At 44.9% G+C, this 71227-nt stretch overlaps 5 protein-coding genes across 5 annotated transcripts in view; 2 read left to right on the forward strand and 3 right to left on the reverse strand.

The window, feature by feature from the left end:
• Positions 1-3814, reverse strand: part of prr36b (proline rich 36b) — a 29814-nt gene extending 26000 nt beyond the window's left edge. Inside the window, exon 1 of the mRNA XM_079177201.1 lies at positions 3600-3814. The gene's annotated coding sequence lies outside the window, so the exon portion shown is untranslated. The remainder of the gene's footprint in view (positions 1-3599) is intronic.
• A 6997-nt stretch (positions 3815-10811) lies between these two features.
• On the reverse strand, positions 10812-17075 carry mcoln1b (mucolipin TRP cation channel 1b; the record flags this gene model as incomplete). Its single annotated transcript, XM_079177204.1, has 13 exons — positions 10812-10946; positions 11076-11282; positions 12211-12333; positions 12429-12530; positions 12618-12767; positions 13548-13654; positions 13750-13849; positions 14036-14132; positions 14262-14343; positions 14899-15055; positions 15688-15849; positions 15964-16184; positions 17033-17075. The coding sequence occupies 13 exons, from the start codon at positions 17073-17075 to the stop codon at positions 10812-10814; spliced, it is 1686 nt and encodes a 561-aa protein (XP_079033330.1).
• A 365-nt stretch (positions 17076-17440) lies between these two features.
• trappc5 (trafficking protein particle complex subunit 5) lies at positions 17441-20129 on the reverse strand. Its single transcript, XM_079177206.1, has 3 exons — positions 20081-20129; positions 18876-19190; positions 17441-18793 (listed from the first exon to the last, which is right to left on the reverse strand). Exons 2-3 carry the CDS (start codon positions 19143-19145, stop codon positions 18497-18499), a joined length of 567 nt encoding a protein of 188 aa, XP_079033332.1. The 5' UTR covers positions 19146-19190; positions 20081-20129; the 3' UTR covers positions 17441-18496.
• A 1562-nt stretch (positions 20130-21691) lies between these two features.
• Positions 21692-24200, forward strand: pglyrp6 (peptidoglycan recognition protein 6). The gene is made up of 5 exons (XM_079177205.1): positions 21692-21848; positions 22019-22825; positions 22919-23129; positions 23216-23510; positions 24111-24200. Exons 1-5 carry the CDS (start codon positions 21782-21784, stop codon positions 24129-24131), a joined length of 1401 nt encoding a protein of 466 aa, XP_079033331.1. The 5' UTR covers positions 21692-21781; the 3' UTR covers positions 24132-24200.
• A 1224-nt stretch (positions 24201-25424) lies between these two features.
• Positions 25425-44511, forward strand: wizb (WIZ zinc finger b). The gene is made up of 17 exons (XM_079177200.1): positions 25425-25555; positions 26077-26256; positions 26346-26532; positions 26768-26843; positions 28003-28145; positions 28228-29823; positions 30817-31263; positions 31994-32407; positions 34445-34597; positions 34997-35539; positions 35615-36061; positions 36166-36678; positions 36861-37406; positions 37501-37712; positions 39949-40246; positions 41084-41240; positions 41682-44511. The coding sequence occupies exons 2-17, from the start codon at positions 26158-26160 to the stop codon at positions 42076-42078; spliced, it is 6228 nt and encodes a 2075-aa protein (XP_079033326.1). The 5' UTR covers positions 25425-25555; positions 26077-26157; the 3' UTR covers positions 42079-44511.
• Positions 44512-71227: the final 26716 nt, after the last annotated feature.

The following is a 71227-nucleotide window of genomic DNA, read 5'->3' on the forward strand; positions in this document are numbered from 1 at the left end:
GTCCTCCTGTTTGAAGTGGAACTGTTTCTGGGTGGAATCTGATCCCTGGGCAGGGCGGTGGACAGGTCGGACGGTTTGACCAGATAAAGCTCCTCTAGCTTTCTGAACTTACACCACGCAACTGGCCCCAGATCTGCCAACTCACTGCCAAGAAGCTCCTTTCACCACATCCACAACAACAACAACAACAACCATGAGCATACATTTAGCACTTCACAAGAGAGTCGCCAACTAATACACTGTGACAGGGCACAACCGGATTTAAATGTCACCGGGAGAAATTGATATGACAGAAATAAAATGGCCCCTACAGCTGCCTACGGCGAAGAGAGTATCATTCTGTCAGCACCACTTTCTGGCACAAATGCCGATCGTTCCATATGGTGAGGACAGGTTCTGACATAATCTTGTCCACATTGGGCGCCGGAGCAGCATGTGTACGGCAAAACCGATACAAAGAGGGACCCGTTGACCAAATATCTGTGAACCACAGGTGGCAGAGCGAAATAACCTGGTCACTGACTCCAACGTATAGGAACCACGTATATTATCCGTCCTCCCACCAGAGGAATTCAAAGTGCCCAAACGCAGCAAATTACTGCAGCTGCCGGCCGGCTGATACAGCCTCAAAACCACAACCGGCAGTTGCCGACTGCATGCCCTGACAACTGTGACAACCAAGGCCGCTATCACGACCGGGAGCGTGGACGGTGACGTTTCCTCAGGCCTCAATCACCCAGAAGACAGAGAGGGGAAATACATCCGGACATAGTCTCTGTTGATGACATCCAAACAAGAAGCTGTTGTGCTGTTGTGTCAGTGGATTAAAGAGAAAAAAAAAAAAAAAGGGCTGGAGGTGATGGTGGTCATTTTTAAAGACGCCAAGAAGTGCAAGGGTCATGCGCTCAGTGTGATGACCAGAGGCACAGGCTTGCCCTTTGCACAATTGAGAAGTTCAGAGCTCGGGGGGATGGAGGGGGGAGGGGGGGCTTTCAATCTGAGTCACACACCCGCCAAACGCCAGCCCTCAGGCTACACAGGTCTATTAATGCGACAGTCATCTCCCCTCTCAGGGCGGGGGCATGGGTCAAGAGGCCAGCTGTGGGTGTGTGGGGGTGTGGGGGCACACAAGAACATTAGAATTTAAATTGACCTAAAATAAAAGCGCATGAAATGACAATCTGCGTGGAAAAAAACTGTGACTACTTAAAAAGCGTGTTTTGTGCATTCTCATTTAGAATAGAATTGCAATTTAAGATTGTCATTTCAATGAATTGAGTTTAGGGGCCAATTAACATGTGTTGTCATCATCTAATCGACAGTTTTGTCATTTACTTTGACTAAATATGTAAAAATATGTAAATGATAAATGCCCATGATAACTCCCCAGAATCCAAGGTGGCATATGCAAATTGCTTGTTTCTGACCAGCAGTCTAAAATCCAGATAGATATTCGGTTTCCCATAAAACATTCTAGAAAATACTTGCATTTAATAAGCTGGAACCGGTGGGGGGGAAAGACTGAAACAGTTCTTTGATTATTAAAACAGTCGCTGATTATGTATTTGTTGATTGGCGAGTCGCCCAATCGTGTCAGCTGAATAATAAATCACAGACGATAAAAAAAAACTGATGTCTCAACAAAACCGAGGGACCAATTGTAAAAAATATAAATCAAAGACAAACACGCATCTCTTTGCATTCGTGAACCTGGAAGCAGAGTTATTAGGATATCAGTACTTTGATTTACCATCCGCTAATTAACTGATTGTTAATCATTATCAAAATTGCAGCTACTTAATAGTTTGTCAAGCCACTCGTCGAATAATTTAGTCTCCATTTCAGCATTAGCAGCTTCCTTTGTAACCCCCCCCCATCCCCGTTTCAGACACAATACACTCTCGTACTTAAGGATTCTGGCTCGACCAACAGAGTGTGACAGTGACAGGAGACAAAGTGACGCGTCCCGTTAAAAACAACAAACAACAAGGGCGAATAAAAGATGTCACTATGGTCCAACCCGCGACGGAGAGGAGATTGTTGTTGCCCAATCCTTTTCAAAATTACAATAATCTGCTTCATTTATTCAAGTATAGTTTCTGACAAATCCGGCCCACACACGAAACGCCTCGGGCAGTAAATCCGCATCCTCCGATAATCTTTTTAAAGAACCATCTTAAATAACTTTAAAGGGTTTTTAAAGGCAAGCTGAATTGAATTTCAAGTGATCGCATTAGGCCTCTGCCTGTCTGTCCTCCATTTCCCTGCCTCATCCACCAACACGGTGAGTCAGCCATTCTCTCATCCGTGCACCACGGAGGGTGACTAGCTGATGGCTCAGCCCACCTCTGACTTAACGAGTCCTGGAGTGTCTCCAAAGACCCCCGTGTGCTCATATTAGTGGCCCAGGGATGCTATCTCCTAAAAATGACGACATCGGTGCCATCGTGGTCGATATTTGACCGATCCGTGAACCGCCGCGGACCGCAGAAGCTTTGAGACGATCTGGAATGGTGCTCTGTGGGCTGAGGTTAAAGATTTTCAATGCTTGCATCTTTTTTTTGCAGTTGATTAAATGCTCTTGGCCAGACTTTTTAGGAGCTGGCAGTGTTTTTCCTCCTCCCCATTGTTCTACAGATGGGAGTGTAATCTTGGCTTGTTGCACTCAGAGAGAGAGAGAGAGAGAGAGAGGAGCAGCTACAGGGCCTCCAGCCTCAACTCTCACATCACAATAGCTGATCACTTCTGGAGGGGGGGGGGGGGACATTAATCACCTCTGATTACATGCCAGCTCGAGTCTGCGCACATCCATCTCGGAGATATTTCAGCTCCATGCACTTCCCTCCGAGGAAATTGTTGCTTTTACACAATAAGTTAATGCTAATTTATTCGGTTTTGGTTGACATGCAAAACTGAGAGTGGGTATGAATTTAGTAGACCCCCTAAATGGGGCCCCCCCCCTTCGCCCCCCCGAGGCGACTGAAACATTTCTCAGCACTCGGCCCATCGCAGAACAATGGGGCATCCGCGGTGGAAGATGGAGAAGAAGAAGGAGGGGAGATGAGATGGAGAAAGAATTAAAAAAAAAAAAAGTTCAGCGAGGGAGGAAAAATGCACACAAAATGGTCGCTTTAAACACTGAAAACATTTAGTTTGTGGAATAAAAGGAGCGTACGTTAACAGGACGTATCTGATACGTTAGGTTAGTAATCTGTTGAGCACTCACAGACCACGCAGCCTGCCACCGCCCATCAACCCTTTTCAACGGGAATCACACAGAGTCTGAAACATAGAGGCTCGTCCACTAAAAGACGAGGTGACACCAAAACCAAACCGTTTAGACGTTTTCAACGGCGTATTTAACGGGAATGTTAATTCACACAAAGAGAAACCATGATTCCGATGCACTGTTTAGTGTTAGAATAGTACACACACGGGTAGTAACACGGTAGGTAGCGTTAAAACCGAGGCTCTGACGTCTGTAACGGACATAACGTTCCTTTAGAAGCTTCGTGTTTTGGTTAAATATTAATTAGCCCGGCAGTAGTTACTAACTGACGTTAGCATGCTAGCTAATGCTAAGAGAATCTCGCCCTTACCAGTCGGTGCAGCGGTGAGCTAGCAAAATCCTCTCCAGCTACGCCCAGTGTTAGCAGTACAGCCTGGTGGATCCTCGAGTCAGGGGGGAAAAAAAGAAAGTGAGGATGAGGATGAAAATGAAGCCGGGAGGAACGGAAGGAAATCGCGGGAGAGCGAATCGAGCCGAGCCGAGCGACAAGAAACTTGTGGGTCTCGAGCGCCGTTTCTCACAAGTGATGCGCGTTCACTGAAAGGAAGAAAGGAGGAGAATGACGCTTCAGTCTACTCTCTCTCACTCACTCACGCACGCACTCACGCACGCACACACACGAGAGTAGACCGGTGAACGGAGGGATGGAGGAGAGGGCTGCCTTCAGGTACTTCAGGAAATGTCGGAATAATAAGAGGTTTACATATGAAAGGCTCGGGATAATTTTTGAGCTGTTGTAAAAAATAAACCGCAGCATTATGTACAAAAGCAGGATCCGACTGACTTCCTAGCCAAGACTATTTCTTGGCTAGGAACAGTAGCCAGGCTAAGAAATAACACTAGTCATTAGCATTGTTCTTTAACATTGTATTGACCTAACAATGAATCAGTTAGTTTAGGAAACAACTAGCATATTAATTGGTAATGGAAATAATCATTAGTTGCAGCCAAAAAATACAAAATATGGTCGAAATCAAAGTAGCAGAGGCCACGATATATAATAACTGATGTGGTTCATTTTAAAGCTCCCCTCAGAGCCACAGAAGACATTGTACGTGTTCTTTAGCTCTAACCATTACAAGTACATGACCTTAATGTGCAAAATTGGCAGAGGGCCCCTTTAATTGCTTTAATTTGTTCCAGAATAATGTTATGTTGAAGCACAATGTCAAGTGAAATATTGTGCTTCCTTGACAGTCACTGGGTGTGAAGATTCAAAAAATTAATCAAAAAACATATTTTAACAGACGAATAACAAAATTAATTGTGTTAGTCCGGTCAAATGGGCAAACACTGCTACAATCTGCATTATGTTAATAAAGGCTGGGGCCTTGTCACTGCCTGTAAAAACTACAGGCTCCCTCCAGATGTACACACCAACTGGCACAGAACAACTCCACTTTTTATCACAATAAATGACAAAACAGCTATTAAAGCACATTTGTTTTATTTCGGAATCATTAAGACCATTTGTTTCTCTGTACAACTTCCAACCTCAGAAACAGGAGTCCGCCACTAGTCCCTTGAAAGCAGCATCCGCCACGACGGGCCACGCCACGCTGAAATTGAAAGGGCTGAATGGCGAATGGTAGGGGGAACCTCTGCTTTCTCCAAGCGCAGCCAATCCCCTCCCAGGCTTTGGGGATTATTCAAATTAAGGATGATGTCACCTCTTGCAAGTCACCCTGCTCCCCATACCCGAGTTCCTCCCGGTTTGTCTGTTGCCCTCACTCTGTGGCCCCTGCAACCCCCTCTTTTTTCCCCTCTCCTCTTTAAAGCCTTTTCTCCCCTTCTCCATGCCCCACTGCACACACACACACACACACACACATGTAACGGTGCATTACTGCTGCCCCACATGCATCAAGTTGCAGGCATTGTCCGCCTCAATGTGACTGTTGCATCCAGGATTTAAAATCTCTGAACACATTTCAGACCTGTTGATTGCAGCTATATTTCCCAATGTCAATATTTAAGGTTTCGTACATTTTTCTTTGTCTTAAAAGTCAAATTTCCTGCAATTTAAAAATCCCCATGCAGTTAATAAACACGCGCACCTGCCCGCCAGCTTAGTTTGTCCCAGCCGGAGAGAAGCCAGCAACAAATGAAGACAGCAAGGAGCAGCAGATACAGCGCGCCTCGTGTGTGTTGTGTGTGTTTTGTCTCTCGGTCACAGAAGGGCATTGTTTCACGGTTTTAGAAGAACGGGGCTTTTCACCAGAGACAGTCTGGGTGGGCATACCGCCTGCCCGTCTGTCTGTCTGTCTGTCTGTCCCTCTCTCTGTCTGCTGCTGGGCTGCTGCCGCCCGCATGCCCCCTGTCTACATGCCCCCTGTCTACATGAGCCGGGCTTTTGTGCGCCGCTCTGTTGCGGACGGGCTCCTTTTCATGTCGAGCCCGCGGTGCACTCGGCTCTTTCCAAGTAGTACTGGAGAGCAGGGGAGAGATTTGTTTGAGCTCAGGGTGGAAAATGTGTGGCACAAAAACAAACAACAAAAAAAAAGACATGTTATCTCTTGGTCTCCCTTTATCATCCGCTGTCGGGTTTCCGGAGGAAGTTTTGTCGGTGCTCCTCTGAAATGGAGCAGCTAATTCTTGCCACTGGTCTTGCTGTTGAATCATAACTGAAGGTCAAGTTATTCAAACAGTTGATCAGACTTTGAGTTTAGTTTTAAAATGACGTGACCGCGCGGTGTGCATGCAGGTGCGTGCACAAGTGTGTGAAAGGCATGGAAGGAGACCAGGAGGAAGGTGGGGACTCCCGGGGGGGGGGCAGGGGGGGGGGGGGTTGATGCCTGCTGGTTTGACGGCTGACAGACGTATTGGCATGCTCGACCAGCCACAACAAAGAGAGGAAGGTGTTTTTTTTCTTCTTCCTTCACACAGGCGGTAGTGGTGTGCGGCAGCGGAGACAGGAAGAGGCAGGGCTGTGTACCCCGCTGCACAGTTCCTGTGTTATTTATCTCATTGTTTTTTCCCCCCTCCCCATCCACAGGCACACAGTCCAGCTGGGGCGGCACAAAAGGGTTTGGCCCACTGTCAAGCCCCCCCAAAAACCCTCGGCCTCCTCCGGTCCAGGGGGAGCCTGCCACCTTTGACAAGCTCTTACACAACACGTTTGTTATTTAAAATCAGACACAGGCATTGCGTTTCATGTATTCCAGCGTGTACAGTCACACTGCACAGTCATCTCCCGCCAGTTCGGCCAAAACCACCACACAAGACAGTAGCCGCCATTGCGAGACACACCCAGTAGCCTACATCGGGCGCCATCTTTTTTTTGTAGAGGTCAATCAAACCCCTTTTAACACAATTGGCTTCAAAAATGCATGAGACACTCAATCGTGTGTGTGTGTGTGTGTGTGTGTATGAATGCCAGGCAGTTACAGGTTAGCACACGCGGGTGCAGCTGTCCATGGACTCCCTAAAGAGAGCAATGTGCCAGCACAGCATGTCATTAACATGCAGCAATGCTAGCGAGCTCACCGACGGGGCAACACGTGAAGAAGAAGAAGAAGAAGAAGGATGCACAGGTAACATGGAAAACGCCTTACAGCATATCATGCATGTTGTTCTGCGGCGTGCGGGCCAGGCGCTGCATACATACGTCTATTCTACACAGAATAATGATGAAGATCTTAATGCAAATGCAGATAAAGAACCTCTGGATTCAGATTCCTGCTGTGTATTCCTTTATTCCAGTCATTTACTTATTTCTGGGTTGCCGTGTGAATGCAGTTAACTAGGATTGGGGAAGCGGCCGCCATGGCTCTGCCATGCTGCGCGTTTCCTCAATAGGCCTGTTTAACCAGCTTCACCCTGAAGGCTGGCAAGTTCCTGTCAGTCTGATTCTAAGTGCTTCGTCTCAGCCTCTGTTAAGCGTCCTTGAGTAAATAATGCATGCAGGTGCCGAGGGTATCGGACAGCCGAGCCACTCCCCCGCACTAAGAGGAGCGAGTGTGCACATATCTGCCTTGGATCTTTGTCCGTCCTGTATTCTCACTCTCTCACTTTTTGTCCATCCTGCGTTTGCTTTGGCCGGTGCAGCCGAAGACTCCGCGTCCGTTTACCTTTGTGTTGAGATGAAGGTTGTGGTAATGGTGGATTTGACGGTTAAGCACTTTACTAAGAGTAATTCATCTTTAATGAAGGCAACAAACCGCTCCCTTTCTTAATGTACCACCCCATCCTCCCTCTCCTCCTTAAGTAGCTGTTTTAGCTTTCTTCATTGGCTCTGGGTTGTATTGATTGGTTGGTTGGTTGGTGGCTGCAGACAGAGTCTGCTCTCTCCCTCTAGTGGTGCCAGACTACAACAACACACTGCAGGCTCATCGGCTTCATGCAATCCAAGCTTGGTATCATTTTCTAAAGCAGCCTATCCCAGCACAACTGTACTTAAGTACAGGCTCTCATTACTGCTATCGCTCTCAGATAAGGGTTCGGTTCCAAAGGGGTTCTTCCTGAAGGACTAAGGTTCGATCCAGAACCATTGACTTCTGAAGAACCCTTTTTGAAGACAGGTTATTTTTTTTAGAAAGAAAGAGTTAATTAAGGATTGTTGAAAGCACGGCTGTTAGAGTGGAATGCCCACTACCCAGCCCACGCACCCCCAAACCTGTAATTGTGTACCATGATTGTTGTGGGCTCTGGGCACCAAATCAGCCTCGGCCCTTTAGGGTTCTAAATAAAAACCTTGGAATACAAATGGGTTCTCAGTTGAACTCCCTGGGTTCTAAATGAAACACTTGGTTTCAATAAAAAATTAAATAAATATAATTAAAACAAAATACAAATATTTTTTTCTTGTGTATTTTTGTATATTGATATAGTTGTTTTATATTTCTTGAAAATTTAATAAACAAGTTTAAAAAAACAATCCTCGGCACAATAACACTGGCCGGTTTTACTTATCTCAACAACATTGACACAATTTGAGAGTCTTTCCAGTTTATTTGATCTACCTTTACAGAAACTGATAAACTCCCTTTTCAGCCATAACTTAAAAAATAGTTAAGACAGCATGCAAATACAAGGAAACCAATGCAAAGTTACCATTAAACTAAAATGGCACAAAAGAACCCGACCACAAGGAGAACACGTTACATACACAGTGCTTTGCTCCCATGTGACACATTTAAGTCAGTCTTGGTTAAGTGCAAATAAGTACGTGTCAATAAACATTCATTGAAAGTAAATGCATGTTGTGGTTGTAAACAATAATCATTCATTTAAGTTGGCATGTCAGTGAACAATAAATAAAATGTACAGTACCCTTTAGTCCTGAAACATCCCTCCTCCATTGAGCAGTGCCCTTCCTTTGCCTTTGTGCAGCACGTTTCTATAATCAGATATTCTGAATATTCATTTTCCTTTTTTTAAAAGGTGAATGAAGAACCGCTGGTTTGTAGATATGCCCTTTCTCGTTCAGATAAAAAATAAATTTAAAAAAAGAGTGATTCTCCTCTCACACATGGCTTCAGTGTCAGTGCACTGACAGTGTCCGAGTCTGACACATTATATCAAATATTAGCAACTCTCTAAGCTGCCTACGTACAACCCTACAAAGCTAAATCACATACTTGGTCAAAATCTGACTTTTTGATTTCTTACCTTTCCATAAAAATGATCATATCCATGAAATGCGTATCTTTTCAAAATTCACTTTAGCTACAGCTAATGTACCCAGTTGTTCAGATAACCTAGCTTAGCATAGTAGCCATACCTGCCGTCTCCGCGGGGGGATTTACGTGTTTTCGTGTGCTTAAACTACATGTTTATCACTTATTTACAGGTGTTTTAGTTGATTTATTAAACTCGCTCATCAGTTCAAATGGAAAAGACAGCTGAAAAAGAATCAATAGCATATTTTGCTTGTAGATGTGTTTTCCCTGCGCTAGTCGATAATGGCTTATAATGGCTGAAATCAGCATCATAAAAAAGGTTCATACATCTTTTACACAATTTGGCTAAGAGCCTTTATGCTTCAAACATTCTTTTCTCAGCTCCATTGTTTCTGTAGTTACTGCTCTCAGCTATTATAGACAATGCAGAAACATTCAAAATGGCTGCCAGTTTAAAAGATAATTCTGCACGTCAAGAAAGTTGCATTTGGTTGTAAAACTGTTAGAGTATGAGACTGTGAAAATATGTAATTACAAAGACTACACACCCAAAAGTCGCGTAAGTGACGTCTCTCAAAGCTACGATCTCGTTGTTTTGTACCAGCATGTACTCGCACCAACAACGGATCTCGCTCATTCTTTCGCTTCCCGGCAGATAAAAAGAGTCACATTATACACACATTGTATAAAATATCAACAACTCTCTTAGCTAAAACACATCAGGAAAGAAAACCGACATTTGTGCATGAATATAGCTAAGTTACCTAGCTAGCTACAGCGGCTCTCTAGCTAGCTAGCTAGCTAGCCAAGGTAACGACTGTGTTGGTGACGTGCATCGTGCGAGACGAGAGATGTGGTTTCACACAAAACTAAACGATACTACGACAAACTGCAACTTTCTTGATGTGCAAAATTATATTTTGAATTGAAAAACATCAGATGTGTAATTCATGACACAATTCAAACGGGCTCAAAAAAGTATTTGTCTCTTGCCGTTGACTATGGTACATATTTGTTTCCAAAACAAGGTCCCACGGGGGACACCGGAATAAGCGGGACTTCGCCTCTCTATGGGGCGGCATTGTCTAGCACAACGTGCAGCTCATTGACGTTGTTTGCATCCTGGATTTCTGTAGAAATGTTATTGTGCAGCGCAGCACTCTGCAGTCGAACAGTGAGAAGGCTCCGTCTCACAGCGCATTGCTCACAGCAGAAACAGTTCATACATATTGATGACTAACTGGTTGTCTCCAGGGCTCGTCCTCTCTTGTGTAAAAATAATGAAAACGGGGAGTGGAGGAAGAGCCTCGACTGAAAACCTGACAGGAGCGAATGCGTACGCTGCGGTTTATGATCCCCTCTTTTTTTCAGCTTGCCTCTCCCTCTATTGAGTCCATTGTACTTTTACTATGTCAAGTCAGAGGAAATACACGTATTTACATAATCAAGAGGCAAAAAAACAACAACCCTGTAACCTAGATGGCCATGTGGACACTAAAAAGAGAATCGTTCAAGTAGAAAATGCACATCCATCTTACTTAGTTGACCATTAGTTGTCCAGTCTACAGCGATGAATACGTTTACTGGCACTACGCGTCTACTGGTCATCAAAGCCCCAACAAACTGACATGTCAGAAAGAGACAATAAAATATTCATACGGTGCAAAAAGCCCAAGCAGGTAATGGGGCTCGTGACTGAGTACAACTCTAAATGCTAAATTCTAACAGAGGACAACGTGGTCCAAGGTCAGTCTGTTCAAGGCTCGTCCCTGCTGGGTGTTTGGGGAAAAAGGAGCAGACAGCTAAAGTGGAAATATAGTGCTATATAGTACACACACACACATTCATACACTGCTTACTCCCTCTGCGCATCTGCATCCTCCTCCTCCTCCTCCTCCTCCTCACCACTCACAGCAGCAGAGGAAGGAGCACGACGACCCCTCGGGCCCACGGAACTTGCCAGAGCTGGGCGTGTCCGCGCACTCTGCAATGAACGTGTGCAGATCGCTGACTCGCACCTGCTCCTGCGTTTGGGCCTGTGGGAGGACAACGTACAGCTGAACGTTTCCTACGTACTAATCTCAGCACTGATTCACAGCAGTGTTAAGAAACAAAATAAAAAGGGTTAAGAAACGAGAGCGTAACCCAGTGAAACCAAACCGTACCATGATGGTGTCGTAGGCTCCGGTAATGAGCGCGATGAAGAGGGACAGCACCATGTAGATGAAGAGGGAGATGAAGGTGTAAAGGTAGACCTGGCTGAAGATCCACACCAGCGTGCCGCTCCTCTCCATCTCGTGGAACGTCAAGAACATGTCGTCCCCGTTGATCAGAGAAAACAGGCACTCCGACACCGTGGACAGGGAGCGGAACTGTGCACGGACAACACAAACGCAGTGTTTACATTTTTTTTCAAGAAAGACGTTTAGAGGAAACGTTCCGACATTTTTTTGAGAAGATGGGTATCACTTCCATAAAATGGAGTGGTATCGATCTTCTCCTCTCACACTTTGGCAAACAGCAAAAAAGGTGTATTTCCCAAAATGTTAAACTATTTCCTGAAAAGATTTACGTCGTCATTAAGAGGACTGATACTACTCAGACTGTAAAAAGTTGTATATCTATGTATATATATATATATATATATATATATATATATGTAACCCCTGATGATGTCATTGGGGTTATCTTGGGCTTGAAACTTGAAGTTTTAACATGTAGATTGACCCTTAATAGGCGCTAAAAGTCAGGATATCTTGGCCAAGCGGTCTCTCGTGAGTCACCTGACTTCATGGAAGTGCAATACTAAATCACTGGAGCACCCCTTTAATTTCTTAGAAATGCCTTAAACCACCAATTTTGACATCAATCTTCATGAAATTCAACTTTATTTCTGCAGGGCTGTGGATGTTTGGCTGCTTCTTTTCAATTAAAATCTTGTATTTGTTAATTTTGTGCCAGTGTGAAGTTTGATCTATTTGCTGCTTTTTGTGAGTTTTTTTGAAAATGCTCTCTTTCCGCCAGACTACATTACACTGAGCAAAAACAATCTGTCCACCGAATGTTGTCATGATTCATATTTAATGAATGTCAATTTTCTTCTCATTAATTATACACAGCTGCAAAGATGATACACGCTGGAGGGCCTTTTATGATAATTAGGCTGTTGAGACTGACTGTCCAGATGACTCATGCCTGCTCATTCTTGGTTAGAGACTCTGCAGCGCGTGTGTGTGTGTGTGTGTGTGTGTGTGTGTGTGTGTGTGTGTGTGTGTGTGTGTGTGTGTGTGTGTGCGGTACCTTGGTGTGATAGGGCCCCAGCACAACCCAGCCACAGAAGCAGTACCCCATGTAAATGGCAGCTGCACAACAGCAGAAGCGGATCACGTTCGGAAACGCAGCTCTCAGAGTCACGATCAAGATCTGTGAGACGCAGAGAGAGGGAATGAATGAGTGAGTGAGTGAAATACGTTTGACCTCAAGGGAAATGTGTGTGTGTGTGTGTCTCTTTCACCTACATTGTATTTCTGAAAGAAGCTGAGGTAGCGGATGACTCCCACCCACACCAGCAGAGTGGAGGTGCCCAGCAGGATCCCGCACATGTCATATGACGACAAACTCTGCATCACAACAGCGACGTCATTTATTACCGGAAACTCAGCAAAAACAAGAGAAAATCTTTTGTCTGTGACAATATATCACATTACCTTGGACTCGATCCCAATTTTGATGAAGCTGCCGATGATGGTGAACATGTCGCTGACGATGAGCAGAATGTACCAGCCGTTGATGAACTCCATTCTCTCTCCCCAGCTCACGCTGCGGCCGAGGCTGCGTTTGAAAAACTGCACGTACTCCTGGTGAGGGAGACGGAAGGTGACGACAAAGATGAGAGGCTTTAAATCGATAAAAGGGATTAAAAAACGGAAGACATTTTTACTATAAACAATGATTCAAAGGTTACCAAGATATCCTTCCCGCTATTTAACGGCACGTTGTTACCATGAAGTCAGTGTAGACTAGGCGGCGTAAAATGACAAAAAATCATTTGGCGAGACCGGGCTGAATTGACTGCAGCATCGTCAGGGATCAACATCAAGAAACGTAGCAATGCGCTAGTAAAGAGAGGAAAGAAGACTGTGCTACGAAGAAAACGTGGATGTAAACAACGTTAGTTTCCAAATGCTAATTTAATGTCTCTGCAAATCTTTTATGAAGGAGGACATTTTTTTTTTAAAGATGACTCCACGGAGCATCTTTAATTTTTGTGTGCGTAAAGGAACAAAATATATTGTGCACAGTCTAACTAGATTTATAAAAGTGTATGTAAATGGTATTTAGAAGATCTGAATGTTACGGTCATGGTTCGTTTATCAAAAACACAACAAAGCAAAACCTATTTTTATGGTTTTATGGAGTACGGAGGATGAGTTGAGGAGCCTTATAGCCCGAGGAGATTCATCTAAATTCTAACAGGCTGTTGTCGGGGTGGGTATCGCCTTATTCTCTATCCGTCCCTGCGCAGGCACCTCACCTCACCGATACCTCTGATGCTCCGTAGATGGGCACCGATGACCAAAGTAAAAAAAACATTTCTTTACACCATAAACACACAAACGCTTGGTCCGCTTTCTCACGTGTTGCAGGACGATGCCTCTGAGGATGGAGCGCCCGCATAGCAGCAGGGACAGCAGGCAGACGAACGCCACCAGCACGTCGAGGAACTCCCGGGCGTAGCTCTCCGCTAACAGAGGAGGAGGCGAATGAGAGGGATCAAGATGAGGTTACAAAATTACAGATAAAACAGTTGAATATGAAGAGAGACGAGTGTTGGCTCACCGTGTCCAGACACGTTGGGGTCTTTGCACTCCTTCATGGAGGCCTGGTTCTGCAGACTGATCTTAACTTTGCCACTGTGCGCCTTGTTATCCATGACGATCTGACAGCAGACAAGAAACCAGAGTAAATATGCAGCCTGTGGGCACGGCAGTGTTGCCACAGCTCCATCGGTTTATCTCAACTTGCATCTCTAAATGTTTCCTCATTTTAATGCACATTGCTATCCGTGCGGTGCCGTGATGCTGGGCGCCTATTTAAAACAGGAATAATAGAAGAGGCAGCGCACCGTGACGGCAAAGGTGTAGCAGTCAGGGATTTCATTCTGTATGATCGTCTGAATGTTGATGGCCTTCAGCTGGAAGTCAATCGTGACGTTGATCAGCCTGGACACAAATATGTGACAGCGAGGCAAAGAGAATTATATTTGAATACTTAACACCATAAAAGGACAAAAATAAAAATGTAATTCATTTCTAATGTTAAAAGAAACTAAAAACATAGGATCATCTGACTTGTAAAACTTGAGAGTGAAATTCCTGTAGTCACTGTTTCCTGGAGCGAAACTGTCAGTGAGTGGATTCAGTCCAACGCATTCTGGAACAAAAAAACATATAAAATAACATTAGAGGAACTACAACAATACCACATGGGGAACCATCTTTTTTTCCACATCACGTGAAGCACGAACCACACTTCCTCATAACATTTCAAACGCAGCATCGTCCCCCCTTGGAGATTTTTTTACTTGTCTTGCTTTATTTTTCGCCACAAGATTTGAACACGCGTTGCCAAAAGCCATCTCTGCCAAATCAGCAGCTGTACGCAAATAACTCCTTTCCCAAGGCAGGGACACGGCCTGTTGATTCTGAAGTATGTGGAAAAAAAGCTTTGGTGTTGCGGGGAAGGGGGGGGGGGGGGGGGGGGGGGGGCGATAGGAACTATTTTCAAGCCTAAAGTAGGGCACAGTTGGAGGGCAACCTCTTGACATATGTGGAGCAGCAGCACAATGACTCACTGACACAGTCATTTCTTTGAGGGCCAAGAAAATGCTGGAACTGAGTAAATAACAAGGCTGCCGGTTACCCCAGAGACAAACTTAACGAACACCGAGGAGAGACAATCTGAGAGATGAAGAAGGTCATCGCCTACCGGTGTCGACACGGGGATCAATGTCAAAGGTGTCGTTGGCGGGGTCGATGGTGCCCCTCCTGTAGTACCTCTGGCAGAGGGAGAGCGCACTCCCTTTCACGCCGACGCCCAACACGTAGGCATACTGCCCCAGTGAGATCTGCGGTAGAGCCATGTACTGAGGGGGAAAAGAGAAGCAATGAAATAACCATGAACATGAGGCGTATTAACAAAAAAAAAGAGCACATCATAATGCTGCTCTTCTCGGGTATCATATCGGAACCAAATGTTAAAGAGTCCGTCCACCCAAATAAAAAATATTTTTTCTTCCTCATCTGGTATTGGTTTTCATTTGTTATCCTCCAGATTTTGGGATGTTTCGGCATCCACCCCAATACAGTGGTAGTATGTAGGAATTTGTGGCATCTAGTGGAGAGGTTAAAGATTGCAAACAACTGAATACCCCTCCACTCACCCCTCCCTTTAGAGAACTATGGAGACCTTTAGGGAACGTAAAATCATGGAAGGCCCTCTCTAGACCCAGTGTTTGTTTGGTTTGTCCGTTCTGGGCTGCTGTAGCGTACACCATGGCGCTCCAACATGGTGGACTTCCGTGAAGTAAGTCTGCATTCATAAACTGTTCAGCGTGAAGTATGTGGTGTAAATGAAACGTGTTGCTGTTGAAAATGAACTCCAGAAACTATCTGCATGCAGAGAAAATGTGTTTTTTTGTTGTTATTTTTTTGTATTTTGGGTGAATCCGCCCTTTAAAAAGGCAGTACACGGACTACCCATTATAGTTCTTGTTACCTGCTCTACGGCAAAGTGGATGCGGTTGTACAGCTCCTCCTGTGTGTGGACGGCCTGCGGAGCTCCGTCCCGATAACCCTTCAGGAAAAGGTGCTTGAACGTGGCCGTGTTCTCATCTTTGAATGCCACCACCATCTGGTTGCTCAGCCCGAACAGCACCAACTAAGACGCAGAGGCGGGGACGAAACAAGTCACTTTCGGCAGTTGTGACCTAACTGATCACATTAACTCATCATGTTCTGATGTAATCAAATCACAGCACAAAGATGTATCCACCTGCACAGTCACGATGATGATCTTGAGCAGCTGCAGGCCCAGTTTGAAAGGCTTGCGTCCTTTGGCGTGATACTTGTCGCAAGGGCTCATGAAGAAGTACTTGAGCTTCCTCCTCAGGGCCTCCTCCTCTTCCTCCTGCTTGTGAGGGGCCTCGGAGCCCTCCAGGGCAGTGGGACGAGGGCTCCCATAGTTGGCCGTGGAGGAGAGGAGCCTGTCCTTCTCTGGAGGAAACGCAGATCGTGATCGGCGTTAACGAAATATTAAAGGGGCACTCGAGTGATCTGGTGTAGCATTTTCATAAAGTGTTTGTGTGTGTGTGTGTGTGTGTGTGTGTGTGTGTGTGGGGGGGGGGGGGGGTGTCACAAGAGACCAGATTGAAGCAGAAGAGGCTGACAAATCGTGATTTTGGTCCCCGTTATTTTCCTGTAATTAGCAACAGTTATTTGAATAAACCATGAGCTGATCATCAGAAGATCTATCTGCAACTATTTTGATGATCGATTCATTTTCCAAGCAAAAATGTCAAACATTTGGTGTTTTTTTTGTTTTTTTACATTTTAGTAATGTAATTAGGAAGTTGTGTTGCATTTTGCGCTGATGTTAGATTGACTAAAAACAATAAATCGTGCAAGTAGCCTGTCTCCTGCATGCCCACTTCTTTCATATTTTTAGGTTTCAAAATGATGACATCATCGGGGTTATTTTTTTTCCAAACTGCCTCTCCAGTCAGTATACAATGTACCGTCTTAACAGTCTGGCAAGTATTTTTCCTCGCGACAAACCGGTGGACTCACTTGTGTCTGTAAAACCACTCATTGTGTGAATGGCACGACCTTGCGCGTGTCGCTTTACAGGACCTGCTCGGTACAAAGCGGTGCAGCAGGAGGATCTATTTAACGGTTCTATGAAACATGTCCTCTGCAAGACCCGATATCTGTCACATCTTGGCGCAATTGACGCCACGGGAATAAAAGGGACACGTGAGCATGTTTGCAGCACTAAAAGGAAAAAGAAACACGGACAAACTGGCGCCACGACGCCAGAGGAAGAGAAAGGTGTTGAGACAGACCTGTGGCCCCGTCGTGGATGCAGGTGTAGCTCGGAGATGCCATGGTGGTGTCGACGATCACACGGGGGAGATGGAGGAGGACATTATCGGCACGGACATCGATTAGCGAGAGAATTCATATACATAACATTTAAGCTTGTCGGAGTTCATCACGCCTAAAAAAAAAGGATGCTCGCCGTCGCAGTGTTTTGGATGACACATAAGGTAAACAGTCCGCAGCTTCCTGGTGACCACGTGACTCCGCCACGTGACTGACGTCTGCACTGAAGCCTCTTGGAAAAAAATATGACGTGCTCTCTTCATTCGTCCTGTCAAACTTTCCAGGCAGATACCACGTTAACATACGTTATATATATATATGTGTGTGTGCGGTAATGACTACAGACTCGCGCGCCGCTCCGCGTTAATCTGTTATAACAGTTTTATTGACGGTGAACAGACAAATACACAATAAGCAGAAGGAAGCATTACGAGCAGGGCCGTAGACAGGCTTGGAGACGAACTGAGGTCATGAGACCCCCCCCCCACCAACACAACCCCCACCTGAAACTAGTTCGACATTTTTGATATAATTCATTTCTATTAAGATAAAGAGACATAGAGGAAATGGGAGGAGACAGAGCGGCATGTAATGCAGCAACAAAAGCAAAACTCCCCAGCTGCAGTTAAACTTGACACATTCTGGTAACTTGGTAATGTGTTTTAGCCTCTTGGTCAGCAGGGTGCCCCGGTCCTAACATATCCCTTCAATGGTGAAGATATGACCTCAGGTTCGTCAATGCTAGCTACGGCCCCGCTTATGAATCTATTTTACAGAGATGAAACACGCAGCTGTTAAACTGGAATGACAAAAAAAAAAATCTTGAGTCTGGACCTCCGTCTGTTAAATAAAATATTTTGTATTTTGTGTTGTGACACTAACCTTTACAAACATTATATAAACCAGGGACTCTATAATTATTTGTCCTCCATTCAGTTGGTTCACTTTCATCCTTTGAGGTAAAGCCTGCACATCAAAATGACTTTCATTATCAAATAACCTGTTGAGTATTTCTTCAATAAAGGGTCGATAAAAAGTGTAAAGGAGCCATCACAAACTCCCACAGCCCAAATTTAAGTTATTTTATGATGTGGTCACAGATATTATCTAATATGTTTTATGAACCATCTGTGTTGTAAAAATGTGACGTGAAGCTGACAAATAAAAGTGATCTTGAGTAAACAATGTTGTGTCACTTCATGAGGTACAACAGGAGCGAGATGATCCACAAAAAAAAACAAAAAACATCTAGCCGTGGCTCAGCATGGTGCAGTCATCCATCCGTAAAGTCCCTCCCGTCTCATAAAGTCACCATAAGGAAATTCAGTCAGGAACAAACACCAGCCTGAACCTGGATGATATAACTTCATCCTGTTTTGATCAACATAACCCAACCCCCCCCCCCCCTCTCTCTCCAGTCTTCCTTATCTGCCATCCAGAGACTTGTCTCTGGCTATGACGGACTCGTTGAACTTGATCATCAGCGTGGTGCCCTTGTGCCAGTGGGCGGTCACCTTGGCGGGGAAGCCGCTGTGCGTGAGGATGGCCTCCACGACGCCGGCCGTGAAGGCGGCGCAGTTCAAGCTGCTGTTCTCCTTGGGCACGGAGATGTACGCGTTGATGAGCGGCTCCTTTTCTATGATGTAGTAGGTCTTGTCGTCGTCGTTGGCCTGCTCCAGCTTGTCGGCCTCCTTCCCAAACAAAGACTTCCAGACATTAACCTAAAAACAAACAAACAAAAAAACAGTTAGTTTCAAAGTTACTCGACTTTAAAACCATCGGTGGTGTTCTCTGTTTGCTTGCCTTGATGAAGAGCAGCATGTTCAGCACTTTGGTCTCCCTCTTGCCATTCTTCTCCCTCAGCACCAGCACGTCCAGCAGGCTGGCTCCGACGCTCTGGCCCATGTCGGCGAGGCGCGTCTGCAGCTCCGACACCGAGTACACGCGGCTCTGACAGTACTGGACCATCTCGGAGAACAGGAGGGCGAACGCGCTCACGCTGACCTCGGTCTTGGGCCGGGTTAGGGGTCGCTCCAAGATGTTGGATTTGCCCCGAGTGAACCGCGTGTCCATTTTGCTGTCGGTGGGTGACGGCGGTCCACGGCCACGGGTCGGTATCTAGCAACACACATATGCAGGTCATTCAGAACTAGTTAGTGTAGCTAGCTACAGGGAAGAACTGGATACATGTGGACCTTTTTGTTGATGAGCACTATTTTACAGATTAAAACATGATCTCCAGCTAATATTTACATGTATTGGCAGAATAATCTGCACAGTATGACCAATGGTAAAGACTCCCAACTGTAATCAACACTAGCCAGATTATGACTAAAAGCAGTCAATGGTGACTTGAGCCTCCTGCTCTCAGGCATCACATTTAACACCACATCCATCACATGGGAAAAACTCCTTCATACAGATATCAGATCTGCAGTTTTGACTATAATTTTTGCTGCAATTTAGCAATATTCCATATTCTTTATTAATCAAATGTGATGATCTCTTTCAGATGAATTAATGGGCTGTAATAGCGTAAAGTCTCTAAGATGTCAAAATTGTGAAAACAAGTGTTCTGTTGATCAACTAATCAATTAACTCACTAATTTACCATAAATGGCATTACAATAACCACACATCACATTCTCCATGGTGGTTTCATCCACTCACTAGAATGAGAGGAAAGTGTGTAGCTCGTGCTTATCGAGGGTTCTCCAATCGCAACAAATACAAGCGACACATTATTGAAGCTTTCGTCAATCCACGCGGTCTGAACTACCCGCTGTGATCCACTAATGCCCCGTTTAAGCTTCGCAAACACAACAAACAGCTGATCACCAATAACGTTAGCTGTTAGCTACTTTAGCCAAACATGCTAGCTGGTACTTCCTGTTAAAACAGCTGCACGCGAGCCCCTCCAGCAGAGGACACACACACGTTTTATAAACACAAACATAGAGTAGATACCTTGTTATAAATAATACTTATTTCTTTAAAGATACACAAACCTTGTTGCAGACTAGACGAGCGACTGTACAGTAGCTTCCGTCTTTTTCTTCTTCTTTTACTTTTTGAATGGTCTCAAACTGCAACCAGGATATAAATTGCACTCCGCCACCTAGTGTACGGGAGCGCCCCTGCACAAACAAAGACTACATTTACTATATAGTGAAAATATATATAGAGAGAGTATGTGTAGGCTACAGTGTATGTAAAACTGTTAAATTAAAGTTTATATATATTTTTTGTCTCATGTGCATTTTATTTCTAACTATTCACAAGCTCCACCCATGTCTTATAATGACCTCATACACCTACATTATATTTATACTGATTTACTTGCTTAATTGATAAGGTGTCCATTGATCAGCAGAGGAAATAGTTGGCGAACTCGGTCTCTTTTATCTCTCGTCCCTGGCAAAAATGTCACGGTCAGCCTAAAATAAAACTTAAACCAGCATGTCTTATATAATCAATATAAACAACACAATAACATGTGTATGTGCATACAAACGTTCTACTTTTTTATTTTTCCTCTAGAAGCTGAATAAAGGTCCATCATGTAAACCAATTGCATTTTTATGAAGCGGAGCAATGTTGGGGAAACAAAACCAAACAAAAAAATCTGTTGTCACATACAAAACCCCCAAATGTGTCTCCTATATTGTGTTTGCTTGAAGAGCATCACTTGTGATTTCTGTCTGAATTGTACCCAACAAGCTGTTTCGCTCTGAACAAATCTTACTGAGCTGAGACGTGACACCCATCTGAGCACCATCATTTCTACGTTGTTTACAAAAGAATCACATTTACAGACCATTAATCACAGCAGGTATTGTGACTATTAAAGCAACCGGTTATTAACGTCATGCTTGACGAGTCATTGTAGTCCCTTTGTGAACATCACCGTATCTTTCTTCTTCCTCCCTCTAAAAGGTCTTTACTATTACAGATTACAGTAAGTACACATTTATATCTCTGCCTTTTGTTATTTGCATCCCAGACCTTACGCAATGTATTTTACAGTTCACCCGCAGACTACGACCACTTCCTGTTCTCGCCATCACACGCTGTAGCCTAAACACCGTGTACCTGTGTCTTTTGGTCTCAACAGTTTGTTGTGCGTCTCTTCATCGCTGCCTTTTCACGACAAACCTTTAAAAGATCAAAATAAAAGCTGAATAAAAAGCAGCATATGCAGATGTCGTTTCTGTCACTGCTGCCCGGCACACACGTGATTCGTGGTTGTGGGACTTCCTCAGTTTTGCAGCTTGAGAACATCAAACATGCTTATTGCCTCAGAGAGGACTACCGCTGATTTGTACAGCAGAGAGGAGTTTTGCCGCCTGCTGGTTTTATTCCCAGAAGGTTTTTTTTTTTTCACAAGCACCAGCCGCATTAACGGCAACCGATGTGACCGAAATGTTATTACAGAACTTGTGAATTTCTCCAAAGCGCCCGTGTCCGTCACACCGACGGCGTGCGTGGGAAGACCTTGAGTGGAAAAAAGGACATAAAAACGACTGTGACTCGCACTGCAGGTGCCAGATTCCCACATTGCTCAGTGGGCCACGCCAACGGGCGGAACGCAGGCGTATCTGCAGTAAGTCAACAGTTGCATAACCGCCCGCTTTATTGTGCACGTGAACTTCTATAAAGGACAAGAGGCAACAAGGGGAGCAGACATTTGGAGCCGCTCACGCCTCAGGATGGATAAAGGCGTCTGGAAACTCGCCCTGGCTCTTGTGGTGGCGTTGCTCAGCACGTATGCAGAAGGTAATGGATGTACACTCGAGGTTATTCATGGTTCTTTTTCCTGCTTCGTCAGAAAAATCTTCAGCTGAGATTCTGTACAATTATGTGCTTTGTCATGCGGGCGTCATGTAGGTCGTCTAGAACTAGAGACGTGGGTTGTCATCTGAATGTTTTCTGTCCTTGTCCCTTAGCTACCTCTTCCCTGCACATGGATGACTTCATCGAGGCGGTGAGGCGGGTGGAGGACGGCGACCCTGGGTCAGACCCGTTAGCTGTGTTGAGGAGGCTGCGCGGGGCCGCCGGCCTCGACGACGCCTTCATTCGGCACTTCCTTGGCAGCGCTGACTCCGGCGGCCCCGAGTTGGCCGCGAGCCTCTCCGGTTACCTCAGCAAGGCCGTGCACCACAGAGTGACGGAGGACGCCAAGGAGGAAGGCGTGGTCCTGACGCCCGACGGCACCACCGTTGCCCTCGCGCCCCTCCTCCTGGGCATCGAGGCCGGTTTCCTCGCCAAGACGGCGGGCCGCGTGCGGGGCCTGTACCAGCTCACTCTGGCCAAAGACCTGGACAGCTCTCCTGTCCTGGGACCCGACGGCTGCTGGGACAGCGTCACCTCCCCTCAAGTCTTCACCCTCCTCAGCAGCAGCCCCTCTGCGCTCACCGCCGCTCGGGTCAACGGAGGCATGGACGGCGCGGTTCTAGGGATGGAGGTCTCCGCCAAAGACGGGCGCCCTCTGGTGCTCAGCGGCCTGCTGACGGAGTACTACTGCCGCCCGCTGGAGAGCAAAGGGCTGGACGCCGCCCCGCGCCTCGTCAGCCGGCGCCGCAGGGAGAACTTCAGGGGGCTGGCCGCCCCTCCGGCGCTGGCCAGGCAGGTGGTGAAAGCGGAAGAGCTGCAGAGGAGACTGACGGGGCGCTCGAAGCTGGAGGCGAAGGAGAAGAAGCAGCTGGTGGCTTTGGTGATGGAGGGAATGAAAGAGTTCGTCCATAAGTACATCGGTGAGTGAAAGAATTCTGAAAGCAACGGTCTCTAAAAAAAAGGGGTTGTCATCCTGCATTTACGCTCGCTAACCGGCCACACCTTTTCTTCAGATTGCCCGCCCATCATACCTCGCTGCATGTGGGGCGCCGAGCCGTACAGAGGAACCCCCACCAACCTGACTCTCCCGCTCTCCTTCCTGTACATCCACCACACTCACACGCCGAGCCAGCCCTGCCTGACCTTCCAGCAGTGCGCCGCCGACATGCGCTCCATGCAGCGCTTCCACCAGGTGGACAGAGGCTGGGACGACATCGGATACAGGTACGGTCTCGTGTCAAATGTGTGCCGAACTTAAGCACCGGACTCACGAAAGGTCTAAGTTTGCCTCCCGTGTTCCTTTCAAAAAGCTTCGTCGCCGGCTCCGACGGGTACATCTACGAGGGCCGAGGCTGGCTCCGTCAAGGGGCCCACACCCTGGGACACAACTCCGTGGGCTACGGGGTTTCCTTCATCGGGGACTACGTCGCCAGGCTGCCCTCCCAGCACTCCATGGGGCTGGTGAGGGATAAGCTGGCGTCCTGCGCCGTCGGCGGCGGGAGACTGGTCGCCGACTTCGTCCTGCAGGGCCACAGGCAGGTGGTGAACACTTCCTGTCCCGGCGACGCGTTCTACGCCGAGATCAGAGGCTGGGAACACTTCGGGGTACGTACGTAGAGGGGGGCACAAGGGGCGAGCTGGTCAGCTGACCTCCAACAGCTAAAACAAAGCTGAAGAACTCCTGCTCCAAATTCCCCGTAGTGCCCTGACGCTAAGAGTCTGCGGCCTTTTTTTCCATCAGGGCGTGGCGTCCCTGGTTATGTCTGCTAATCCTCCCCTTTTGGACATGTCAGGACAGACGGGGCACGTTTAAAGAACGCTTTGGTATCTGTTGGTTCTTACGGCGTTGGCGTACAGTTCTTCTTTTCGTGTTGTCATTGATCATCTCACAATCGCTCACCTTGGAGCTTTACCTTGAGACCCTTTAAAGGGGCCTGAGTCTTTGGATTAAACTGTATATCAAGTAGTTTAAAGTAGCTCCAGTGACATGTTACATCATTGATGCATCAGTATTAACGATGTAATAATATCGTATAGTATTAATATATCAGTCACAAGGGACATTTCACTGCAGAATAAGTAAGTTTGATACTTTGAATTAATGTTGCTGATAATACTGCACTGAGATGCTTTGTTCACCTTTACTTTCGTAAAAGATCTGAATACACTGCATTCCTGTTTCATTCCCTATTTCCTTCCCTTTAGGAGGTCAAGAAAGGAAAATGATCTGATTGGCAGGAGGAGAGCCTCGAGTGAACCAACAACTCAACACAATAAATATTGGTTTTATTCTTATGTCCTGATTGTTGCCGCTTTCTTTGAACATGTGCTGCATGAAATCTGTTGTGATTATTAAATTAATATTGATTAGTAACTTCGGAGGTATTTGTATTTTACTGATTACGTTCAGCGGTAAATATTGTACTTTTTACTCCACTACATTTATTCAATAACTTTGGTTACTAGTTACTTTCCGGATTCATATTACTAAAACAAAATGTAATCAAAAACGTTATTATGATGTAATACATAAATTATATGTTCAGATACTTTATTGGTCCTGCGTGTAAATTCACGAGCTACCCAGCCCTAAATAAATTAACTAAAACCAGCCACATTAGTAATGTTTACACATTAATGCACCAATAATTAAAATCCAATTTTGTATAACAATACATTATTCTGCATAATGAGTACTTTTACTTTTAGTGGCCTGCTTTAAGTATATTTGGATGCTAATACTCTTGTATTTTGTAATGCTATACATTTACTTGTAACAAAGTATTGTCTATACCGTGGTATTAATACTTGTAATACTACTATTAGAGTCAGTACTTGATGTAAAGTGTCCTTGATGGTAGAAACACAGTTCCACCTAAGGCCAGTAGAGGGCGCCAGATGACCGCGTATCAACCGGCAGTGAGACGTTTATTGATTTACAACATTTAGAACGTTTTATTACACTAACTAATGACAGACTAGTCCAGCTGTCGTCACCTCAAAACGAGGGGACACATCTGGTACATGTTTCTATACACGTGCTATTTAACACGGAGGAGGACATGTGGACCAAGCTGCTACTAGGTGACACGACATTTGCAGCAAATGATAATTAAAACGTTACCTGTCTCCATAAAACGATGTCCGGCATCATTAAACGTCACCACCTTGGCTTATGTCAACACCGGCTAGTCTCGTATTATCTCGCAGAACGGAGTGTCGTCGTGACTCAAAAACGCATTGCAACCGAAAACGTTTCGCACACGCCGGCGTCAAAACCAGAAGATAAACCGAGGAGCCGCTCAAAAAAAAAAAAAAAAAAAAGTTGAACTTATTCAACTTGACTCTGGCGTTCCGACTCGAAAACTCTTTCTCCGTCGCCCTCCCCGTCGACGTTACTTACGTACGCAGCCGTGGCGTGCCCGCGAGCCAAATAACATGGAGTCCTCCGTCTGGCATCTTCAAGGGATCCATGCGAAAACCTGAGCGGCGGTTCGGAGGGACAAGTTTGTCCCCGCGGGAGCAGTCGAAGCCCCCGGCGAGCATCGTCTCGGGGCGGTGAAACAGCTCCGTCCTCACAACTATGACGAGCGGTGCTTGAACGAGCCAGCCCTTTTTTCTACTGCGACCCGCAAGCCAGGCCGAATTCAGTGAGTATTTGCACACACAAAAAAAGATAATAGAAGAAAAAGAAACTGCAGCTTTTGGGCGTTTTGTGCTTCTAAACGGCATCGTGCGCGGATGCATTGTTGTCACAGTCACCTGACAACGACCGGTATCGGTACCAGCCACGTCCTCTGGAGCAGCAGAGGCCAGCCCGGTGGGACACCCTGGATGTACCCGGGCATTTTCCTGCTTTTTGAGAAGGGGTGGGGGTGGGGGGCAGCAAGGAGAGGACATGGGCCTGAGTGGAAAGGCGACTTATTTATGTAACCAGTTGGGCGCCCTGTTTCATTCTTTAAGAGCAGGCATGTTGAGAAAAACAGGCCAGACAGTCCAAATATAGTCCAAAAATACTGAGCACAGATTCTGCAGATTCTTCCATACATGTCATTTTTGATTCTTCCCTCACTATATGCTACTGTGGTTGTTGTCTGTGAGTATAAAGGGTGAGAAACTTTTATCTGGTTTGGTGCGTGTGTGTGTGTGTGTGTGTGTGTGTGTTCCAGAGGAAGAGGAGGCTGCACAATGTAGGACGACTGGTCACCAGTGGCACTCCATACTGCTCTCTGGGGGGAGGGGTGGGGGGACCATGGAGCCAGAGGGGCGACCCCTAACCCCAGGGACCAGCTATGGGCCCGCACCCTCCACCTCAGCACAAAACCCCGCCTCCCTCGAATGCACCTTACAGGTAAGACCCCATCGGGCCTCGCCATCGTTCGTCGCCGCCATTCCTGCCGTCAATCTACATGTTGTTGTTTTTTTATTATCGCCCTCTAGTCCTCACGCTCTCCAAATGTGAGGGACGGCCCGATGTCTGCCAAACGCTCTCGTGTGGCCGGAGATAAGGGCCCCGGGTCCGGGCTCAGCACAGACCCAGGGAGGAGCGCACAGAGGAGATTCAGGTCCTCAGCCTTTCCTTCCTCCCTAAGCTGGGACTCTGACTCCGAGAGAGAAACACAGGATGGTAACACATGGTTTATTACCTACTGGGACCAGTCGTGATTACAAGCAGCAGCTAAATACATGATGCCATCGGTGTTCCTATCATTGTTGCCCCCCCCCCCCCACCCCTTCTGATTGTTCTCATTGTTGATTCAGTGTGCATGTAGTCAGAAGTCAGTGTATCTTCAATATCTGTGGACTGTAACTGTGGGGTGATGTTGATGTGGTTGTGTGTTTTGTGTGCTGTCATGTGTCAGAAGAGGAGCTACAGCACTTTTCTAACCCTCACGGTCTGGCTGCTCACAGCCCGGGATCCCCTTCTTCTGGACTCAGGTGAGGAGGAGGAGGAGGAGGAGGAGGAGGAAGGGCAGCGATGTCGGCTGGTTTAGGAAAAACATCCAGACACACAGAGAGAGAGAGACAGACGTTTCCAGTCTTCGTGCTAAGCTAAGCTAAGCTAACTGGCTTCAACACTCCTTAACTGGCTTTAACACTCTCAGCAAGGAAGTGAAGACTAACTAAAGCTTTAGTACTGCTGGAGTCCAAGTAGTCCTTTAGTAGCATTTGTTTCCCCCAGGAAACCTGCCATGTAATCTTGTATTCAGGCCCATACTGTATAATATAGCTCCACTGTTTCAATATAGGGCCAACGTATGTCACAACATATGTTTTCTGGCAACTCGATAAATAAGCAGTGTATATATGAAATAACCACATGGTTTTGTATGCTCTTGTGTGAATGTCATAATTGACAGATGAAAAGTATTAAGTATTCTCTCAATTAAATAAGAACTTTAGTTCAAAATTCTCTTTTCTGATTTTCTCTTATTATCAATTTATACACAGTAATTGTGTATCACCGCAGAGCTGCAACTAACGATTGTTTTGGTTGTCGTTTGATGTCCATTTTATTATTTGATTGATCGATTAGTATTTTAGTCGACAGAATGGTTAAATAAACGTTCCCAAAGCACCAAGATGACGTCCTCAAAAGCCTTGTTTTGTCCACAACTCAAAGATATTCAGTTTACGGTCACAGAGGAGTAAAAAAAACAGAAAGTAATTACATTTACGAAACTAAAATGAGAGAATTCTTTCTATTTAATAGTCAACAACTAATCGATTAACCGTTGCAGCTGTATGTATCACCATTTCTTGACATGTGATATAATAATTCCACTGAAATACATTATCATATTAAATAACGGCCCTATTTCAAATCCTTTTCTTAACGGCAAGGATTGAAATGATGGGGGACAAATACTTGCACTTGTTTTTTTATTTGGTTGGATTTACAAATACTGGAATCAGCATTACACTGACTGTTTCCCCCAGTTTGCTAAAACCCCAATAAATTACAGAAAAACGGACATAACCTCAGTGTGAGAATGAGAAATAAGAGCTCGCACATGGTCTGTAATTTTGACTTGGTTCAGGCAGAGATGCTGCTTTCCCTTGTTAGAAATGTCATGTAACTCTTTCCCCCTCTCAGACTTCATAGTGAAGATGAACCTGAAAAACTGCAGCACTTGTATGAAGAGAAAGACTGGTCTACTGCTGTGGAGGGGCACGCCGGCGACCACGAGAGCACAAAGACAGAAGAGCCAAATACGTCTCTTCTCGGTCCAACAGACTGTGAGTAACATAAGGACGAAACCCAGAGCTGCCTGCACACTTGAGAGCTTCCATTCATAACTCCTCCGTTTTCTCTTCGCAGTGGCAGACAGCGACGCGTGGAATGTATCCGAGCTGTTTCTGTCCAAAGGAAAACCAAAGGACGGTTGCCAAATGGAGGAGGAGGAGGAGGAGGTGGGCCATAGCGAGGGAGAGAAGAGGCCCAAGGGAAAAGAAACCAAGGAGCTTGAGAGGGATGTGTATACCTTCCCTGGAGACTCGGACCCCGAGAGTCCCCCTCCCGCCCCCTGGGCTCATTGCACATTCATTCAGCGATGCCGCAAGAAGAGGGTGCTGCTCAGGCCCTTCTCCGGTCTTGGCACCTTAAAGTGCACATCGCCTGAGGCCGACAAACGGCCGACTGCTCAAAAATCCCAAACCACTGAGACGGCACAGCTCAATCGAGGTGCAGGGGTGTACGATTTTGAGGAGGCTGGCTTCGGAGAGGCAGCAGTGGAGGAGCCGATGAAGTTTGGAGGGAAAGGGGAGACTGAAGAAGAGGAAGAAGAGCCGGGTAAAGAAATCTTCACCTGCGTGGAATGTAGCATTTACTTCAAGAAGCAGGTCCACCTGCAGGAGCACATAGTGGAGCATTGTCAGAGTGGCGCAGCGGGCGGCAGGCGTTCGGGAAAGGGCGGCCGATTTCGGTGTGTTGAGTGCGGATGGAACCTGCCAAATCGTCTCGCACTGGCCGACCACCACAGGAGGCACCAGGAGTCTCGTCTAAAGATCTTGGAGGAGATTGAGAAACTGAACGGAAACGGGAAGGCGGGAGAGATTCAGAAGTTCGACGGCAAGACGGTGAAGCATAAAAGCTCGGACGGGGCTGTTATGCGAGATGCGGGCAAAACGCCAGACCCAGAAACAGTCGCGTCTCCGCCACTTTCCCCGGCCCCGGTTTCAACACCAGACCCAGCGGTTCTCGACTCGGACGCCGCTCCTCCGAATTCAGTTCGAAGTCCGGCTCCGGCCCGAGGTGTTTCCGCCTGCCGCCGTCGCTTCGCCTGCACCAAGTGTAACTTCAGCACAAGAACCTCCCAGGCACTGGCCAATCACACCAAGACCCACAACAGAAAAAAACCTCCTCGCCAGGCTGCCCCCCCGTCCCCGAGTCCACCAACGTGTTTGGCATCAACTTCCCTGGCCTGTGGTCATTGTGCCTTCCTGACCTCCAGTCAAACTGTAATGAGGGAACACCAGAAACTTGTTCACCCGGCACAGGTCTCCATCAGTGGGGCGCTGGCTGATGAGACTGGCCAGTGTTGGAGGTCCGACATGGGCGCTCGTATATCAAAACCCACCCTCGAGTCTGACTGCCTCTCTGGGTCTGGATCCTCGCACGATGCAACTCGAGGCGAGAGCCAACAAGGAGCCGCTGCTTCTGGGGGCGGCGTGACGCCAGAAGGTGCTGCAGCTCGCCCCGCGAGCCAGGTGGTCTTCAAGTGCGTTGGGAACAGGAGATTCAGCAGAAGAGGGAAGACTTGGACTGATCTGGCCAAGTTTCTGGAGGATGACAAGCTGACTGGGAGTGAAGAAGAAGAAGAAGAGCAGAGCACAAAGCTCGACACCGAGTGTTCCCAACGAGACGCCAACTCAACTGTTGGAGGGAAACCGCACACCAGAGCACGGTCCAGCACAGGTGAGACTCAATGTCAGACTGAAGACTCTAATGCTAATGCCAATGCTAATGCTAAAACATTATGTCACCCAAGTCGTATATCGACATTCTCAAATTGGATAAGACATCCGTCTGATTTCTGCTTGCTCATAGCTTTGTTTTTGTAATTGTGCAGAAAACCTGATCATACAGAAAATATTAAAGCTGCACATATAAATATTTTTCTCATAAACAATGGATCAAATGACCATGTGTAATGTGAAAGGTGTACAGTGACAAAGAGAAAAATCCCCTCACTCTGCAGTTCACCTTAGCTCTGCGGAGCATTTTAGCATCTTTAAGCTAATCGCTTTCACTTTACGGCTCACAATTTTTCTGTTCACTCTTAACCGCTCACATAGTGTCATTTCCAGACCACAGCAGGCGGCTGTCTTCAGCGAAAACAGCTTTGAAAACCTACTGTACGCACCCTGCCCAACACCAAACAGCTGACGGTAAAACGTTAGCGATTAGCTTGTTTAACATAGTGGAGCATTTAGCTGCTAAAAAGCCAGATGTTGGTGGAGTTGGTGGAGACCAAAAACAGAGCTAAAAGTAGAGTGAATATTGGACTAGGTGGACTGAACACGACTACAAATGAATGCTAACGTTGCTCCGTGACTACTAGTGTGTGTAATGTGTAAGGCAACTGTTTGTTACACCAACAAGTAGCTTTTCTAGTACATAACCCTTTAAAAAAGCTGTTTATGGGTTTGTATGAATTATCACATTTCTGTAGCAGAAATCTAGCTGTGTTAGCATAGTTATCTGTAATCCCTTTACCTGAAAGACTAATCAGATTAATGCAAAAACTGGGCAATAATCAGATTAATACACTGAATGTAAACAATTGATATAGTGACTTAGGCCAGACAGACTTTAAGACTCACCCAAAACCTATGTATTTAAGGTAAGTATTCTGGTTCAATTTAAATAGGATTTGTCTGTTCATTTATTTATTTTTGATCTTGATAGAGGACTGCTCAGCACAGCAGAGCGCCACATTTTCGCTCCTCCCTGAGAAGTGTGTGAAGGATGAAGACAAGCTGGAGGTGGAGAAAGATGGAAAGGTTTTCTTTCTGAGGAGAAGCAACCGGGTTACCGCTGCTCCCGCGGAAACTGACAGCGAAGACAACGAAGACGACGACGACATTGACGAGGAGCACGTGCGACGTCTCCTGTCGGAAGGGTTCTTGGATGAAGACCCGGACGAGATCGATGAGGACTCGGAGGCGCTCAAGAGTGTGGAGAGGAAGTGCCCCTACTGCCCCGATCGATTTCATAATGGCATCGGGCTCGCCAATCACGTGAGGGGCCACCTGAACCGAGTGGGCGTCAGCTACAATGTTCGTCACTTCATATCCCCCGAGGAAGTCAATGCGATTGAGAGGAAGTTCTCCTATCAGAAGAAGAAGAAAAAAGGTCAGCGGCTTGCGGCGTGTATAGCTATAGGGTGTGTAGAGATTCTAAAGCCCAGACAGTCGGTTTATGCTGTCTTTGTCTTAATATATGCTTGACACAATGACCCCGACGTGAGCCATGCGGTAGTTGCTTTGTGGATTCCTCTCTCTATAAATCAAATGTCTGGTTACCAGCTGGGAGCACTTTATTGTGAACTGCTTTTACAAGTGGTCACGTTAACATAAAGCAGTGGTTCCCAACCTGTCGAAGCAAGGGTCATAAATCTGAGGGGTGGCAAGATGATGTCGCAGAATAAGAAAACTGGAGAAATGAAAAGGTTTAAAGCTTACCATTTAAGCTTAACGTGCTAATATTTGCTAATTAGCACTAAACAAAAAGTACAGCTTGTCATCAAAGTCATCTAGGCGAAGAGGTATGAGGTCATCAAAGAGATTTTAATATATCCTGTGGGGAACATGAATGGGCACCAAATTGAATGGCCATCCATCCAATATTTGTCGAGACATTTCACTCAAAATGACAACATTTTAGCCATCTGTTGGAGCTAGAGGACAAGTCAGGGGATCACCAAAGTCAGCAGGATTCATCTTCAGGGGACCATGATTGTCTGTACAAAATCGCATGGCAATTTATCCAACTGTTCCAATAGCTAATTGGACCAGTCAGCTTACAGCTGCACTGCACATTCTGTCATATGTCTAAACATGTTGCCCCCCCCCCCTCCCCACAGTTGCCAACTTCGACCCGGACACATTCAGTGTGATGCACTGCGAGTTCTGCAGCGCCGGCTTCGACACCCGGGCCGGCCTGTCCAGCCACGCCAGGGCCCACCTCCGCGACTTCGGCATCACCAACTGGGACGTCACCATCTCGCCGATCCACATCCTGAGGGAGCTGTTCTCCAGCAGGCCCGACCTTACGATCCCCACGGCTCCCCCCCGGAGCACCTACTCCTCCGCTGAGGAGGAGGAGGAAGAGGAGGAGGAGGAAGAAGAAGAGGAGAAGGAGATGGAGGAGGAAGGGGAGGGAATTGTTGAGGTAAAGTTGGAGGGGGACACAAGCGAGAGCGTGGCTGTTCCGGATGCGCCGCCCTCAGCATCTCCTCAACGCTTGAAGGAGGAGGACGGGGTAGAAGAGAGTGGAGGTAAGTTATCACTATTGATCTATCCTTAAAAGTAGGCTTGTAAAGCACCTGACTTATCCTGCTGGATGCTGATGCGTTTGATAGTTATTATGGCGATCTGGCGCTTTGAACTTTAAACACGGGGCATGTCACCCCAGTAATGATGCCTGGAGGGTTCATGGAGACTGTTACACATTCATAGAGCAGTGAGTAATGTTGACTTTAAATGCTGTTGTTTTAAGTGCATCTGCCTGTTTGCTTTTTTTAACCTCTGAATAAAAAAACGCCTTGACCCGTGTGACACCGCTGTGCAATGTGTGAAGTGTTTGAATCAGGATGGTGGCTGTGGAGAAAATCAGCCTCAACTGAGAGAGAGAGAGAGAGTGTGCGTGTGTGCATGTGTGTGCGTGTGTGTGTGTGTGTGTGTGTGTGTGTGTGTGTGTGTGAGTGAGAGAGAGAGAGAGAGTCACTGATACCCCGTGGTTGATGTGGCACTCGGTGCATTTCATCCCAACCTCCGCCTCCACTCGATTGGTCACGCCTTAGCTTAGCGGTGCATATGGGGGCAAAATGGCTGCTTCCACCTCCCCGTAGACCCAAACAATAGCGGAAAAAAAAAAACTGTCTGGCGTAGGCTGCCGGGGAGTCCGATGCACTGCGGTTGCGGACCGGTGAGTACCGCGCGCTGAAATTCCCGAGCACCCGCGTGCCCCTTTTGGATCGCACGGCGGCGTATACGGCGCCGCGCGTCTCGCGCCGCATCCTCTTGTCACATCGTAGCCAGACATTCAGCCATTAAAAAAAAAAAAGGAAAAAAATCCTCATTATCATGCGATACTTCTGTATAGAAAACCAATGTCGCGCGCAGCCATGCAGGTAGCCCATGACACGGGTGTCAAATAGCTCACAAAGCGGGTCATTGTTATTGTTTCGGGTTGTTTCCCGTTTTTTGCACGCGCGGATAAATAGTGATGATTTTGGGGCTGTTGTGGTCTTGTTGGTACAGTTTGTGTTTGCTTAACGTCCGTGGATTTCTTTCTCTTTTTTTATTGTGCACGTCTGGGATGACGTCCAGTATTTCCAATGCTGCAGGATCTGTAAAATTACCTACAGTTGCCCAATCCTCGCCATTTTACTTTGCTTTGATTTTTGATAGAGGACACGCTGTGCTTTCAAGTGCACGCATTTGTGCATGTTTTTTGTAATCAACTGCGAGCGAGATTGCCCAGGAAACATGGTAACTTTGTAAGCCAGTATTCCAACTTATCCGGATCAACGAAGTATAATCGAAGTATCACTTTTTCTTCTTTCCTTTTTTTTTTTTTACTTGGAAGTGTCAGCTCGCTCGTGTAGTGTCACTCCGCCTTGAATGGATACAAAGTCAAGTTAGCGTGGTTGCTACTTTGATCCGTTTTTAAATAAATACCCGGCTGATTGTGTGGCATTGTCTCCGTTATAATAGACGGTGTTATAACGCTGCGCTCCGAGGTGTCACATCGCTCTTTTACAGTCAGGAGATGAACTGACAAGCGCAGAGCCGCCCACCAGACAAAAAGCATTGTCTGTCTCCGCGTCTCCTCTGATTTACGCGATTTTGTCGCATAAAATGGCACTTTTTTATTTGTCCCAGAAATGTCTGACTGCAGGGGGAACCGAGACTGCCATGTTTGTTTCATACAGTAGTGCAATTAATACTTTTTTCCCCCTTTTTTTTTTTTTTTTTTTTTATTGACAGGGATTCATTTCTTGATTTCTTTTTCACGTGCACCTCCTCGCATAGAGGTTATAATGCGCTGTTATTACAAGAGCTGATACATTATAGGCAATGAGCTGAGGAGGTTTTCCTGCTCTGACTGCGTCTTTTAAATGTATTAATAAGCTTTCAAAGACTGAATTATTTTAGAAGCATAGAAATTAAGTGTCAGACACCCTTTATTATAATAGTTATTATCCCAGTCACTTAATAGGCCTAATTAACATGGCATTCCATCTCTTGTGCCCTGTACTTATAACGGTACTATCTTTTTATTGTTATTATTATTGTCTGTAATGTTTTAGGTGAGGAGGATGAAGCAGCTGAGGATGATGAGGACGAGGAGGAGCCCCAGTGTCCAGCACTGGATGATCTGAGCTCAAGCCGGACACAGAAAGCCGGGCGGTGCAGCGTGGACTCAGACGGCCTCTCTCCCGGGGAGGATGCAGACTCCAAGGGTGAGGGAGGGAAAAAAACAGGAACGCTGACCCTAAAGTGTTGACAGGGGGATTGGATTTGCTATGGCAGAGCTTTACCGTGGCTGTCAGCGGGGAGCTTGTAAAACTGACCCTAGGTCAGCGTTGAGGTGAGGGTTGTCCCCGGGGGAATCTTCAGAGGGAGACAAATGTATGTTAGGAGCTAATGAGAGCACTTCTAGCACTTGGCAAGTGTTCCTGAAGACTAGGGGGGGTGTAGACAGGAAGTGTAAGAGAGGCGACACGTCCTCCTTGATCTCCGCGGCCTCTGAAGGAAGCCGAGCCACCTGCTCTTACTTTGCGAACTTTGTGTCTTTATCAATTGCATTGAAATAAGGCTTGTTCGCGATGTCTCACCAGCTGTTCTTGCCTCGTTCGCAGTCCACGATTTGAAGTGCGCGGTGTGCGGAGCCCAGTTCGAGACCAGGCGCGGGCTGTCCAGCCACGCCCGCTCTCACCTGCGCCAGCTGGGTGTCGCCGTCTCGGAGAGCAGCGGGGCGCCGATCGACCTCCTCTACCAAATTGCCAAAGAGCGCCACGCGGGCGGCCAGACATCTCTTCCGGAGCCCCTTTCCGCCAAGAACGCCTCTGTCCCTCAGAAGGATGAGGAGCTAGGAGACATGGACTTAGACGAGAAAGCCATTCCCCTCTCCATCCTGGCCAAAGCGGCGAAAGCAGTGCCACCCTCTTCTTCCTCCACGCCGTCACCTTCCCCCGGCGCTTCACCGGCTCTGCCTCACTCCGGCTCCCCGTCCTCAGTTGTGAGGAAAGCCCCCATTTCCTCTCTGCTGCCCGTGTCTTCCCCCTTGCGCTCCCTTGAGCACAAGGCCGGGGGAATGAAAGGCTTGACCTCTAACCTCTCCGCCAACGTCACGACCAAACCCACCTGGGCACCGCAGGAGAATGACGCTCCTCTCAACCTCAGTAAGTGTCTCTGGAACATCGTGAAAAGTTCTCAAGTTTGTTATCTAAGTCTGGTTATTTCTTCCTCACGTGCAGCACTGGAGGTGGACCCCAACAAGGACATCGTCTGTCAGCTGTGCGGCGCCTGGTTCGAGACTCGGAAAGGTTTGTCCAGCCACGCGCGGGCCCACCTGCGGCACTTTGGGGTGGAGTACTCCGAATCCAAGGGCTCTCCCATCGACCTGCTGAACCAGCTCATCGACACGGACGACTTCAAGCACAAAGCCGGCGCGCTGCAGCTCCACGGCCGCGCAGGGCCGCGGGGCCTCGCCACCACACTTTCCGGCCCAAAGCGCTCCCTGCTCAGCCTGTCTTCCTCTTCCTCCCTCCTCTGCAAGGTGACTACAGCCGGCGGCGGGTCCACGCCCAGAGCTACCTCTTCCTCTGCCCCGTCTCTGCTCGGCCCACCCGCCAAGCGTCTCAAGTCCTCCTCCATGAGGGTCTTCCGCCTGAGTAGTGGCGAGCTCATGGCCCTTCCACACAGTGAGTGTTGTTTCAGTGAGTGTTGTTTCACGCGATCGATGTTTCCAGATGAGGTGTTAGGCTTCTGTCTTAACACATTTTGGTTCACTCCTTTCAACTTCTAGGTGAACCTCCGAAGGAAATAGGCTGTGAGTTCTGCGGGGAGTACTTCGAGAACCGCAAAGGCCTCTCCAGCCACGCCCGCTCCCACCTGCGCCAGATGGGCATCACCGAGTGGACCGTCAACGGCTCGCCCATCGACACCCTGAGGGAGATCATCACAAGGCGGGGCCTGCCTTGTGCTCTTCCTCTAAAACCTCTCAAAGCCCCACCCCGGTCCTCTCCGGGACCCCCCCGTTCGCCTCTGCCCACCTCTTCTTCCTCCTCTCCCTCTGCCACCCTCCTCAGCCGCCTACCCTTCGCCTTTGCTCGCCCCTCCAGTCCCCCACAGTCCACGCCGTCTAAATCGAGCTTGGCTCCACCGACGTCCGCCAGCGGGCTGATTCTCAAGCTGAAACCTGAGCCGGTGCAGCTGGAGGTCACCGCGCCAGGAACCGCAGGGAGATCTGCCGGCTTCTCCGGCGAAGCTCTCAACTGCACTTGGAGCAGCTCTGACAGTGTGTTCCCCCTCAACTTGGGTAACTTGGATCCTATGTTTGCCTCCAGGGTTAATTTAGCAAATCTACAGGAACTGTTCTACATTTTGGGAAACATACTTATTTACCAGTAATGTTTGTGTTTTAGTGCTCTCTTACTCTTCTTTTGATCTTCTACTTACTTTCTTGTTTCCGTTGACTTTCTCCCTTCGGTCTTTCCGTAGCCATGGCCCATGAAGTGGAGCCCACAAGAGATATTCGCTGTGAGTTCTGCGGGGAGTACTTCGAGAACCGCAAAGGCCTCTCCAGCCACGCCCGCTCCCACCTGCGCCAGATGGGCATCACCGAGTGGACGGTCAACGGCTCGCCCATCGACACCCTGAGGGAGGTCATGCACAAGAGAGGGGTGGGCCCCTCCTCTCACCAGGGAGTGAAGAAGGAGTCGACCCAGGGGGCCAGCAGTCCCCTGTGGGATTACACAGAGGGTTTGGGTGTTTCAGGCTACCAGTCCTCCAAGTTCCGCAAGTCTCCGCTCAGCTTGCTGCAGTCGGGGTCCAGGCTCCACAAGCAGGGCCTGGGGTCCACGTCTGCTACCCCGCCACCGGGGAAGTTCTTCAGACTCTCCCCGCTGGGGAAGAGGCCTCTGTCTGAAGAGGCCCAGCCAGTGGAGACCACCAAGTCACCGCCACATCAGCTCAAGGCTTTCTCACCGCTGCCACATGATTTCTCCTTCAAAAGAAAACCTTCCCCAGACAAACACGGACACCAGGGTGAGTTAGTGGTTGTCCCCCCCCCCCCCATCCATTGTGTACTGATTGTATTCTTTAAAAGACGATCTCTCATCCCTTTTTCCGGAATTTTCAGATCCCAGTTGCGAGCTGTGCGGCTTCTACTTCGAGAACCGCAAGGCCCTGGCCAGCCACGCGCGAGCCCACCTGAGGCAGTTCGGCGTGACGGAGTGGTGCGTGAATGGATCCCCCATCGAGACGCTCAGCGCCTGGATGCGCAGCAGGCCGCAGAAGGTGCTGGAGATGCATCGCAGCTACATGCAGGGCAACCGCTCCACCCTCAAGAAGGTGAGCAGAGGCAGCCAGCTGCTGGTGATTAGCGGGACAACTCGGGTCAACGCAGGTGTTTTTATTAACGGAGCACGCTCACAGATTTGACTTCTTTCTTTTTTTTTCTCTCTCTCACTTCAGCGAAGTGTTTTGTTGCGAGTTTGTTTTTTCTTCTTCTCTTTCTCTGAGAAAAGATGTAACATTTCAGAAGAAGAACCTCCCACAAAGCTCAGCGGCGGCGATACAACACAAGATCACAACCTTCTGTGCTACTTCTCTGACACGCTCTCTTTCCTCCCAGTGTCTTTGAATAGGCGCCTCGCTCCGAGATCTAACGCTCCTCAGCTGGTGGCGCGACAGACATTTTGTGTCTTGGAAAGCTTCAGAGACGTGTTGTCTAACAGCTTTGAGCCTTACTGTAGACCCTGTGTCTTCACACCCGGCAGAAATCACTGTGGGGACGGATGCCAGAACAACTGACTTGATAGTTGCCATAGTAACCAGGGTGCCTGGCAGCTTATGTTTCATCCTCAGATAAATTATGGCATGCTGTTGATAGGAGAAAACGTACAGGGTTTTTTTTCTCTCCCTTTGCTTTCTTTCCCTCCTGAATTAGTTTCTGGTGCATTTGCGTCACTGTCACACCTTTTTCCCCGAGCTGTGATGTGACACACATACAGAACGGATCACCTTTTAAATGTCCTTGTAATCATTACTGTAAAGGGAGAAATGAACCCACCGAAGCTGCGCGTGTTGTTCTGTGCTGCTGATTTGATGCATGATTTAAAATAGACCGACCACGTAGACCATCAATTGATTAGCCAATCAACAGAAAATTAATCAGCAACTATTTTGGTAATTAATTAATCGGCATCATCATCTTTCAGGCAAAAAAAAAACTAAAACTAAACAACCCCCCAGTTCCAGTTGCTCATGCTGCTGTCTATGTGGTAGCAAACCCAATATTTTGGGTTTTAATTAATTATTTAATTAATGTGTAAGTAATTAATCTGAAGATGTCATATTGGGCTTCAGGGAAGTTTTGGGCATTTTTCACTATTGACTGACATTGTATGGACCAAAAGAGAAATCGAGAAAATAAAAGAAAGCCATCAAAATATTGTTAATTGTACCAAACACCCAATCATAAAAAAAAAAAAAAAAAGAAAACGCAGGGACTTAACAGTATTGTGAAACATGTTCACTTCAGTTCATTTAGCTGCTCAGTGATTGCATTGGCCACAGGTGTTTTTAATTGCAGCTGATTAGACCTCTGGGTCAGGGGGAAGAGAGGTGGAGCTATGCTGGGAATTGTGTGATGTCGACGAACTCTTAAAAGACCAATAAGAAGGTTGAACAGAATTGACAGGAAAGCCAGAGGCACGTCAATCAGGTCTAATCAGGAAATGAGTGAAAACACCTGTGTGGGTGGACTGCTATGTGCGCCGGGGCTTCAAAGATATCTCTATGTCCTCTGAATAACAATGAGATGCCTTTTCATGGATACAAATATTCTTTACTCCACCGCGGAGCTTTCAAGTGCAGCACATGGTCTTCAAAAAGCAGCTAGTAAAAACTAATATGTGCAAAATTGAGATAATGCAATAGTTGAATTAAATCTATAAATAAATAGATAAATCCCAATTAAAGGAATGCACCACTATTAACTAAATATATGTATATATTGGCAGTCAAAATCCTTTCTATAGCAAATTATAGGAATATTTTGGCATTTATTGCCATCACGCTGCTGTCTGTACGGTAAAAACGGAAGCTGCAGGCGGGCAGCTAAGTTCACAAAGTTAGCTTAGCTCGTAAGCCGCTGCGCCAACCAAGAAATGGTCCAGCAGAGAATCCCCTGTAAAACCACAACATTTACCGATCCGTGTTTGTACTAATTAAACAAGAAAGAGGGAAACAAACGTGTCAATTAGTGAGCTTTTAAAGTGCTGGTATGTGGTAGTCTTTATGCTAGGCTAATTAGCTACTGGCAGGTGCTTCATTTTTTTGAGAGGGGAATCGATCAGCTCATATGTTGAACTATTCCTTTAAGATGAGGATAATAAATGCTGTCAATGTTATATGAAAAAGAGTCGATTGATAGATTTGCTATTATACGCATTATTTGGCCTCATAATGACCTGATTGGTATAACTAGTTCTGTTTAATTTATTACCATGGTAATTACAACAGGACAAGTGTCTCTTGTTTGACATAATGCTGATTAGAAAACTCATCTCTGTCCCTCTTCCAGAAGAGCAGCTCAACGGAGTCTGATCATATCCTCCCCATCTCATCACAGAAGGCCTCCTCTTCCTCCTCCTCCTCCTCCTCCCAGTGGTCGTCTTCATTGGCTGTAAGCCTGGTGCGGGCCGGGCTGAGCCGCGAGGTCAGCCAGGGCTCTTCCAGAACCGCCGAGGGTGAAGCCGGCCCCAACCTACACGCTCTGTTCAGGCCCGGCCGCAGCAGTCCCAGCCCCTCGCGGCTCGCCGGCGGCCTCCCGCTCCAAGCACAGGTGGCACGCAGTGAGCTTAACGTCCGCCTGCCCAGAGGTACGTCAGGGACACAGCATATGGTTTGGTTCCCATGGCATATGCCTGCATGTGCCATTTACCCAATTCTGTACGTTTCTAGGTAGCGCTGGGCATTAGACTACTGACATTGTGTAATGTTGGTTGGCCGTAATTGGCCACGCTTTAGCGTTAAGTCAGTTGGTTGGCCCAGACCGAAATATCTCAGTGTTACTTGTGTTTAGTGCTAATTAGCAAATGTTAGCATGCTAACACACTAAACTTAACGTGATAAACATTGTAGTAAAGCTGAGGCTTGTGGAAATGACGGTGCTTTTACAGGCATTTGGTCTGTTAAACATCAGAATGTTAGCGTTTTCCCTGAGAGCATATTAGCATTTAGCTAAGTACCGCCTCACAGCGCAGCTAGCTCTCGATATGCAAATACACCATATTCGGGTTAAATTTGGGATACATTCGATGCAAGGCAAAAAAAAGTCTGTTATGATAAAAGAAAAAAAACAGAAAATGAGGTGTTCATCAGAAATAAATAAGCCACGGTACTGCGCTAGCCTTTGTTTTCAGTGAGGCGGGGAGTTGCCTTTTATCTTCTTTTTTTTTACATTGAATTGGCTTGCATTATTTATTAATTTTATTTCTTTGGAAAGTAGTGATGTTTTGACAAATTATTGTTGAAAAATGAACCTTGGAAGTCCAAAATTAAATGTGAAAAGAGAGAATTATTGCAGTTTTTAAGTCAACTGGGTTTAACTAAACAAACAACCCCTAAAAGACAAAAATAGTGACGATACAAGTGTTGTGGCTCAGCTCAACTTTGCACCGACCCTGTTTTTCCCCCACCCTCCTCCTCTTGCTAAGGTTATGAGCGTCGGCCCTTGAAGCACCCGTCGTTCCCAGACGGAACGGAGAGTCCTCCCAAACCCCCCCGCACAGGCACCGTCCCCGCCCTGGTGCCCAAACCGCCCTCCTACCCACTGGTCAAACTGGTGGGCAAGTTCTACACCCTGAAGTGCCGGTGAGTGAAACCCGTGTGTGTTTAGAGCAGGGCGGCCCGAGAGGAAAACCTTCAGGGCCTGTTTAACATTAGACATTTTAGGGACAGTAGCATTAATAGAACTGTCAGGCTAAGTTTTAAATAGTCCCGTAATCCCCAGGCAGCAATCCCCACCCCCGTCCCCTGCTGAGCAGCACTCCACTGTTAGCGGTTAATGCGCTATATTGAGAATCCTGAATCATTTGGGATTTTCAGGCAACACCAATGAGTGCTTAAGTTCTGATATGACTGCAGTACAAACGTTTTAACAGAATCGTCTGCTCCCGAGGGAGGAGCTGAGTTTAACACCGTCAGTTCGTATTTCGTTTCTTTGTGTAAAAAACGTCGCTGCAGCAACAGAATATGCAGATGACTTGTTTCTGCATAATTCTATCTTTAATATGTGGGTTTTTTTGTTATCAGATTCTGCGAGGTGGAGTTTCACGGCCCGCTGTCGGTGCAGGAGGACTGGATCCGGCACCTCCAGCAGCACATCCTCAAGATGAACTACAACAAGGCCGCCGCCCCCAAAGTGGCCCCCGCCGAACCCCCGGCCCCGGTCGACGGCGCGGCCCCGGTCGACGGCGCGGCCCCTGTCCAAGCCTCTCCCCCGGCCTCCACCTCTACCTCCAGTACCACCTCCACCACGCCTGCCCACGCCTCCACCCCGACCCACGACGCGCTTCCCGACGGCCGCTCCACCACGCCTCCGGTGGCCGAGTGTGCTCCGCCGGTCACTGCCACAGAGATTGTAACGGTCTCGGAGGAGCAGCCCACCCTATCTCCAACTCCCATCCCCCTCCCCGCCCAGACAGTGTAAGCTCAAACTCATCGCTGTCATTTAAACCCCTTTGCTTTTTCCCTTTTTTTAAAAATATCTCTTCGTCCATCCGCTTCTTTCCTTTCGGCCTTCACAAAGTGTTGAGAGAGGATCGTTTCCCCTCCAAAGAGCCCTCTGAGCCCCAAGCACCTTTTGAAGCAGCTTTCTGGACTGTTACTAAGTCCCGTTACCAGGGGAACGAAGCTCTCCTGGCTTATCCGCGAGTTTGGCAAGTATCATGAGCAGAGATGAACTAGTGTTTTGTGATTGCCTTGTTTCTATTGAATGTCCAGGTGTTGACGCAGACCTTTGCTGTACCTCTCTCCTCTCAGTCACCTGGGGATTTAGGGGTTAATGTAGCCCTTTATCAAGCTTCAACCTTCCTGTCTGCTACAGTTTCGTCCTCCCATTTCCTTTTATGAACAGACTTTGACCATTTCTATCGGCACGCCGGTTGCGCCGGCCTTCTCACCTAAAGGTCCCGACTGAGATTAAATGACATTTATAATCACGCCAGTCTCGTCTGGTCGAGACGTCAAACACGTGGTAACACTAAGTGTTAAAACAGGCACTTTCAACAGTGACGTTGTCACTCGGCACTTACTGAAACGCCCATTTAAAAAATGGGCGGGATTAAGAAAAGACTAATTCCAATTGGTTAAAGGAGCCAGAAGTGGAAGCACAGCCAAAAAGGGAAACTCCCCCTTGTTGACTTTATAATGTAATTCTCTTCCCCAAAATATACATTTTGCTTGAATGTATCTTAAAAGCACCTATTGAAACCTTATATGCACACAATCAAACATACGCCCCATGTTACTGTACCATTTCATGATGTCACGACTCCAAGGTCCGCTGCTTTCAGCAGATGGTAGCTTTTTTTATGTTATTTTTGAGAAGCAGGGCCAAGGTTACACTTTTTTTTCAAGTTTGTTTCCATTCACAGTGTTGCCCTTTTTCTTCCTGCCTTTTTTTTTTTTTTGTCTTTTTTTAAATTTAACCCAAGCTATTATTTATTTATTATTATGCATCTGAATGTGGTAAGCTAGGTCATTTTAAAGCTATAGTAGAACTTTGGAATGTTTGAAAATAGGTCAGCGGTGCACTTTTACACTAGTGCACACAATGTGTGTGTGTGTGTGTGTGTGTGTTAGTTTGTATGTTTGTGTACATACATAGCAGATGTGCATTTGTCTCCCGGTTTAAAGAGAGAGACTGACGTTAACCCGCTGATAGGAACGCCCCCTCTCCTGAGCTCAAAGTGGACTAAATGTGTGAGCCTGTCTGTGGTCTAATCAGGACTTGAAATGCATCCGTCATCGTGTGTTGGGATGTGCCAAAGAGTCTGTTTACTTCCTTGTCTTGCCTCTGTAAAAGCTGTTTACATTGGACCTGGTGGTGGAGGAAACTCTGCACAGCCATCGAGTTCCCCCCCAAGTTCCTCCACGCCGCACGACGGACTGAACCAACCGGCGGTGTTCCGCATCCGCCGACGCGCACACGGCAGAGAGAAGACGACCCGGGCCACCGGAGCCGCTTGGCGGGACTCGTGCCGATACTGCTGGGTTTTAGAGTATTGCAAGTAAACATGAACCAAACGGGGCTCTTGAGAAGCGCCCAGTCCAAACACCAGAAACACGTGGGACCTCTGCGGACTGTTTCTTTTCGAACATTGCTTCAGAGTGCGTTCATAGCGACTCCGAACTGAAGCAATGCCTAAAGGGGTCCATGTAGGCTGGCGATCCTAACGATGCCCCCCCACCCCAAACCCCCTTTATGGAGTATAGATGCATACTATATAACTACATGTACTTAAGAAACTGCTAGTAAGCTAGTAGAGCCATCAGCAGTTCTATTAGCGAGGTAGTTAAAAAAAAAAAAGAAAAGAAAAAAGTAAGTGATCTTAATTCCTCTATCGTGATTTGATTTCAACCTTTTTGATGCTCTGTATTTTGTATTGCTCTGTACATTTCTGTATTTGCAGTCCTGCAAGGTGAATCTTTAGAGTATTTTTTATTTTTAGTCTCTCCGAAGCTGAAACTTTGGTGCTGGAGAAGAGCGTTGGGAGCCGGCGAGCGGCTGAATGCGAGGACGGTGTTTTGGATGCGATCGTCCCGTCCTGGTATGGCAGGACTCTAATACGCGGGGCCTTTTAAAGGGGACCACTATGCGGCGGAGAGACGCGATCCTCCTCTGCCTTCACCAGGGGTAGCAGAGGCCGTGGCCTCACCGGCAGGTCTCAATCCGGTGCATTGGAGTTCCCTTTAAGATTACCTGAACAAGACTCAGCTGGTGTAACTGGCTGTTCTGTGTGTGTGTGTGTGTGTGTGTGTGTGTGTGTGCGTGTACATGTGTGTACATGTGTCTGCGTGTATGGGTGTGTAAAAAGACGACGACGTTGGCGATTAAGAAGAAAAAGATGCAGTTGAGGAAAGAAACGTACTGTACACAAAAGGGTTTTAAGTGAATCAACTCAAAGAACAAACAATAAATGTGATTTCAATTTCAGACGCTGAATTGTCGCCTTCATTGGAACATGAGATCTTTGCACGCTGGTCCGATTGTCGATTGTCTTCAGTTGTAATGCTTTTTGGCCACCAGGGGGAGGTACAATAGCATCTTTGTGTTGGTTACATGGTTGATTCCAAGCTTGAATACAGCCTTAGATGGAAGGGAAAAACACAAGTTAGTTAGGAACTTAATTGACCACAATTGTGGAAATTGCCTTTGCCTTAATAACATGGCATACGTATAAAAAAACAAAAGTTAATATAGTAAAGTCATCTCGAACAAAACAACAATGACTTTAAAAGGCCTCGATTCAGAGTTTACAGCTTCACTCCCCTGGAAGCAGAGGTTGAACAAAACAATCTAACCCAACATGGATGAGAAGTCCTTAAAGTGCTCAGAAACAAACTGAAATGTAAACCAGCTGAACTTTAATTTGCTGATGAAGATCATGTGATATGTCTAAAAGCTCCAGAGCAGCTGCTGAGTGGACATTGTGAGGAGATTGTTACCATGAAGGTATAGTTATAAGAAACTATTGATAGATTACATAGAGGAGCTGAATGCCAGTTTTAGTTATTTAAAGACACATTTTGATAGCTGATAACGGAGAGTCACTCACAATGTAAAAAGCATTTACATTTCTCACTTACAGTGCCTTGTAAAAGTGTTTTTCCTATTTCGTTGCATTACTACCTGGGATTTAAATAGATTTGTATTTGTATTTTGTGTAAAAAAGATCCAGTGCTACCTATTACCTTCAGAATTCCCCTAATTAGTTAAATAAAGTCCACCTGTGTGCAATCTTAAGTGTCACATCATCTCAGTACACACACCTGTTCTAAGGCCTCAGAGTCTGCAACACCTCTAAGCAAGTGGCACCATAAACACCAAAGCGCTCCAAAAACTGCTCAGGGTTGGGTTATAAAAAAAAGAGCCAACCAACCACTCACGGACCAGGCAAGGAGGAGCTTCATCATGGAGGCAACAAAGAGCCCAAAGATAACCCTGAAGGAGCCTCAGGACCACTTTAAGCTCTACACTCCACAGAGCTGGGCTTTATGGAAGAGGTTGTTTTTTTTAATTTGTCTCTTAGATTTATTTTCGGTTTAATTTCACTTCCCCAATTTTGACTATTTTGTGTTGCATGAAATCCAAATAAAAATCCAAAAGGGTTCAGTCACACTGTAATTAGATGTTTAGTTTGGACTTAAAAACAGAAGAAGGAGAAAGTGCAGCTGCAGAAGTCACAAAAACATCCACATGAATTCCAGGTTGTGATGCAACACAACAGGAAGAACACCTCGAGGGCGTAGGCTTTAGCAAGGCACTATAATTGCACCTATGGTATGCTTCTATTTTTTTTTTTACCATCTATTATTCATTCTTCTGTTTTCCTGTCGGTCAGGTTTCAACACCACATGACTGAGAACATATTTTACACCATCATCATGAAAGTATGCTTAATAACTTCAAAAATATGTTTCTATCTATAACGTACAACGATAGATCCGATGAGGTTGTGTAAGGTGAAGATGGTCACTTGTAGTTTGCGAGTCCACAAAGAATTATCAGTTCTCAGCTTTTAAGTGTCTTTTTAGCACTTTGGCAAAAATGCTCAGATAAACACCCTGTAAACTATCTGTCCCAACACCAAACGGCAGACGGTCTCAGGAGTTGGTGGAGACCAAAACAGAGCTAAAAGGAGAATGTAATGCGACAAGTCAGGTTACAACCTTCTGTCAAACGTTGAACTTGTTTCCGCTGCTCCCAAGTGTTCAAAAACGATCAGATAATGCAGGTTGAACTTTCTAAGGAGATGCACATACTCTGTGGCTTTCTGAAAGTACTTTGAACCACAGATGGCCATCAATCACTGTTGTCAAGTGTCTGGTGTATTGCTCTGTGGTTTGACCTACATTCATTTCAGGTTGGGATACATAGTGTCAACGCCCTCCTCACAGACTCGGCCAACGAGCGCCATATCGTCAGCAAAAGAAAACAAAAGGTGCTAAACTGGTACCTTGTGGAGCACCTGTGCTTGCCGTCTGTTGGACAGGAAATCTGTGATCCACAGGTTCAGAGCACCATTACACTTGAATCCAAGAGCCTTTTCATTTGGAGTTAAAAGCCTCACTAATATCAACAAATACAGATACGCTGTTGGATGTCTCTGGCTATAGACGTGTGTGGTCTCCACGGATGACTCGGCCGTGACTTCATTCCATCTTCTGTTCTTCACCCCCTTGTTCACAGATTGACATGCCTTTGTACACACCATTACCGTTTCTGTATACCGCTGGCGGCCTCCTTCTTCTCCTCAGATTGGAAAGCTGATGGTGTCGTCTGAGGCAGAGCAGAAGAACAGCTATGTGAGTGCAGTGTTCACTCTCTTTTGATCTCAGCTAAACAATACAATATGTCTTATTTCGCTGCTAAAATTGCTCCACAATGTTCACCAGGCGAGCTGCTAATTTTGGCCGTCTCTCAACCGTAAAGCTGCGGGACGGGGAAAAACCACAACAAATGAGCTGGAAGATGCTAAAAAAGCACCGTGCAGCCTCCTTTTTAGGAGCGCTCGCTCACAGCGGAGACAAATGAACCGGCTCGACAGAAAGACGTTAATGACTTTACCTCATGTTTTATGAAAGCAATCCCCCGACCCCTGCAACCCTTTCCTAGATCAATTCTCAATAACCTGAGCAAAAGCAATATTTCCGATCGATGATGAAGTTAATGAGTTCTGCTAAAGTGGATGCACATCAGTATATATGTTTTAAGACGCTATGTTACCAGTATATTGCTCGGCCTTGTAACTTTCAGTCCTCGTTGATCGATGTCAGTGGACTGACGATGTGCAGCGCGTCGATAGTGTGGCCTGTATTTCCTGTGAGAATACACTTAAATCTGGAGCACAGCTTGTGTAGATGCTGGAGCCTAAAGTGCTCTTTGTTTTACTTGGACACGCAGCTCCCACACTCTTCCTTGTGGACAATGCTGTCTGAAAAACATCTGTGTGGATCGCGTACCCCCTCAGTTCAGTAAGTGATGGGAAACTGACTGAGATAACAGTGTGGGGACGAGCGAAGAGGCTCCACAAGAACAGAGTTCAAGACCTCCCCTAATACAGCCGGGCGGTCCTCATCACGCTGCAACATCTGCTACAAAATCTATTGAGCAGCTTTAAAAAAATAAACTTCTTGGTTCATTCATTTCGTGCAGAGCAATCCCCTTTAGATAGAGATGACAAATGAAAGGATGGAGCCCGTGGGGGGGGGGGGGGGGGGGGGGGGGGGAGTGGGACTGTGAATAGGTGTTTATTTTGGACAAAAGGAGAAAGATTGCACCATGCTGGTGCTGGTGCAGCTGCAGATGTCACACCCCGACTACCTGCCAATACACAGACATCAAGGGGCTGCGCTCTGAATCCAGATCAGAAACAAGGCTGAAAGATGAAAGACAGTGAAATAAAATCAACAGTAACTCTAATCTTTAGCAGTGAGACACAGATGGCATCGATTACAGAACCGTTATTTTGTTCTGTAAATAAATAAGTCCCTTGGATTCCAAAGGAGAGGACACATTATTATACGCGATTATGCAATGTGTCAAAAAACGGAATGTGAAAAGACACATTTTAGTGAAACATTTACAGTATCGGACATATGCCGTAAACAGTCATAACTAGCAGCAACATGATGCATAAACAACTCAATCCCTGAGCAATTGTATCACTGCGTGGTCACAGATTCACAGAAGCAGCTATTTCTTTTTTTTCTCTCTTTGGTAAATTAAGATTCCGGACATGAATTCAGATGAAAGCAGGAATTGTTCAAACGCCCAAAAAAAAAGGATGCTTGAAGTCTTTAATCAAAAGATGTTCTGAAGGCACAAACCAAACGTGTGGTCTTTTGATGGAGTACAGCTTCCTGATTATCTTGATGTTAATCAAAGTGCGACAGAATAAATCTTGCTGTTTTCCTCAAAGTCCTCCGTCTTTGATCGCGTACCCGGCAGGCAGACACAAAACCAGTCTTAGATCTGGCCGGTACGCGACTAAAAAATGAAGCGAAATCACAGGAAATATCTTCCCTGCTTCTTCCAAACAGGAAGGGGCAGTGTCATCTCCTCTCCTCTCATCTCATCTCGTCTTTTCTTCTTCAGCACATGTTGCTGCGACATTGTTGCCGCCCAGGTGTTTTCCTTTGGTCCCCGCCCCCCCCCCGTTGCTTCCCTGCAGGCTCTGCTCCCTACAATCCCAGCAGGGGATTAGTATTGATCCCATCTCAGCGCTCTCGTTTGCTGTTTAATCTGCTTGTACAAAGATTGATAAGACACGGCGCACTGACACCTGACTAAACTGCAGTCGATGCTTCCTGATATCATTCAGCTACTTGGGATTTGGAGGGAATCGGAAGTGCAAAAATGCTGACTCAGTTCTGGGTGAAATAAAGGCAATATTGCCCCCCAAATTTAAAATAAAAATGGCCATCCTTACTGGCTAAGAGTAGACAAAAAGCCACAAAGCTATAGAGCTGTTGGCCAAAATTAGCAATCTGGGGCCGAGGCCCCCGTAATGTTTTCGAAAAACGAGACTGACAGGGCGTTGGCTCTTTATTAGTGTCTCGTCTGTGCTCGTGAAAGGAAGAAAGTAATGACTGAGGAAAGAAATTGAAGGCTGGCAGTGGGTTGTTTGTTTGGGGTCAGCGGCTATAGCTAGCTGAAGCAGAAGGCTCAATAGAAGCCAGACCAACAGATGTTCGACATACAAGTCTTCTAGTTTTGTTGTTTGTGGTTTCAGCACTTAATCACACCTGGGCCTCAGGATAATAGGCTGATAGAGATTACCAAACACGTAGAGGACGTTTTCATTTAGGGTGTTATTCTGACTTTAATCACATTTCAACCACATCCCTGTTAGTTATTTAAATTTTAATTTGAGTCTTTGAATCACTTTCATGATACCAATAATAAAATAGCATTGCATTGTTTTAATAGGATGCAGAATATTTCTCCAGCTCAAACTGGATTTAAGGCTATAAAGTTGCGTCAGATGCTGAGAAAAAAAGTAGTTGCAAGTCCTTCATAGGTCGATCAACTGGTCACGCATCCACAGTGAGCCACGCCGAGGGGATTAAGCGTCTGGACTGATGGATCCAAATGTTTTAATAAGTTAATCAGTATCAGGATACACTCTGGCCCCTTTGGGCCTTGCTTCATCTTGATACTTCCCGATTTTGTCACTGACATTTGTTTTGAATCTTCAGATGCTAATTCAGAGGGGAACACTGGGAAACAGGAAAAGTTCATATCTCCCTTTGGAGATCAGATCCCTGGACCCCTGAGGGCCACATGAATGTCCCAACTGGACTCATTGTTAGCCTGAAAAGTCACACACGAACAACCCAACAAGCCCAGGACGCACACGGAATTGTGCAAAATTCAGGAAATATCAGTATTCCGGGCAGTTTGGCAAACAGTGACAGAGTAAACAGACTGAAAATAGCGTAACAATGCTATAGTGGTCAGACAGTCACAAATAAAACAGGCTCTTTACACAGGTCATGGCTGTAAACACAGGTGTAACTGATCACATTAATTATGGTACCATTGTGTTTAGTGTGTCACAGTTATTCCAGTGAGCCAGCATGCACAATACCAGCACCCTGGCCCACCTAAATGGAACAGGGCCACAATGAATGTTACGAATTACACCTGTTTACCCTGCAGCGACATGTCAAGATGGCTGCTGAGAAAAGGGCCTGTATTGACTTCGCCTGTAAGCTCCGAGTGGTTTCCTCCTCTTTCACAAAATACAGAAAACACAAATCTGCACTTGTTTAACAAGACGTGCCCCAGTTGTTGGAAATCCATCAGGCCGACACGTGAGTTGGAGCCTAATCTACACATTTATGAGGGGCTTGTTGACAGATAAAAGTGATGGATGATGGTGGAAGAACAGTGGCGTCTCGGAGCTGTTCGGACCAGCCGGAGTCTCCTCTGAGCTCACGTCACATTAGCACACACTCTGGGAATCGGGGGCCAGACCTGCATATCAGGCGCATTCAAGGTTTTGCCTGCAAAAACCCACCGTTGACTTGATTTACGACCAGTAACTCAGACGCAAGAGTTCAACTGATAAGGTTTGTTTGTGCGAAGGCTGGCAATGTCAGTCATCCGCTTTGGTCCAGAGAGAAATATCTCAACAACTGCTGGATGCTTTGGTACGACATTTTGGTACCAACATTCATGCCCTTCTCAAGATGAATTGTAAGGACTTTGGTGATCCCTTCACGTCCCATTTATGACCAAATCCTTGCAAAACTAATTACATTTCCAATAGCCTCAGCTGTACTTTGCGTTTACCGCTGATCAGCAAATGTTAGCATGCTAGTACGCTAAACTAAGATGGCGCACATTATACCTGCTAAACATACGCATGTTAGCATTGTCACTGTGAGCATGTTAGCATTGTCACTGTGAGCATGTTAGCATGCTGACAGCACTGCTATGGCTAACTCACAGAGCAGCTAGCATGACTCAATTGACTTTGTAATTCGCTACATTTACCACCATTTTATTTGAGTATCCTGAATTTATGTCCTATTTAGTGCACACAAATTCCCACAGTGAAAAAAAAAAGTACAAACAATTCCATAATACTGTACGTCACATTTTATAGATATCAAAAATACAGTCAGTCAAAGACCTGATACAGTCACTGATGACTCAAAAGGACGAGGATACTTTTCAGAAACTGTCATTATGGAGTTAACTACCGAGTGTATATAAAATACTGTAATGAGTAATAAATGAGTAAATGATTTTGGCCACAGTACAGTTAGCTTTATTTTAACGTCTTCATTGCAGAGAACTTTGATATTTTTCCTGTGTCACCGATTTTATTCACTGTTGGGTGGAGAGGCCTATAAAACAGCATTTAGGCTTTTGTGTTGCACCAAAACTCCAGAGCCACTGGAAGTAGAAACTTACATGAATGGTTTTATACTGTATGTATACAGCCTTCTCAAACAACACAGAAGCATAAAATACATCCACATTTTTAGAAGTAATGAGTGTTTGCATGTGGTCATTACCTCCAGTAGGATTTCCCTCATGCTAAGTCAGCCTCAAACCGCAGCTGAATAAATTCCAAACAGATACATGTTACGGTTCATTTCTTCACACAGAACATATTTGTACTGCACGGTTCCTTTCGGTGGTAAATGAACACAGTATGGATGAAGTGATGACGAAGGCTCCTTCTGGATTTATATAATCCTCGTATAAAACAGTGTTTGAGTTGTGTGTCTGGTACAACTGTGTGCCAGGAAAACTTGTTCAGCTAATGTCTCCACATTTGCGCACCATATGTACAGTGTGGCTCTTAAGCTTACATGGAAGATATATTCTGGGCTCGATTGAGGGAAATAAACAGACATTTCCAATTTTTTTTCTTTTTTTTTCAGTTATTCCATCTCTCTGTGTGCTGCTTTGGAACATGGTTCAGAAGAAGTTCACCAATGTTGAATGCTTGGAAGCCCAGCAGATTATAGTGTGGGTGTGTGGGGAGGTGGAATGTGACATTCAGGTTGAATCTGAGGTGCTGAGATTAAAGTCTATATATTATATTTGAGATTTAAACAGTATAAACCAAATGAATGTTCACATAATCAATCACACAATCAATAGTAAAACTCTAACGAATGGTCGGTCTGTCTATCAGCTTGGTCCAAACTGAAAAATCTCGGAAACTATTTGATGGTGTACATTCATGGTTCATGGTTCCCAGAGGATATAGCCCGGTGAACTTTATCCTGGGTGTTTTCCCTTGAACCAATACTTTGGTTTAACACAAAATACCTGCAAAACTAATTACATTCCTATCATTTTTAGCTGGGGCTCCCATTCACCTAAAAATGCTTAGGATGGGTTAAATGCAGAGGCCGTTTTTTTTTTTTTTACTACATGTGTCGATTAACATAAAGTGTTTTTTTAAGTTCACTTCCCATCCAAGAAATAGTCCAGCATCATAACTCCAAAAAGTACAACTGCAGCCTCCCTCACATCGAGTGACGCTATTTCAGTTAAACTGTGATGCGGGAAGAGATAGCTATTTTCAGTCTTTTCAGCCCCTTGACCTGATCTGTCATCTTTTAAAATGAGCGGAATCGGAGACGCTGAGCAGAGGCTCAGCAGTCTGGCACCGTTCCTCCTCTCGACGCCTCCAGGATGTCGTTCGTCATAATGGGATGTGTGAGGGGGCCGGCCAGCATCCATCGAGATGTAACCCGCAGCTCCTCTGTCTGTCCAAACCTGACCGGCTGAAGACTGATGGCTCACTGAGGTGAAAAAAAAACGTGCTTTCTGTCACATTCGTGGCCTCATTCAGATCATCACTTCTTGCAATATCCCTGTTTTATATGCACACAAAACAGTAAGAAAGAATACCTCAGTCGTAACCAGGCTGTGAGCTGTTATTTCAAATCTAGAAATTCACATCATACACAGTTTCGTCTGTATCTGTCTGTGTTTGGCCTTGTTTATGCGGTCACCATGCTGCATCTGCAACTGTTGCTCAAAAACACTACTTTCGCTCCTGGAGAAACCGCGCTACTGTGAAATGTTTGTCTTTGACGTCCCTGTGGGAGTAGATGTGTTTACAGTGGGTATTTTGGAGTCTTAAACAGACTCGACCGAGAAAACGGCGTTACATTTACGCGCACAGCTTCCTCGCTTTGTCCACGTTCTCATGTAAACAGAGCAAAGCGGTACAATCCGCTCCGCAGTCGGGGGGGGCCGAGTCTCTCTCCCGGGGCGCAGGTGTCCTGATTTTGGGGAGATGTATTGCGGGAATGAATTAATTTGGTTTAAAAAAAACTTTTTCTGAACTGTTTAGAAATGGTCTAAACATTTGATGGTGAACTTCTGATGAATTTTGTTTCCTCGAGGGATTGACAGAGTAAACAAGCATTTAGCTGGAAGGAAATTAACTGCATGAATGGAATCAGGGACTGACGTGAACATCTTTATAGCTGAGTGTTGATGGTTGTGTTGACATCTGAAATTATATGATCTGATTTTTTCTTCATAATTAGTTTAGCGACGTGCAAGGTGTGCCCACAAATAAAAAAAAACTCACCCCCTTTCAGGTTTTCCATTTTCACTTTAATAGGTCTATGACCTTTTAATAGGTATGACCAATAATGTTGCTTTCAACATGTCTGTAGAATGTAAACTGTTCTTTTTAAGTTGTATATCTGTCGCCATCAACAGTAGGAATACAATCTGAAGGATGCAATGAGCATTTAAAGGAACAGTGAGTATAATTTAGGGGGGGGGGTTAGGGGAATTAGCAGAAATAGAATAGAATAGAATATAACTAAGAGTCGTTGTGTGTTCGTTAGCTTAGCATGAGCCCTTCATTTCTACCTAGGGAGGAAGTCCTCTTTACGGAGTTCGCCAAGTTGCACCACCGTGCTTCTACAGTGGCCCATAATGGACAAACCAAACAGTGGCTCTAGAGAATAATTTTCCCGTTTTTACGTCAGCTGAAAGCCACCGTCTCTGACAGGGAGGGGTGAGCCGAGGGGTATTCCACTAAATGCCACTAAATCCTACCCACTGCTCCTTTAATGTATTTACCCTCTGTAAGATCTTTCTTTACAGTCGTTTCCAGTCCCGCGCTAGATTAAAATTGCCTTCACACATTATGAGTTTCCACATCTTGTCAGGAGTGTGTTTTGTTGCACCTATCGCTGATGTCACGGTGTACTGACACGCCCCAAGGTACACTTTTACTTCACAAGGCGGGAATTCAAACCACTGGACCTTTTCTGCTTTAGTTTGTGCTGTTTCACACAAATTCAACTTTATATACAATGAGATCAGAGAGATACATTCTGTCATGTCAGCAACACTGTATAGGTTTTATATAAGTGTCTCGGTTGCCCTTTTCTGAATAGAAGTGGCCTTGTTGTACACATGAAGATGTACTCGGATATGACAAACTGAATGCAACCTTTTGAAATATTTTTGAAAAGAAGAACATTCACATTCCTGGAATGTGAAGCATCAGTGCAGCACCGTCACATCTTGTACGGGCAGCCGCTTCGGCCCGAGCCGGCACATGGAGAAATGATGATCCCCTTTTCGTTGAGCTCAGTGGACCTCTGCCAGGTTGCTGTGGTAATAACCACCATCTGGAGAGGTGAATGCTGATCATCCGTAGCCAGTAAAGAGCCAAAGTCTGTGATCACTGGAACAGGCCGACGAGGAAACGCATTAGCATCTCATCTACTGCTTTTTAATGGCTCCGTTAATGTCACTCGCTCCACAGAGAGCACCAAGGGTTGCGAGGCGTTCTCGTAACTCTTGAGTCACCATGTGGCCCTCGCTCCCATGAATTGCCAGCTGGAGATGTCCCATTAATGTGCTCTATTGCAAGCACAACTTTCTGGATTCAGGGCTGGAAATCTTCTGTCATCAAGTCCTCTACTGCGCAGCTGGTCTTCGCTTGAAGTGCTTGCTTTGTCGTTACATTTTATCGTTTTTTTGTCCGTCACAGTGTTCGCTGAGCTGATCAACATATGATATTTAATAGAATATATATGATAACAAAAGGGCAGAATTTGAAACTCAAATCTGATGTTTCACACAATCCGGAGGGGAATCATGCAGATTAGCTCTGCGCTCTGACATTTCATAAATGATGCTTGCTGGCGCTGTAATTAAAGGTCAAAATGTGATGCTTTGAAAAGCCAGAAGTGCAGTTGCACTGGTTCAATAATGATGCACCTTGGGTCTTATTACTGACAGGCCTCCGTTATTCAAAAACACACACACTGCTCATCTGCTCTCAATGATTACAGTTACATGACAATGTCCATAAAAAGAGAGATACTGGGATGGACCACACCAGTGTACGTGAGGTGGGTTCCATCCTCATCTCCTAAAAATAGAGAAATTCTCTGGAAGGTTCCTACACAACTTTGTCTGTTATTCTTCAGACCCCACTCGCAGTCTGTTGGACACCATCCGTTATTTTCTGCAAAACAGTGAGTGGAGCAAACGCTTCACAAGACTTGATGAAAGCACGCTTCACACTGGGGAACCGCAGTGGGAACCGCGTGGGCGGAAGGAGTGGGATGAAAGCCATTTCCGTGTTATTTACAGACCTGTATCTAACAACAAGCTTCCGGCTCCGCCAGCCAATATTGATCTGTGCTGATGATCTCTGAGGTCTGGGGATGCATTAGGAGGAGCAGCGCTCCCAGAGCCTCTCCATGGAGGGGAGAAAAAGCAAATACAGTGAAATGTTAATTATGTACCAGGCTACAAGGAAGAAACCAGGTGATTAGCTCATCAGTTTCTCATGAACAGTGTGCATAATGATATAAGTCTGTGCATAATGATATAAGTCTGTGCATAATGATATAAGTCTGTGCATAATGATATAAGTCTGTGCATAATGATATAAGTCTGTTTATAATGATATAAGTCTGTGCATAATGATATAAGTCTGCTCAAACACTTTTTGTTAAATTATGAATTTTGTGGTTAAAATGTTCCTGTCGCCTTGGGCTTCTAATTACTAAGACACATGCATTATTAATATTTAAATGGTCGGTAATTAGACTACTAACAAACAACTACAGATCTTCCTTCTAAAAAGTTCGCTGAGTGCTTTCGTCAAGAAAATTGCAGAAGCAAGAGGCAAACTGTGAGGAATTGGAAAAAAACGTTGTGTTTGTCTGCACACTAATGTAAGCTGCAACTGTTGGCATGTTTGGCTAACTAGCTTGACGCTAGCAGCGACTTAACCAAATCCAGCGGCAGTATACTGCATTATTATTTTTGGCGGTTACAGGTTATGTAAAAATGAAAAATAAAAATGTTTACACAACTTGCACATTCCCTGTGTTGTATTTGTTGTTGTCTGGAGACCATATCAGTGGGTAAGCTAACGTTAGCCGCTCTGTCCTGCTGGGACCATCCTTGTTTTCCCCATCATGGCTGACTTTTATTTTTGTCCTGCAGCACTCTATTGTAAGACATTGGTGATATTCGCAGATCAAATTGCAAAAAGAACCAAGGGAGATGGACGTTTGAAATGCAGTTTGAATGGTTTAAAAGTCCACTCAGCCACTGTGGAGATATGAATGTCTAAACTCAAGAAAACTGTCTGCCTCGCAAATTTGAGGGCGTAGCTTTTAAAGCGTATTACATCAGCAGGCTATTAGCAGTAGGTGGGTGATACATGTTGATCCAGGGAAACACAGTGAATATTTGACCACTGCTGAGAACACATGACCCTTTGTCTCCTTAATGTGTCATATTAATATTGAGCTGGGGAACATAAGGACCCTGGGGACACAGACTACGCTCCCGTCCTGCTCTGTTGATTATCTTTGAGGCCACCAGCCAAATTCCTCACCCGGGGTAGTGTTACATTGGCTAAACACACGGGCTATTTTTAATCGAAAAATACTTTTTCTGTTTTAGGCCTATAATGTAAAAGAAAGTTAAGTAAAGATGCCTTGTTGAGGTGAGGTGTCACTTTATCTGTCTCTCCGTAAACACACCTAGTTTCCCCCCCCGAACCAAACCTTTTCCATTTTCCATCCCTCCATCGGATTCCCTCAGACTGCCCCTCCTCTCCCCGTCACCTGACTGCCATACCCATCCACACACCTGTTCCCACTTTCCCCACTCAGCTCTGCCTGACTTTCACCCACCTGCTTCCCATTCCCTGTGATTAGATACAGCTCCACTCATATACCGGCCCAAATGCTTTGTTCTTTTGAACGAGTAGCGGCTGAAGAGATACAATACTCTGATTATGTACCCAGACACCAAACATGGGATTAAACCCTCTGAAAAACAACAAATTGCCCCGCTGGCTTCTCATTCTGGGAAAGCGTGCAGGCGGACTCAGTTTGATTGCTTTCCCAGTTGTGGGAACGTTGTTGACACTTAATTGTGATATTATTTACAGCATTTTGTCAGTGACTCTAAAATCCACTCAGCTACAAATCAATTGTATCAGCTAACAGGGTTGATGAGTTCATTTTTACACAAATACAAGCATTTATTCCCAGTGACTGCTCTCTATATGGTGCATATTCTTCCCTGAAATGTAATTATGTTACTACAAAGTAAAGTTCAACACATAGCGGTGAACATCTAAAAAGTCTTTGCCATCCTCTGTTTGAAGTAAACAACACTTGGCGCACGAACAGGAAAGAAATATGATTCCAATAAATTCCCCGCAGCTCGTCTCTTCTCACTCACAGGCCTCATTTATTTTCACACGTAAAGTTTTTTTTCACTTTTTTTACTCCGGATCTTAAAGTCATCAATGCCCACTTACAGGGAAAAGTGTTTGTTTGAAATGGGGCCAAACATGTGCTCCATGAATTACTGAGATGTTTGTGCCAAATGAAAGCGTTGGAAATAAGATGAAGGCATCCCAACATCCCCGTTCAAAAGGAAACACACCCTGGCTTTATCGCCTGACATGACTTTTTGTCTGATGTTTCTGATAAGTGTTGTATTATGTAATGCTGTGATCCCCAAAGCGGTTTAGTCCTTTATTCTGTGTTCAGAACCTAGTCTAACAACAGCAAATGTGTTGGAGCAACACAACATGTTTTTCGACCCTTTGATTCGCATGTACCTGATCAAATTAAAGTGTTTGTGTGAGTAATTCTCGACTGTTTACTCATCGCGCCGGCCTCACTCGAGTTGTGGGGGGGGGGGGCTTTTTTTGTTCTTGACGCCAAATTCCACACCATATTTCATCGTCGACATCGTCCGACTGATTGAACGCTGTTTGAGCTAACTTTATTTAGATTCCAGATGTTTGTGTGTTTTGTCAGTGAGAGTAGTGAGTCACGCTCTCAGGGTTTCTCATCTCCCTTTCCCGCAATGCGGACCCCCCCCCCCCCCGGTGAGCAGTGTAGGAGAAAACACCTCTGCTATAACCTTTAGATTGGAAGGAAGATAAAATCAGTGCTTTGAATCACAAGTGGGATTTGGGGCAACTTTGACCTCTCCTGTCTGATCGTCAGATTTTTACGTAACATGCAGACATGGTATTAAAATTAGCTTCATTTTTTTTTAAAGTAATGACTCGTTAAGACTCAATATTTTCAGCATGCGCTGTGTTTAGCCCGCCTGCTATCCTTGCCTGACCTGCGGTCTCTCCTCAGAGTGGAAGGCTGAACAGAGGCAAGATTGTGAGCGTTGCTGGGAATAACAAATTATGTAAACTAATGGCTCCATAATGGATCCTTTCCACGTTGCGATGAGAGACATGGCGGATGCCATAGATGTGACTTTGAACAAGACTGTTACATTTTAAACATAGATGGGGGGGAGAGTAAAAATAACACCAGCAGAGGTGGTGCCGCTGCAAACGAGAGTATATTTTGGGGTTGTTTATATTTTTGGGGGCTGTAAAATGACACATATATCTAACACACCGGTTCTCTGGTCTTATGACTGTTTTGCTTAATGTCGGGGGAAGTTGTTCACAGCTCAATCAAGTGGCTCATCAAAGTTTTATGACCAACACCATTGTAATGGTACGGAAGCCCTGAGTGGCAAGTCTGGTGATCAAGATAATCTTTCAAAGTTCCTACTTCTATTTTCCTTCATCTGTGAAAAAGTTTTTCCCAGGATCGTTAATTACTTACTAATTAATACTTAATTTAATTTATGAAAACAGGTGGCAGGTGTTTTTTTATTGTTTTTTGTAAGGAAGTGATTTCTGTTGTAGGTAACTTTTAATGCACTCTAACTACGAGGTACATATTGGGTTTTAACAAGTTATGCAAATTAGAACTCACCTGGAAGAAAACATGAACGCTATTGGTCATATTTAGAACATGGATGCAATTTATCCTCTTGTGGCCGAAATTAGTATTCTACAAAAAATAACACAAAAAATAACCCTGAAAAAATGTGTTTGTTCAAACTTTTTTAACATGTTTCACTATCAGCTAAAGTTAGCACACCTAGCATTCATAATTAATTCCCCATTGGGACGAATAGGTTACTCGACATTCAAAGGTTAGACTGTTCCCAGCGGTGTTGGAAAATAAATGATAGTATTGCGTGGCAGGCAGGCGGCAACCTACGGGTCCGACAAATGTAACCTTTTAGTTTAAGAGTGAGATTTGGTTGTGCTTAGCTCCACCCTCTCATGTCACTTTTGCTTGCCAAAAACCAAGATGGCGACGGCCAAAAACCAAGATGGCGACGGACAATATATCAAGACCTAAATGCTTTAAAACGTCAGTCCACAAACCAATGGGTGACATCATGGTGACGACGTCCGCTTATTCTGTCCAGTCATGGTGGCATGCCCAAGTTTGCTGAGTTGCATCAACCATATTATGTGGCTTTGGTTAGCCCACTTGGGTTGCTAACTGTAAATTTCCCTCCAAAAATGTTGCACAATGGCGCTGGTGTTCATACTGTTTTTAGCATACATGGTGCAGAGAGAAGGTCAGAGGTCATTTGGCTTAGAGAAGGTATGCTAACCTGTCTCTTGTGTAATTAAAGTAGATGGAAATGCTCAGTTTGCCAACCTACATACAGATGGTTTGAGGCCCCTAATTACTTGTCATCATCCTGTCATTCCTGATCCAGATCTCCCCCAAACTATTACAGCGTGATGACAAGATATCTCCCAATAAAATCTAAAATACACTGAACAGGAATAGAAATGTAAATATGTGAGGCCAAGATCCAGTAATCGGGCTCTTTCCTCATTCCTCTAGACTACACGTGTCTGGTTTCTTAAGATGCACAGCCCTTGGTCCTTCACTTCGTGACAGTTGTAATGTAGTGTAGGGGCAGAGAAAGCTTTCTTCAGTGAGGCGCCACAGCTGTGTGGATTAACACGGGGTCCGAAGCCTGACCACAAAAGGAAAAATCCAGCAGGGACTCACACAGTCACACAGTAAGTGTCAAGAGAGCGAGAAGATTACTACGGAAGAATGAAGTCAGGCTTGTGTAATGAACACTGAAGCGTGCGATCTGTACAACTATATATTTGGGCTTCAGTAATCATATTCTTGATGACCTTCGTGTGTTCCACACATCCTTTGTTCCTCAGCAACTCACACTGAGCTCTGTTGCATCAAAAACTAAATCATGTCTGTGCATTATTTATTTTCCTTCCCCCAAAACGCAATCAGAGTTTGGATCATTACAGACAAATGTGATATTTAGCCACTGATTTCCACAGAAAAGCCTTTGCTGTTAGTAGTCATTTTCTCTGTTTTTTTGGATTAGTCTAGACCTAAAAACAACATGGCAGTTGTTGTTGTGGCAGAAGCTGCACTAATCAGTTTATTTTTAGTGAGCAATTACTAAAATGTAAAAGCAGTCCGCGTATAGAAATAATGAAGCAGCACGGTTCTTTAATCGCAGTCATAGAGTGCATTTGTAGGGCAACCCGGAGGTTAGCGTCGCACCGGGTCCCTCGACAAAAAGGCAACTGGCTTTTTTCTATTGGATTTTGGATTATTGCATAAAATAAGCTCTGTGGCAAACACAAGTTTATGATACTTACAAGTTGTGTTCAGCAAGATCATCATTTATGGTTTTTGAAGCGTGACTGCAATCCCCAGAAGTAAAAAGCTGACGTCAGGCTACAAACGAGAAACCCCACGAGGCTGTGAAGGAGGACTAGTCGGTGTGGTGATGTTTTGTAGTCTCGCTTAGCCACTCGTTAGCAAACTGCCTTTTTCTTTTAAGACACGTTAAATGTTCAAAATGAATGAGAGGAGTATTTGCTGACGTATTTAACATTGGTGAACAAAATGTTAAAATCTCTTAACCTTGTGTTTACCACAGACCCTTTTCTATCCATCTAATTAAAAACCCATTCAAAAAACCCATTGATTTAGAGACGAGGGAACCGGAAGTACAGAAACGTTTTCCAGGTTTTAGGACTCATTCCTGCAACAATTGTGGCAAGTTTCTTTCAAACAGCATGTTTTCTCTTTTAACATTACATTATAACATTTTCTGTACATTATAACAGAAAAGAGGATGAGGGCTAACGAACGTTTTTGTAAAATGTACCTCAGATATGGCTCAGGTAGCTAACGTCGACTGGGGTTGCTGGAGTGTAAACAGGACAGAGCTGCTAACGTTAGCTAGCCTAAACTCTGATAGCATTCAGGTAGAGCTCACACACAGAGGGGGAATACTACACAGTGGATGTTCTAGTTAGTGAGATGGGCTTTTTAAAAGTTAATATGAAAACGCTCAACTTACTACGCTAGTTAGCTAAATGCTGTGTCTACATAACCAATTCCTTACACTGCTTTAGAATGTGAGTCACCCTCACATGTAAGTTTCCCGCTGTTGCCTGCTTCCCTGGCAGCTTCATGCAATGAGGTTGTAGCACATTCTGAATGTGCAGCACACATGCTCAGATGCATATCAGAATCAGAATCAGAATCAGAACTGTTTATTTGCCAAAGTATGTTGCACATACAAGGGATTTGACATGGTGGGTGGTGCATAACACTAAACAATCAACACAGTGCAAAATACAAGATTTAAAAATAGAAACATATATGCGTTTACAATAAAATATGGTAAATAAACAAGCAGATAAGAGTATATTAAAACAAGAATATTATACTTTTAATTATTATTAGGGTAGCTGGAAGCACCAAGACTCCCTCTATTTAAAATCCTGACGGAACAAGACTATAACAGCCCGGCTATAAAAACGCGGACTGGTACGACGTAAAACAAATCCATATTTCAGGCTTCTGGCCGGGCTTAATACTGCAGGAAAAATCTTTGTTTAGATTCCACTGTGTAAAGACCTCAATTTGATGGAAATCTCCCTTCCACAGCCCCCCCCCCCCCCATCTTTTTCAAGTCAAGTAATGTTTATGCCTCCAGAAGGACTGCGATTTAGTGGTTTGTATGATTTTGTTATTTTCCCTCCAAGTTACAGTCTTTCAGACTTCTCACTGTCTGGTTTCGAGACAAGGGCCCATTGTTTTGGAAAACACCCCAGTGTTAAAAATCATTACCTGAAAAGTTGTTTTCTCAGATGTGACTCAGCTCTTTCTGTTCCCAATCTTTGAGGTGGTGTTATCGCAGCGATCCTGTCTAAAAACCATTTGTTTGATCATTGACTGATCATGGTGGCAACTTTCTCTGGTGTGTCATGATGTGGCAGGTTGAATCTGTAACCATTACCTCATCAAAAGGCACTGGGTAAATGAGCTCATTCACATCCCGATTGCCCATTTGCCAGTTGGTGTGGGAGTGGCTGTGCTTGTTTGTCAGGTGATTTCAAAAACATCTGACTGAAAAATGAATCACTAAACATGATTTTACCATGGAGGGCATTACACCATCACCTGATCGTATCAAAAGAGTGGTGTACAAATTTGTTTTTACAGGGATTCGCTGTAAAATGAACACGGTCACATCGGTAAACGTGCTGAATCAGCACTGGATGCTTTGCTGTTTTGGTTTGACGATTAGCTGAAAAAAACTTTTTTAGAGCAGACTACGTGCACTGAATGCATTTTCATGTGTGTGATTATATTTAAGTACCAGCTGACCATTTTTTTACACAGACTTTACATTCTGACACCGCATACTAAAATAATTATGTCAAAGAGAGTCTCACAGGTACATTTATGCTAGGAAGAGATACAGTATCAAAAGTTAAAGAAAAGTAAATAATAAACTCTGAATTCTTAAATACTAAGTCAAACATTTTTACTTTCTTAATCGTAATTGTGAGATAATACTAAATGTTGTATTTTTAGATCGGATAAGAAATGAAGTCAGACTTTTGACTTTGATGTTGTAATTGTGAATAATGAAGTCAAGCCTTTGACTTTTAAGCAAGTAATGATGTGATACATGTGAGATAATAATTTAAAACGGTAACTCTTTCAGTCATTATGAAATAATAATTCAAAACTTAGACTTTTTTTGTCATAGTTTTAAATTAAGTCATCATTTTGAGTTATTAGGTTGAACATATTTAATACTAAGTCATAATTATGCTTTTCCAGTCAATATTATGATGTATTTACTTATTGACATGCTATCTCATAATGAGTATCATGTTACAAATGATTAAACGATTAACTAGAAGTTCTCTCTGTTTGACAGATGTGACGTGTAGCTTTTGCTGTAACAACTCAAATTGTTTAGAGCAATCATGCACATCTGTGTGTTCTTTGTGAGCGTTTTATTCTTCCAGAAACATGCATTAGAGTTTGCAGGACTGACAGGAATTACAGATGAAAAGGTGTGGTGTCTGAGTTCCTGTGCTCCTGTGGTGGAGAAATAATTATGAAAATCCCTGAGGGTGAATTCTGTAAATGGCTCACAATGAGGACACCAACAACCCCGCTAGCGGCATGGCGCGATGGATGGCAATGTTTTTGGGCATATTTTTTTTACACAGACTTTACATTCTGACACCGTATACTAAAATAATTATGTCAAAGAGAATCTCACAGATACATTTATGCTAGGAAGAGATAAATGATCAAATGTTAAAGAAAATGAAATAATAAACTCAGAATTCTTAAACACTAAGTCAAACATTTTTACTTTCTTAATCAGAATTGTGAGATGATACTAAATGTAATATTGTGAGGCACACACTGTCTGATCCACACTATGAACTGTTGCTGTGCTAATAAGCTGAAGGCGCCAGAGTTTAAAAGGACATCTATGTGAGGTGCAGGGACAGCAGAAGCTTCCAGGACTAAATTGCAAACATGAAACTGAGCCAAAAGTAACAACCTTATCGGTGGATGGAATGCAATGATCCATCCTATTTGCCCACACATAGATGGCGATCATTTGTTTTCACTCTCACACACACACAGGACAAAGCTTCTCCGCTGTGTTATTCCCATCTGCGCTGCGAGGTTCAAAAACATATAACGTCATGAGTGACAAATGGAGTCCCTGCAGCTGCTGACAACCTTGTCTGCATAAGGATACTAAACTGGAACAACAAGCACTCAGTCAGTGAGTTTTTGAGCTCTGGGCTACTCTTATGGCTGCTCTACAGATGCTAACACAGCGACAGCAGAGCTTGTCCTGTCTGTCTTCATGCTCCTTAGGTTTAGCCTTCTGTAAATAAAAGTAGGACATCCGGGGGAAGTGTCCCAAATTGTTGTGTGGACCACGGTGCTCAAATATAAGAGGCCCTCCTCCCCTGATAAGGGCCCATTATCTTTGGAGGCCAAGAGGAAATTGCAATAAGTGATTGGACAAATGCTACAGAAATGAGAGTGATCACAAATGTAAACAGTTTGACGTTTTAAGGAAAGTGAAAGGAACAATGACAGATAGCATTTCTCGATAGTGTTATTGTTTTAGGACTCACAATAACCTCACGCCTGAGGGGACCGCAGCTTTTTCTCATGTGAGTTCTCACACAAACTGGCCTTCGTAATTCCCCCAACAAATAGCATTTCATAAATGTGATAAATGACTACTTACGTCATCTGTCATGCACTAATATATGATATCGCAGCTCATACAGGCACTTAGTGATCTATGACCACAGGCCTGTGTTAGCGTATTTTTCAGTGCAATTTTTAATTGTGGTTCCGGATTTGTGGTCAACTCATGCAGTAGACCGAGGATGTTTTTTTGGGTAAGTTAAATCCATCGGTAATGGTATATCTGTTATTGTTATAAGTTAGTTGTGCAAGGTAAAGTTTGTTGATGGGAAACAATCGTTGGAAAATTCAGATCCCACCCTGCCTAAAAATATTGGCAACATTTTTTACATTTTCTTTGCCAATATTTTGAATAGCCAAGGGGAACGCTAGCTAGCAACATCCTAGCTTGTTAGCCTTGGCTAGCTTGGAAACATCGAGCTTGTTGGGCGTGTTTCCGCAACCAGGTTTCATTCGGCCTCAGCTCCATCCACGCTCCACCTCTTTGCACACTTTCGGATTAGCTGGGAGTTAGACTCTTCACTGCCAAGACTACAACCACCGGAGCCACCCACTTTGAGCTTCATTTTAGCTCTTTAGAAACCCATGGGTCACGGAGAGAACGTCCATGTTTTATACAGTCCATGGGGGTTGACTCCCTTTTGGAGCCAGCCTCAAGTGGCCATTTGAGGAACTGCAGTTTTTGGCACCGCCACATTGGTTTCATTTCTCAGCACTGGAGGTTCCCTCTTGTGTTTTCAGCCAACTCATGGAGCTAAAGTCAGCTTCATTAGCTAGCTTTCTAGCTAGCTCAACTGACCAAATTAAATATCTCGGCTTGAGACGATGAGCGACTTTTATCTAGCTCTGTCTGAAATGAAGGACTTACTACAAACAGATTTCGAGTGGTGAATCTGCCTGTGATTGTAAAATGTTTACATACTGTAAAAGAACGGAAAGACAGGAGTAGCAAAGGGCTGTTTTTTTATTAGCGAATGTAAGCAAAGCCACCAGTGGAGCAACTCCTCGAGGCACCAGTGTTAGCATTTTGTTCCAGCTATTGGACTTTAAACCTCCACAAGTTGTTGCCATTTAATCACTCACAGAAGTCTTGTTTTCATGCAGTATCTGGATCAGTTTAATCTGATTTCTCTACTCAAGAAAGGTGAAATGCAAATGTTAAGCCTGGTCGTCAACTAGAACACAAAGTGATAGAAGATAGAGATAGAGGGCTGAGTTGGGCTGCAGGGGGAAGAATCGGCAGCATGTCGGAACAATCTCGGAGCGTTACTCTCTGGCTGGCACTCTGTGAATGTGGCCTTTATGAGAGGTTTGGACACGACTCTGTGAACCCAAAACAGCCAGTTTGAGCCGTACTCTGACATTTAAATTTGTTTTTGGCCATGAGCATGTCATGCTGCCACAAATGCACAAGCATTTTGGGAGGTGGGGGTGAGTGTGGCTCTCTTGTTTCTTTAGAGTAGACTGGCACTGAATGCACTTTCATGTCTGTAATACTGTATGTGTGATTATATTTAAGTACCAGCTGACCATATTTTTTTATTCAGACTTTACATTCTGACACCGTATACTGAAATAATTATGTCAAAGAGAATCTCACAGATACATTTATGCTAGGAAGAGATAAATGATCAAAAGTTAAAGAAAAGTAAATAATAAGCTCAGAATTCTGAAATACTAAATTACTTTCTTAATCATAATTGTGAGATGATACTAAATGTGCTATGCTATAATAAGATTGTGAGATAATTTAAAATGTATTTTTAGATCGGATAAGAAATGAAGTCAGACTTTTGACTTTGATGTTGTAATTGTGAATAATGTGGTGTAATGATGTGATACATGTGAGATAATAATTTCAAACGGTAACTCTTTAAGTCATTATGAAATAATAATTCAAAACAGACTTTGTCATAGTTTTAAATTAAGTCATCATTTTGAGTTATTAGGTTGAAAATATTTAATACTAAGTCATAATTATGCTTTTCCAGTCAATATTATGATGTATTTACTTAGTGACACGCTATCGCATAATGAGTATCGTGTCACAAATGATTAAACGATTAACTAGAAGTTCTCTCTGTTTGACAGATGTGACGTGTAGCTTTTGCTGTCACAACTCAAATTGTTTTTGATCAATCATGCACGTCTGTGTGTTCTTTGTGAGCGTGTTTCTACAGAAACATGCCTTACTGTTTGCAGGACTGACAGGAATTACAGACGTAAAGGTGTGGTGTCTGAGTTCCTGTGCTCTTGTGGTGGAGACATAACGATGAAAATCCCTGAGGGCGAATTCTATAAATGGCTCACAATGAGGACACCAACAGCCCCACACAATAGTCGTATAAAGTAAAACCACTACGGTTTGTACTCTTTGCTGCCTTGGGGGTGTTTGCATGACTTCAATGGATATTTTACAGGTAATGCTGGGCCAGCAAACACATGAGCTGATAATATGGAATTTATAGACCAACAGTAAACTAGATAATTACACAGAATTTACTTCATTAGCTCGATTTATAGCGCACAGTGGTCAGAGGGGATTTTCCTGTTTCCAACGAATTCCATATACATAATGTCACTGCTGTACGTTTTCCAAATCGTACTTTTTTTAATCGTGTTCATCTTGACTTCCAGGCAGCCCTTGTGGTATTAAAATCAACTTGGAAATTCTTAGAAACCGACCTAGGAGGCACGGCAGGAATGTTAATCAAAAATACAAAACACGGATACGTTTGGAAACCCGTTGGCAGGATAGTTGAGTCTGTGTGATATGTGGCCAGTAAATGTGCATGAACACTTATAATCGGTTTAATAGACAGAAATAGTAATAATCATTCTTCTTGCTCATATCTTACCGAGCTCATACAGTTTATGATGCAAATACAGTGCGCAGGTGTTGTCGTAAAATTGTAGATTCGCCCATTAAGTGTAATGATCTGAGGCAAAGAGGAGGCATGTTCTCATTTGGGATTTCCAATGTTTAGTAAAAACGAACAATTCGAAAGTTGTAAGCACTCCAGCTCTGTGCGAAAAAACTCCACCATTTAACAAGCGGTGCCTGTGAGCCCCTCACTGGGCGAGGTTTAATGTACCGGACAAGCTAAGTGTGTTTCCATCAACTATGAAAGACCAGATTGATGTCAAGGCCGGATTCCAACAAAGGGACCTTTAGCTCACTGCTCCGAGAACTTGTTGGCCAGGTCAGTGAATATTTGTGAAGGAGTTCTGTGTACAGTTTTTACAACTGCACACGTCTGTAAGATGCACGCACAATGGCGGGACACACTATTGCGCAATTCTACAGAAACACAAGGCCAAAACTGTCAACAAATTTATTTTAACCAAATACTTTTGATTCAGCCTGATACATTTCTCATTTCATTTCCAGCCTGGTGAGAGACAAAGCGCCAGACTAAAAAGCACACCCACCGGAGGAGAAAACACGCCACAATATGCAACCAAGGGCTGAAACGCTAACAACATGCCTGCAGCTATAGCTAAAAACGTTATATACCAGCACGTCAAAGGATTTGTTTTTGTGGTGGACACACAAATGGAATGCATCAATGGGACTGTAGATGCAACAGTCAGAGCTAATGACGTAGTATAAACAGCGAGAAAGACTACTAGCTGCGGGTGGTAGGGGAGTTGGAAGGGTCAAAAAACATGACGTTCAACAATGGGAACGAACACGAGATGATTTTCTCAGAGCTAACTAAGTGGTTTCGTTGCCTAATTTTATGTTTGCGTAGTTATTTGAAGCCCAACCATGATGTTTTTCCTAAATCTAACTAAGTGGTTTTGTTGGCTGAATGTTAAATTGTTTACGTAGTGCCAACATTACATGTTACGTGTCACCTATTGGGCTGAGGTTGTGGTCCTTTCATGTAATTCTGTGAGATGACATTGTTTCTTTTTGCATTGGATAAAACAAATAAAAACCAGGTAATACATGTGCTGTTAATATAGGTTGTTTTCTGACAACTAACTGACTAATAAATTGTTTGGGCCAATGCAATATAAATTGTATTCTGACAATGATGTCATTGTAAAGGCAATGAATGGCCACAACTGTAGATGATTTCTACACATATATAGGTCCCACAGAAGAGGGTTAGGTCTTATGTAATATAACACCTGGTCCAAAAAGACATGATTACTAAATGTTCCCTCTGCGTGTCCTCGGCAGCTCTCAGCAGTCTTTGCTTTGCCATTATGTTTGACTCGTGTTGACAAGCTTTGGGGCTCTGCACACCATGAGTCCAGCAACTGACTCGACTCCTCTGTGGAAAAACTCAGAGCAGAGAGTAAAAAAAAGAAAAGTAATTAAAAAAGTAATTCCACAGGACAGAGAATTTGGACTTCACACTTGAGTGAAAGTCTTCTCGTGATTTCCTAAAGGTCCCTTTTCAGCCATGATGGTAAGTCTGATGAGAAATGCCAGCATAATCAGAGGATCTATACTTTATATTATCTATATTACTTTATATTACTTTATATTAGCTGTTGTTTTGTTTGTTTCCCCCCTGTTTACGTAGCATGACACTTTTTAGGAATGCAACACTTAAAGCTATAAGGTAGGAAACGTATTTTAAAAGCATTCTTTGTTATATTTGTTGGAATTCTCTTTACATGCCGACAGCAATCAATAAGCAATATCATTAAATACGGCCCACATGAAATGATTGGACGGCCTACCTGCCGCCACTGACTCTGCCAGTGCACTCATTGTCACCGGAGTCTCCCACTAGGCAGACAAAACTTCCAAATACTAATATGCTACCGTGACAGTTGTACATAGCCTACAAACAATAGCTAGCCATGTTCACTGTTTATTAATTACGATTATGTCAGGTGTTTTCTTAAATGTGAATGTCACAAGTAATTAAACAACCAAATCATGACGACTTTAAGAGCTCTTGCTTTTCTGCTGTAATCAACCTCCATTTCTACCACTGAGACACTGAGCTAAGTGACACGCCGGCAGTTAAGGGCAAGGACGAGTTGGAACAAAATGAATGTAACTACCTGGAGCGGAGACCAGCAGGGAAGTTTAAAATAGCTCAAACTCACCACATGTCTATAGGAAAAACAAGCTGTGAGAAATATACTGATGAATAAGGACTCCCTTTGTAATAGCATGTAATAATAATAACAACCACTTAGATCAAAATAATCCACTTAATTCAGGAAATATTTCTCACTGGTTCTCAATAAAGTTGAACTTTGTGTGTCAGAGCAGGACATTCATTGCCTTGATGATGCACACATCCTACAGGCTAACCATTATGTAATCACCAGCCTCCCAAAAGTGAACTTGTCTCTCAGTGTCATGACTGCAGAAGGCCCAGGCTGAAATTAGACATGCATCAAACGGGGTCCTGCATCTGTAAGGATGACTTTTCTCTCTCAGAGCGATTCAGTCTCGCTCACACACTGGATAGAGCCTTTGTCCACATTCATATTCAGTAATGGAGTTTTCATTTGATTTATGCAGTAACTGAATGATAAGCGGCCGTTGCTCTTGTGCTGCGGCTATTTCACACTTCGCGAGTCAAGGAAGCGGCCGTAATCATCACATTCATTCAAGCAGTGGAGATTACATTGGCATAGCCGGGCATACATGAAGGACAGGAAGCAAAACAGATGTCATATGAGTGTGTTTGGCATGCTTGAATGTGTACAATGTGTTGACAGAAAAATCAAATATGCCAATATGTACATAGCAGGTGCGTCACCACGGAATGAATAATGATGATGTGTGTCGCCCTGAGGAGAGGTCAGCTGAGGCGCTTCACATCTGCCTGTCAGATTAGAGACCAATAAAACAAATCTATGTTAAAGCCTCACTAACATAATGACACGGTTTTGCACCAATCACTGATTGAACAGAGATTAATTGGATAATGATGATGCAGATTTCATTCAGAAGAAATAAAACAGTGGAATACAATTTCTTTTGGGCCACTTGGTGGGAACGGACCATGCTGTAGCGATATTGACCCGTCACTAAGCCCCGCCCTTGGCCAATCTTAGCGTAGCATTGGCCAGCTCCGACCAGGGTCCGACAGCTGTTTCAGATTGACTTCATTTCTGGCTGGTTTTGTGGATTTGGAGCTAGTCCTGGTTTAATGTTGTGTAATAGTGATACT

Source organism: Pholis gunnellus (genome assembly GCF_910591455.1).
Source record: "Pholis gunnellus genome assembly, chromosome: 17".
NCBI lineage: Eukaryota > Metazoa > Chordata > Actinopteri > Perciformes > Pholidae > Pholis > Pholis gunnellus.

Coding starts and splice junctions, on each gene's coding strand:
- trappc5 (XM_079177206.1), bottom strand. CDS start 19,145: ATGGACACGCGGTTCACTCGGGGCAAATCCAACATCTTGGAGCGACCC. Junction 18,794..18,875: donor ACATGCTGCTCTTCATCAAG/GCAAGCAAACAG, acceptor GTTTGTTTTTAG/GTTAATGTCTGGAAGTCTTT.
- wizb (XM_079177200.1), top strand. CDS start 26,158: ATGGAGCCAGAGGGGCGACCCCTAACCCCAGGGACCAGCTATGGGCCC. Junction 26,257..26,345: donor CCCTCGAATGCACCTTACAG/GTAAGACCCCAT, acceptor ATCGCCCTCTAG/TCCTCACGCTCTCCAAATGT. Junction 40,247..41,083: donor TAACGTCCGCCTGCCCAGAG/GTACGTCAGGGA, acceptor CCTCTTGCTAAG/GTTATGAGCGTCGGCCCTTG.
- pglyrp6 (XM_079177205.1), top strand. CDS start 21,782: ATGGATAAAGGCGTCTGGAAACTCGCCCTGGCTCTTGTGGTGGCGTTG. Junction 22,826..22,918: donor GTTCGTCCATAAGTACATCG/GTGAGTGAAAGA, acceptor CCTTTTCTTCAG/ATTGCCCGCCCATCATACCT. Junction 23,130..23,215: donor TGGGACGACATCGGATACAG/GTACGGTCTCGT, acceptor CCTTTCAAAAAG/CTTCGTCGCCGGCTCCGACG.